We start from the raw sequence: 72,089 nt of genomic DNA, 5'->3' as shown, positions 1-72,089 counted from the left end.
CTCTCTTTATAATGAGGGGTGTAGAGGGGGAAAGCCATTGTCAAGGCAGCTGAAGATAATCAGTCCTGGGATCTATACCTGATGAATATCTGTGGCCGAGTCTATTAGCCTTCTATGAACTCAAATATCAGGATTTATTTTTTGTACTGGGTATGGCTCAAGTCCTTGAGCACAATTTTCCAATGGATTCCCACTGAGTTATTTTTAAGAAGAGTTTTTTGGTGCCCCACTTGCTTGAGGAGTTTCTCAGTTTACCAGTGGAATATAGCACAGTATTTAGTTTATTTTTGGTCCAAGACTGTAATGAGGTCTAGAAACATATTTTGCTGGCAGAATCCAATTATGCACATGTATAAATTAGCACTTGGCCCCTGTTTGAGATCATGGCTAATCTGTTGAAACCTAATTCCATATTCCCCCTGAACTCCCAATAATTTTTGCTTCTTGCTTAAGAATCTATTCATACATTCTGCTACCACCACTTTTGAGGAAGTGAGCTCCAAAGACTCATGTTATTCAAAAGATTTTTTTTAAACTTCACTTCAGTCTTAACAAGGTTATTCCATTTTTTAACCAGTGTTCCCTACTTCATGATTCATCTACAAGAGGAAATATATACCCTCTATATCCATTTGCCATTTGGGATGCTATCTGTTTTAGTCAAGATGCCTTTGGCTCAACTAAACTGCAGATACAAGGGTAATCCATCCAAACTTTCTGAAGACATATTGCCCATCAAAATATTAGTCTAGGAAATCCTCTCTGAAGTGTTTCCAATGTACTTTTATTTTTCCTTAAATAAGCAAGCCATTATTGTATGCAGTAATCCAGGTGTGGTCTCATCAATTCCCTATGTAAATGAAACAATTAATTTTCTTCCTAATAAACAATAATATTCTCTTAGCTTTCTTAATTACTCACTGTTCCTGCATACTACCCTTTCATAGATCATTTACTCTCAGATCTTTTTGCATGTCAACCTCTCATCATATAGATCATATGCTTCTTATATTTTTCTGAAAAATGGACAACTTCACATTTTCCCCTCAAAAACCGATCCATTGGTTGAAGAAGCTAATTGCATTAATCATGGCTGTATAATTTTTCAAATGAGCAACAGGAGTGTATCAGAATCTGCAGAGTGGAATGTCATTTTAGATACACACCCAGTTGCCCCAAGAGTAAGCACCCTTTCCTCATGGCAGATATTGCAGTAGGAACTGTGACTCACAGTTGTGGCATCAAACATGTTTTCCTTCAAAACTAGGCTGATCATTTTTCACTTACAGCTCAGGTATATGGAAAGGAATTACTTTTTCTGATTACTAAAGGCAATTTTGTAGATCAATACTTGACTTTAATCTAGGCAGTAAACTGGCAAAACAATAAACAACCAGGCAATCAGAGCCATGAAGATTTTGCTGTTGGGTTACTGAAATGAGATAGGCTGTTATTATTAAATGACCTTGAAACTAAACCAGAGTTCACATGTTTGATGTAAACAAGGATTGCATTCCATAAATTTAATCTTAATATCTGTCAGTTTATGTAGGAGCCAATAAAAACTGTCTAATCAGAAAAGTTCTGAATTCATTCATGACTTCTGTTCAAAGTTGCTGTGAAACAATAAAACCTCAACTGTACATGATTCTATGGTATTTAATTTGATATCTGCTTGTTCATTAAGATCAATGTAGTTTATATTTGTCAAATATTCTTTACGATTTCAATGATATATGCTCAATTTATAATTCATCTATGTTCTTGATAAAAATAAATCCTATCCAGTTTATGTTACACTAAAATACTAGTTATATTTGTGTTTGATGTTAGTACTGTGCAATTTGTCTCTTTCTGTTGATATATTTGTTTCTAACCAGCAACTTTAACATAATCTTGCACACTTATAGATTCTAGCATCAGATTCTGCTGTTCAATTTAAAAGTCATCTTGTTTTTTTTCTCTCTTATTTGTTCCTTTTATTTGTCATTTAATGTCTTTTGACTTTTGTCCTACTAAAGACCTTTCTATTGATTTTCAGTTCTGGCAATAAGTAATTGATCTATTTTCCACAGTTGCTGCCTAACTAGCTGAAAATTTCCAGAATTTTGCATTGAACTATAAAGAATATATAGTCCAGAATGAAGTCATTTCACCCAAATGTCCATGCTGGTGCTCCACTTTAGCTTCCTCCCACCTTCTTCTCAATCTCCATCAGCACAATGGCTTGTTTACTTCTCACATATAAATTTTTTTAAAAATTTAGACATACAGTATTATAACAGAGCATTTCGGCCCACAAGTTGGTGCTACCTAATTTATACCCAATTAACTTACACCCCTAGTACATTTCAAACAGTGGAAGGAAATCGGAGATCCCAGGGAAACCCACACAGACATGGGGAGACGTACACACTCCTTACAGACAGCACAGGTTTCGAACCACAGTACCAATCGCTGGCACTGTAAAGGCATGTGCTAATCACTATGCCAACCTTCCCTTAAATGTGTCCATTTTATTTGGCTCAACATTTCTTCTGGTCATAGATTGAACAATATCACCACTCTGTATTATAACAGTTCTACTGAAAAGAAAGACGGTGGTATGGCTTTACCTAATCTTAGATTTTATTATTGGTTAGTTAATATTTCATATATTATTTTCTGGGTATATTATTCTGACAAACCTGCTCACCCTCATTGAACAGATTTGGAATTGAAATCTATACAGAGGAATTCATTAACTTCTTTATTGGGAGCTGCTCTTCCTTTTACAATTTCTAAGATTAGTAGATATTCCTTTAAATCAATACTTAAACATACATTATGGATTTGGTTTCAATTTCACACATTTTTTGATTTAAAATTTTTTAGTATATCTAGTACTATTTATTGCAATTATTTTTCTCGTCATCTATAATGGATCAAGCCATTTCTTTTTGGAAAAGAAAAGGAATTGTCTATTTTTCAGATTTGTTTATAGATGTATGTTTAATGTCTTTTGCTATAATATCTGACAAATATAATACACTTTTTTTTAGATATTTCCAAGTTAGAAGTTTTTTTGAATAAAATGTTACCTAACATTCCTATATAATATCAACCTGATTTGGTTGATACTCTTTTTCATTTGAATCCTTCCCATAAGGGGTTAATAGGTAATATATACAATAATTGATTAAAATTGCAATCGATCTCTAATAATAACATTAGAGGAGCTTGGGAATGGGAACTTTTCCCAGAGCCACTTTTGGAAAAGATTTTTGGAATGGTTAATACCTCTTCATTATGTGCTCAACACGCATTGGTGTAGTTTAAAGTGGTACATTGGGTTCATATGCCGAAAGATAAATTGGCCCGTATCTTTCCTAATGTCAGTCCAGGTGTCATAGATGTAAATCATATGCTTTGGTCTTGCTCTGTATTGAACGGATATTTTCAAGACTTTGTCAATTATACTGGATATTAGATTGCAACTTAATCCATTAACTGGTTTTTTTTTGGAATTATAGTTCCAGAGTTGGGTCGAGTTCCCACTTCTGCACATCGGGTTGTAGCCTTTACTGCACTGTTGGCCAGAAAAGCCATTTTATTTAAATTGAAAGATCCTAATTCACCTACTTTGATGCAATGTCATGCTTAAGTTTAGAAAAAAATTAGAAGCTGCACTTTAAGACTTGGCATCCTTTTACAAACTATTTTTGAATGAATGAATTTGTATTTTGACTTTACCTTCCAGACTGTTCTGGATTTCTGTTGTTTTTAATTAGCAAGGACCAGATAAATAGTTTGTACTGATCTGTTGTAGTGAATACTCAGTCTATGTTGTTGAGCATTTTTTTTTTGTTTATTTTAGTAGGTTAGATGGGGTTTAAACAATAATTTTTTTCTTTTTTGAGTATTCCAAATTGAAGGACAATATTGTTCAATATGTTATAATGTTATACATTCTATTATGTATTGCAATATATTGATGTTTCTGTTTTTACTATTCAATTCTGTATTCTATTCTCCTCATGTATTGTTTACTTTAATATGTTTAATAAAAAGATTGAAAAAGAATGAATTGTCTTCCTGAGTTTTTAATCTCAATCATAGATTGATGCCCTTTTACTTTGATATTTCCCACAAACAAATTTATGGTAGTTCTTGAGAAGTAACACCATGATTTACAGGAACAACATCTCATATGCCTGGGTAGTCTAGATACCAAAGGTATGAACATTGAAAAATGATCCAACTTCACATAACTTACACATCCTGGATTCCCCCCTCTCTCTACTGTTTCCACTCCATGACCAAGTTTCATCTTCCTCCACAATCTGGTTCTGTCTGCCCATCATCCCTCCCTTATGTGAACACATCAGTCTTGGTGAAGGGTTCTAACCTGAAATGTTGACCATTCTGTTCCTGTCACTGATGCTCCTCAACCTGATGAGTTCCTCCAGATTTCAGATTTATGGACAGAGTACATGCTTGACATCATATACCACTGAGATTCTTTTTTCTGTGGGTGAGACAGAATTACCACTTATTGGTGGTGCAATAAAAACTGTACACAGTACATGCAAACAAGAACTGTAAATAGATAACAAGCGTAAACAAACTGACTGTGCTATACATAGAAAATTTAAAAATCAATAAAGTGCATGTAAGAGTCCTTAAATTAATCCCTAATTGAGTTTGTTGTTGAGGCATTTGATAGTGGAGGGGTAGCAGCTGTTCATGAACCTGGTGGTGCAAATCTTGTGGCACCTATGTTTTTCCTGATGGCAGCAGTGAGAACAGAGTGTGTACTGGGAGGTGTAGATCCTTGATGATTTACAAAGAACCTAGTGCCTCCTTCACATCCATATGGGTAAAGGGGACATTAAGGTCTACCTGTTCTTCCAAGTCTATGCTTCTCTTCAGAATCCCTTATTGAAATTCCTTTTCCAAATAAAGTATTTCTCTTTCTAGTTGCTCCACCTCTCTTGTATATTCCTTCTTGATCTGAGAAGTATAGCTTATAATTTTTCCTCTTACATATGCTTTCAGAGTGTTCAATATAATAAATTTATCAATAGTTGAATTGCAGTTGGTCTCACAAAATATTTGAATTTGTCTCCCAGTAAAATCACAAAAGTCTGATCTTCTCAACAGCAAAGAATTAAGACACCATCTATAGACTAATTTTTCTTTATCTGACATCATGATAGTCAATATAAGGAGAGTGATGTGATAAAACTCTTGCTCTATATTCAGAATCCATTATCCTACCTTGTAATTGGGCTGATATCAAAAATAAATCTATCATAGAATAGGAATCATGTCTTTTTGAATAAAAAGAATAATCTCTTTCTCTTGGATGAATCCTTCACCAGATGTCCATTAAGTTTAGTTCTCTCATTATTCTCAAAGTGGCTTTTGCTTCTTTTGCCCTTATCACTACCCTTGTGGATATTTCTAGAATTGGGTCAAGACAAAAACTGAAATCTCCTTACACTAAAATATTTTCATAGTGTGCCAGATTATATTATATTTTATATTGTATATAGATAGGTTTTAAAGGAGATAAAATTGTGGCAGGTTTTTTTTGCATAAAAACAGATCTCATTTAAAATGCCAGAGTTCTGCTCAAGCCAGACAGCCCAGGCTCTGAGTGCCTTTGAAAAAACTTTGAAGAATGGCCATAAGGATTTCACAAGTAAGTGTTAATTGGTAATGCTGTGGAGTAATAGATTATTGTTTTGGAAAGTAACAGATGAATGGACTCAAATATTAGGTCCGGTGCTGGGTGCAGTTGGCTCTTCTGAGAGGGTTAGGTTTTTTTTCCTGAGAGAGAGTGTGAGAGAGAGAGAGAGAGAGAGAGAGAGAGAGAGAGAGAGAGAGAGTTCAGCAGCAGCAGCTGGGACTAGAACATGACAAAGCTGGCAAGCTTGTGGAAAAACCCCATTTTGAAGATGGGTTATGAGCTCTAGTTCAGTCTGTTCAAAGCCTTTGTGGCCCATACAAGAGGAGATGGCTGGCTGTATAATATTTCACTCGAAATAAGGGAAACAGAAAAGGAACTCTGTAGTGACCTGAAAGAAAGAAGTTATCATCTGGAAAACCCTGATGGGGCAAGTTTTTTCGGCAAGACACTGACATGGCTGATTAGAAAGAATCAGTTTGTGTTCAATGAGCAACAAATCTCTCTCCGAAAACTGACAAGAATCTTTCTGAACAGTAACCATTTACCTTTCAAGCACCAAAGCCTGGTGAACTTCATAAATGTTAAATAAATTAAATGTTAAGTATAAGAATTGCCTGATGCCGGTGAACATGGAAGTGAGAAGTGAGATTGGACTGTGAATCAAAGAACTTTTCTGAACTTCTACACACATTACATACATGTGCGCTTAGAATTAGAAGGGGGTTAAGTTAGGTTAAGTTAATAGTAATAAGTTAGAGTTTGATCCTGTTTTCATGTTTAAAGATAATTAAAAGTAACTTTTGTTTAAGAAACCATTTGTCTTGGTGAATTTCTATTGCTGCTTGGGTTTTAGGATCTTCTGGGCTCATAGCATTAGGCATCTGCCAAATTAAGAAATGTTTCATGATAAATTTCTCATCAGCAACATTTGGCACATATAGATTCATAAGGGTTGAGAATTCAGAATATATTTGACAGTGCACTATTACATTCCTAACTGCTGGATCTATTACTACATCCTTTAATCTAACTGGAAAGTTTTTCTGCATCAAGATCGCCACTCCTCTTCCTTTTGAATTGAACGAAGAGGCAAATACATGCCAACCCAGTCCCTTTTTGGTTTTTGTAGGAATGAGACTCTTGTAGGAATGCTAGATCAACTCCAATTTTTTTTAAAGTGTTAACACTCTCTTTCTCTTCACTGTTCCATTCAAACCATTAACATTAAAACTTATAAATGACTGTATTATTCATCTCAACAAAAGCTCATTATACTCTCTTTGTGCTCCCCATCCCCTCTCCCCACATGCCTTCTCCAAAAAGTTGCTTATTCTTTTTCTTCTGTGGAGAGACACACACCCTTCAGCGAACCAAGTAAGAAAGGAAAAGAAAGAATATTGCTAAAATAAACTTAACATATACTGTGTCCATAATAATTAAACACCCCCTTGCCCTCTAGCATTGTTAATATAGAATGCAAAGCTACCCTCTGATTGTGGCAAATGCCATACATATACACATACGATAGGGATCAGGTTTCCAGCTTTGGGGAGTTTATGTATTTTATTTTTCTCTTTTTAAGGGTTTCTTTCTTTTCCATCAATGAGATGTACTTTACTTTGCAGATTAACCACAGGCAGGGGTCCCATCCCAGCAGGCAACAGAAGTTCAACATTTACTATATTTAGTATGTGATGTTTAATGTTAATGAGCTCAATAATCTGATCAAGAGGAAGAGAGTTTTGGCTTATATTAAAAAGTTCAAAGTAGATATTGCTTTCTTGCAAGAAACTCATTTGACTGAAAAGGAACATCAGAAATTGAAAAGAGATTGGGTTGGTCAATTTATAGCTTCTTCCTTCAATTCTAAAGCAAGAGGTGTCGCTATTTTGATTAATAAGAAACTGCCTTTTTAAAATTAGAATCAGCTGTTTGTGACTCAGTTGGTAGGTTTTTAGTTATTAATTGTCAAATTTATTCAGAATTTTGGACACTCATGAATATGCGCCAAATGTTGATGATGAGAAATTTATTCAAGATTCTTTTTTTTAAATTTGGCGCAGGCACATGAAAAGGAAATGATTGAAGGAGATTTTAATTGTTGTTTAACCCATTATTAGATAAATCTCCGAAAATAGTAAGTAGAATTAAAATGGCAAAACACATTTTGACATTAATGAAGGAAATTAATTTGGAGAAGGTTGAATCCTAAAAATGTGTTTTTGATTTATTTTTTTCGATGTGATTCTTACTCTAGAATTTTTTTACATTATCAGCCCATTTGCAAGGATGTGTAATATCTGCTGAATATAAAAGTAGAATATTGTCAGATCATTCTTTTTTATTATTAAATGTATAGGCTCATAAAAAAGACACTACATATAGATGGAGATTGAATTCTTTATTGTTAAGAAATGTAGAGTTTTGTAACTTTATAGAAATTTACAAATAAATAGATTCAATTAATAGTAAATTTATTTTGTGGGATGCTTTAAAAGCATTATTTAAGAGTACAAATTATTAGTTTTTCAACTAAAGTTAAGAACAGTATTCCAGTGAGGTTGATAAATTGGAAAAAAATAGAAAATTTAGAAAAAAATTTAATAGTAGAATTCAATGGAGACTAAGAAGATACAATTGATAAATAAAAATTTGCATTATAATTCATTGCAGATTTATAAAAAGGAGAAATTATTACAAAGAACTAGACAAAAATATTATGAATTAGGGGAGAGAACCCATAAAGTATTAGCATGGCAATTAAAGACAGAGCTGACTTCTAGAACAATTAATGCTATTAGAAAAAAAATGAAATATTACATATAAACCCCAAGATATAAATGATGCTTTAAGGAATTTTATATGAAATTATATACATCTGAATCCAAAAAGGATGAGGTTAAAATTGATAATATTTTAGCTGACCTTCAGTTTCCTTTTTTAAGTATTCAAGAACATAATGAATTAAGTGCTCCCTTTACTTAACGAAAAATTATAGAAGCACTTAAATCAATGCCTAATGGGAAACCTCCTGGTGAAGATGGATTTACACCTGAATTTTATAAAACATTTAAATATTTATTAATGCCTTTGCTAATGGATATATTGAAATAAGTAATGGTGGTTAATTCTTTACCAGATTCTTTATCTCAGGCAATTATAATTATTACCCTTAAGAAAGACAGAGATCCTTTAAATACTGGATCATATAGACCTATTTCTTTGTTAAATGTTGATTATAAAATTGTAACTAAGGTTCTAGCAAATAGATTATTGAATTAGTAACCAGGTTTAATTAATTTAGATCAAGCTGGATTTATTAAAAATAATTATTTTGCAGATAATATTGTAAAATTATTTTGGTTCATATTTCTTGGAAGGAATCCAACTTACCAATGGTCTAATCATTAGATGCTGAAAATGCATTCGATAGGATAGAATGGAGTTTTTTATTTCAAGTATTGAAAAAATTTAGGTTTGGACTAATGTTTATTAGTTGGATTGAATCTTTATATAGAAATCCTGCTGCCAGAGTGGTGACAAATGGCCAAATATCATCGTCTTTTTTTGTTAGAAAGATTTACTAGGCAAGGTTTCCAGCACTGTTTGCACTAGCTATTGAAGATTTGGCTCAATTGATAAGACAAGATAATAATATTAAAGTGAAATCTGAGGAGTATAAGATTAATTTATTTTCTGATGATGTTTTTATTTATTTAATAGAACTTCAAAATTCTTTAAAATCATTATAAAATATTGAAATAATATGGTGCAATATCTAGAAGAGTGAGATTTTATCACTGATTGATGCTGATTATACTGATTGTAAATGGGCAGACCAAATTAAATATTTAGGTATTAGGTTAGATAAGAATTTGGATAATTTATACAAATTAAATTATTTTCCTTTATTTCATAAAATTAAAAATGACTTAACTACATGGAAAGATTTACCTATAACATTAATAGGCAGAGGTAATTGTATCAAGATGAATATTTTTCCTCAACTACAATATCTTTTTCAGTCTATTCCTTGCAAAATTCCTCCAAAGTTTTTTTAAAGATCTGAATTCTATATTTAGGAATTTTTTGTGGAAAGATAAAATGGTCAGGGTATCTTTACAAAAATTAACTTGGAGGTATGAATTGGGAGGTTTGCAATTCCCGAATTTTCAAAACTATTATAAAGCAGCACAATTAGAATTTATTAAAAGAATGTTTGAATTGAAAAATCCATTGGTATGGGCTAATATTAGGTTAACTAAAATTGGTGAAAAGAAGATGGAGCAATTTATTTATTAATGGAATTCTAAGTTATTATTTATTAATAATTCACCTATTTTGAGACATTTAATTGAATTATGGAATATAATAAATAAGGAAATAGGTTCATAGGGGAAATTTTCAGATAAGACACCTTTTTCCTTTTACTCTTAATAACCAGCTTTTGAAAATATGGTATCTGAAAGGAATTAAGACTGTACAAGATTGTTATGAAGCTGGTTATTTTATTTCTTTTCAAAGAATGAAGGAAAAATATGAAATACCACAATGTACTCTTTTTTGTTATTATCAAGTTGGATCATATTGGATAATTTTGGACATACTTTGAGATTGCCAAGGCAGTCAAAATTTGAAATTTTACTAATGGAAGGTGGAAAGAAAAAAATTTGTATCTGAAATGTATTCGTTATTACAGAATAAAATGCCCAAGTTAGATTTGCATAAGTCCAAATTAAAGTGGGAAAAAGATTTGGGAATATCAATTGATCAGGAAGATTGGAGAAATTTATGTAAAGATAGTATGACTAAGATTATTCATGTAAGATATAGATTAGCTCATTATAATTTTATACATCAGTTATAAAATGTGGTATATAACTCCTGAAAATTTAGAGATATAATTTAATTCATTCAAATTTATGTTTTAGGAATCATAAATAAGTCTTTTTTTTACATTCTGTTTTGTTATGTGACACTGTTAAATTTTTTTGGACACGACTTGAGGAGTTTTTAGAGAAAGTTTTTAAGATTGAATTGTCAATGGAACTAACATTATTTTTATTAGGTAATGTTAAAATGTTAGATTTTAAATTGAGATTGACTAGGTATCAAATTGTGCTTTTAAGATTAGCTTTGGCTGTAGTGAGAAAATGTACGGCGATTACTTGAAAAAATGATATTGAGTTAAGTTTGCAATGATGGCATATGGAATTGAGATCATGTATTCCATTGGAAAAGATAACGTACAATTTACATGATAACTATCTTTTATACCGAAAAGTACGGAGCCCTATTTGGATTATATGGGTTTAAATTTTTGAATTTTCTATGGCCCATTGTGGTGGTGTTACCCTAATTCATGATATTTAGTTATGTTATTGATAGTTGAATCACCTTTTTACCTTTCTTCTATCCTTGGGGTTGGGGTTAGTAGAGAGTGGAGGGAGGGTTAGTGGGGAGGGGATGGGGTAGGGGGGGGATTTGGTATATACCACATGTTTTCTTATACATGAATTATCATACTTGAACATATTTGAATGTATTGTGGTTTAAATTTTTAATAAAGTCTTAAAAAAAATAAATTCTCAGTTCTCTCAATTCATTCATTACATCTTCAAGGGTATACAGTACTCTTTGAGCCTTCTGGCTGTTTACCTTTACCGAACAGTAGGGGTTTCTTCTATGTAGCTTGTTCTTCTTCATCTGCACTGTTATTGATGTCCAGTGAGTCTGTTATGACTTCATCCTCCTTTTCTATGTGTTGTTGCAGCAGTTGGAACCTGCTTGTACTATCAAAAGCACTAGCTGTGCCAGGAGGTGGTGGAGATATACCTCCAGTTGTCCCAATGGACAAGCTACTCACGCGAGGGTGGAGTGAACTCCTGCCCTAGGCTTCTTCTGGCTGGCAGGCCTCTGGTCCTGATCTCCTTTGGCTGCCTGTTGGACTCCAGAAGACTGTGCAACAGGTTGGTTCCTCTTTGGTGATATTCTTGAAATGTTTAGATAGACTTTTTTTCTTCAAGGTTGAATTTTAAAACTTGACTTTTTAACTCTTCTTAATCACTTTCTTGCGAGGGTCTGGTTCTTGCCTCCTAACTCTCATCATCCAAATCATTGATAGAGATGACAAAAACAATATCCATGAGGCACACCACTAGTCCCAGGCATCCAGTCTGAGAAGCAATTGTCTACTGGCAATTTCTGGCTTCTCCTATCTACCAATGTTGAATCCAGTTCACTACTTCATCAGGAATACTGAGCAACTGAACCTTCCTTACTAACCTCCTATGTGGTACCTTGTCATAGGCCTTACTAAAGACCATCTAGACAATATCCACAGCCTTTCTTTCATCAAATTTTCTGGTAACCTCCTTGAAAAATTCCATAAGAATGGTAAACACAACCTACAACACAAAGCTATGTTGACTATCCCTAACCAGTTCTGGACTCTCAAAATACTTGTGCATCTGATCTCTTCGAAAACCTTCCAATAACTGACATCAGGCTCACTGGGCTATAATTTCCTGGATTACTTTCAGAACCTTTTTTAAACAATGGATCAACACGAGCTATCTTCCAATCCTTCTGCACCTCACTTTTGGCCAAGGACGTTTTAAATATACCTGCCAAGCCCCCTGTAATTTTTATACCAGCTTCTCTAAGGTACAAGGAAATGCCCTCTTAGGCCCTATGGATTTAACCACAGTTATTTGCTTTAAGACAGCAAGCACCTCCTCATCTTTAATCTCTATAGGTGTCATGATCTCACTGCTTGTTTGCCTCACTTCCCTAGAATGTGCCAGTCTCCTGAGTACTGTAAATACTAATGTAAAAATCTATTTAAAATCTCCCCTATCTCTTCTGGCTCCATACATAGTTGACCACTCTTCATCATTATTGCCACTGAAAATGATTGCATTATTTTTACTGCTATCAGTATTAAGATGAAAGGTCCATAGACATGTTTCACATTTCTTCCCAACCTCATATGAGTTATCTAACAATTTTACTGTTTATATTCCAAATTTAAAGTGTTTGCCCTATGTTGCCTTTGTACTAATTCTTCTTGTCTGCTTATCTACATTCCAAACATTGTCTCATTCTAATATAATACTAAGAACATAACTCCATTCTGTGAAAGCTGTGGGAGAGTAGTTACAAGTTGGTGATGCAATTCTCTGAATTTCCTATGCCTGGTCTTTCAGTAATCCATTTAATGGTAATGGATCAATTGATTAAGGTAGCAGGCAAAACAGTTCAAGTGTATGTAATTTGTCAGTAGGTCCAAGGGAGTACTGAAGAATCTGGTATACAAGTCCAGGAATCTCAGAAGATGGCAGCACAAGTAGATAAAGTGGTGAGGAGGACATATGGAACATTCCAGATTACAGGATATAACAGCTGGGAGGTTAGGAAACATTGGTTAGACGAGAGCTAGAGTATACTTTCTGGTTATTATGTCTAGAATGAGGATGTGATCGCACTGGAGAGGGTGAAGAAGATTTTGCCTGGAGTGGAACATTTCAGTTATAAAGTGCAATTAGATAGGATGGATTTGTGTACCTTGGACTGCAGAAAAATGGAGAAAGATAGTGGTATAGAAAATTATGAGAGGCACAGAGAGATAGATTGTAGGAAAACAAAATTATGAGAGGCACAGAGAGATAGATTGTAGGAAAACTTCTTGTAGCAAAGGCATTTTAAACTAGAGGGCATAGTTTAGGTTTAGAGAGGATCTGAGGAACATCTAAGAATCTAGAAGAACATTTGAATTGTAAAAGGACCCAAATGTTGGAAAATGGAGTTAGGTTTGTGATGGTCAGCATGTCCATGGTGGGCCAAAGTGCATGACTCTCTTTCTTTCTTTGGCTTGGCTTCACGGACGAAGATTTATGGAGGGGTAATGTCCACGTCAGCTGCAGGCTCGTTTGTGTCTGACAAGTCCGATGCGGGACAGGCAGACACGGTTGCAGCGGTTGCAAGGGAAAATTGGTTGGTTGGGGTTGGGTGCTGGGTTTTTTCTCCTCTGTCTTTTGTCAGTGAGGTGGGCTCTACCACACTATAATTAACACAGGTATAGCATTTAAGCCTCAGGATAGCTTGCTGGCTTTTTGTTTCTTGGTTGCACTTAGAAAAGCAAAAGCCTGAAATTCAAATGAACAATACTCCTTGTCCCAGTTGCAATCTTTCAATGATTGGAAAAGATACTGGAGCTTTGGCATCACCTTCATTCTGACACAGTTGACTCTGCTCATCAATGTTATGGGCAAAGCCTTCCATCTAAGCACGTCCTCCTTAATTTTTGAAGCAAAGGGAGATAAGTAAGTCTGCATAAGTTATCTAAATCTTTATCTACTCTGACCCCAAAGTACTTTATATCCTCCCCCAGCCACTCAAACTCACTGCCACATTTATACTGATCATAATCCTTCTTGCGGCCATTTGAATTGACTTCCTTGTTGGTACTGCCTATAATCCCCCATTTGTCAAAGGCATTATCACACACTTTTATCCAAATTTACCTTATACCCTGAAACCTTCCCATAATCCTCCAGTGTGGTCCTTAGTCTATTCAACACCTCCCACCCAGAGTCCATCAAATATACTATCACATTGTCAGCAAAAAGTTTGATTTTGTGTTTCACCTGGCCCACCTTAAACCCCTTTATGGCTGGATCCTGCCAAATGGCTTCTGCCAGCAGTTCAATGGCTAATATGAACAGTGCTCGGGACAAATGGGCAACCTTGCCTATTTGACCTGTTCAGTAGAAATACTGGAGATATCTGCCCATATCTTATAATTTTCATGTTTTATTCTTCTTGATTTCAATTGTTTATCCTCTTAACATTTTTTATAGCTCTCTGAATAACTAATCCAAAATTATCCCCAATTTCCCTCGAAATCAGTTATTTTAAAGTAAATCTCACTGTTATCAACTTCACAACATCAATGAAATTAATTTCTACACTCGCCTAAATTTCTTTGTTCTTGTATAAACTGTCCAAGCATCTTCAATCTCTCTTCATAACTTTTTGTTCATATACTGTACTCAATGCTGAGAAAAAGACAAAAATTTAACTTCGAGTTCCCACTGTTCTTTCTGATAATCCTGTTGGATCAATTTGTTTTAGAAGTTAGTGTTTTGTGGTTAATATACGTTTGAGGTAAAATAATCTTATATAATCCTGATTACTGGTTGACTTGCCAAAAGAGGATTTCATTTTGAAATCAATAGAGAAATAAATAGAAAAAGACTGGACAGTTCTATCAGTCTATCTTGAAAGCTTTTTTCAAGGAAGGATGAAAGGTGACTGACTGCATGATGAGAGGCATAGGTAGGGTGAACAGCCAGCACATTTTTTCCCAGGGCAACAGTAGCAAATAACAGAGGACATCAGTTTAAGGGGAGGAAAGTTCAAGGGAGATGTCAGGGTTAAGTTTTTTTAAAAAAGTGTAATGGATGCCTGGAATGCATTGCCAGGGGTTGTAGTGAAGGCTGGTACAATAGGAACATTTAAAAGATTCATAGTCAGGCATAAAGGATTATGGGTGGAGGTAGGGAAGTTTTAGATCGATTGGCACAACATTACAGGCCAAAGGGCCTGAACTCTGCTACAATGCTCTATGTTCATATAAGCAAATAGTTCTAATCAATCTTTTTATTAACCCTGTTGCCATGTCACTTCATTTCCTTTCCTGTCATTTCACTATCAAATCTAATCTCAAATGTTTACTTCATTTCTGCCTCAATCACTAATTGTATATCCAAGCTTTGCAGCAGTTTCAATTTTTTTTATCTTGTATTCATCTAAATTTCTATCATTTAACACATACATGTGACCCAGCTTGGGGGGGATGGGGGGTGGGGACTCTAATCATAGTAGGTGTTGCTTTTGTTGTTCACAAAACTCCAATATGTGTTTCCCCATATTTATTTATTTATTCATCAGCCAGCTACCCAGTGATCTGTTGTTAATGTGAAAACCATCTGGTACACAGTATCTTACCAAAGTGCCCATTAGCATTTTGGCTTTTACATTCTTTATTAATTTACTTAATGGGATTATCAACTGAACATTTGCTTTGAACATGCCAACTCTTGATTATGATCAGTTGGTGGCACCCTTACCTCTTATTCTGAAGGTAGCAGGTTCAAATCCCATTCCAGAGTCATGAATGTGTTGTTCAATATTACACTCAAGACTCCATCCATCTCCAAAGTTAGATGTAAAAGCTGAATGAGGGAGAGTTCTAAATAACATTTTAACCCATAATATTGAACTATGATTTTGCTTCCTGAACACTTTTGGGTGTATTTTATGGATTTTAGGCTGCTAATTATGAAAATTACCGTAACATTTTCCTACCATGTACAATTTTTTAGATATAACCTCTCTTTGTGATTTCCTGTCATGGTTTTAACATGCTTCAAATGACACGAAGTGCAACATGTCATTGAAAATTCACTTTCTGCCTTTGCACTTGGACTTTTTCCCTGCTGATCTTGGTGTAGTCAGTGACAAGAATAGTGAAAGGTTTTACCAAGACATTACAGCCATGGAAAAGTGGTGACAGGGCAACTGGAATCCACCAATGCTGGCTGACTATTATTGGCCACTGACACGAGAGGCATCAGATGCTGAGTACAAATGAAAATCAGCAGTAAAACATTTTTAGATCAGTTGAACAAACACAATGTGTCTGATCATTATATGATTAAACATGCTAAATTCAATAAAAGTTAATTTATATTTCCCCATCTTAATATGTGATACAGCAAATCTGAAATTATCTTTGTGTTCATCTTTGAAGTTATCTATAATAATCCCTAATTTTTTTTTCAGGAAGCAATCCTTTTGAATAAAATGTGTTGACCAGTATAATCAACTAAACACAGCACTATAAATATCTCATAATTACTGTGACTAGATCTCTCAGTCAAGTTTTGCACTCCAGGAGTTTCTCAAGGACTAGCACATCATATCTGATGTTATTGCTTTACAAATCAGTTTGTTTTTTTTCCCTCAAGTAAAGATTCCTCTCACCCTTAACTAAGAGGGACCTTGGATGTTCTGGCACATCCAGAACGACGTCCCCATCATCTCAACCTTCTCCCCTTTCAGAATTCTGAAGAGACTGTGACTTCTAGGTACTCTAGTTCACTCTTTAGATACCACCAGCACCCTCTCATTAATTTATAGTTCCTTCACTCCTACAGGTATTATACCACCATCTTTTCATCATCCTTCTTAATTCCAAACAATCATTCCAGAGGAATCACCTGTGTACTTTTTTCAGTTATGAAGGTTCTCCCACATTACTGGTACCTCACTAAGTATTTGGGTCAGGAAGTGTGTAACCTGGCAGGAGCCTGCTGTTGATGGTATCCCACATACTGATCTTCTGGCTGGTAAAGATGGCAGGTTTGGGTTAGCAATGAGATTGCCATTGGCAGAGAGAGGTCCAATGATCTGCAATGGAAAGTAAAGCTGTACAGAGCTGGGAGTACTCAGCGGGTCAGGAGCAACTGTGAGAGGCAAAAGATGCAATTTGAAGTTGCAGTTTGCATCGGATTTCAACCTAAAAGGTTGACTGACGACATCTCCTTCCACAGATCCTGCTTGACATGCTTGGTTTTTCCCATGTTGCTTTTTATTGCAAATTTCACCATCTATAGTCACTTTTGTCTTCATGTACAGCAGTCTAATTGAGCATTCTAAAATCTTGACACCTTTTAAATAGTTTCAAACTTGAGAATGCTTACTAGATGAAGGATCAGAGTTATAGATGAAAGAGTAAAGATAGTAGATAGATAAATGAAGGGCATCTTTAAGAGAGAAGGTATTCGCTGAGGCAGATAAACCATACGATCTTTATAACCGCACTCATTAAGACTTATGCAGGGCCATTCCATGGTTGATGGTAACAGTCCATGTGGAAACTCAAACGATGCAGGCAAAATTGAGCTGATTACATCTTTTGTTTCTAGGAAACAAATCACTACTTCATCCTGTATTTTAGGAGACAGTTTATTTCTGCAGTGCTCCCGATGAAGCTCTAAAGGGAATCTAGAGCATAGTTGGAGTGTGAATCATTAATGTTGATACATTGTTGCAATTAAGCAGATTTATATCTGATGAAATGATAAAATGACTGTAAATAAATGACAATAAGTTCAATGACTTGCCAATCATCTCACACACACACATACACACAAAATACACTTTTAAAAGTAGCTATTATCTGTGGGCATTTGATTTGAAGATATCATGTGAGCTCCTTGTTTCTTTTTTAGATCACACAAGTACCTGTCAGAAGGATCAAGAGTCTTATAAATATGAAACCTAGATATAATAATTGAACCCCAGTACACTATTAGACCGTGCCGTTTGGATTTTCATCTGATATTTGAATTTGTATTGCCTCTCTGACGGATTCAACAATTTGCATTGCTTTAGTTGTGATGTACGTCACATATCTGCTTTGGTCTTGACAGAATTGAGAGTAGAAGCTGGATGAGTAGGGGCTGCTGGCTTTGTAAAGAGGTGAGCTCCATTGTACCCAGTCCACATTTATCGTGTAACCGTCGATACCGTGTAATAGCTGAACCCCTCTTTTTTGGCCCAAAAATTAGGTGTTTTTGTATGACCTGTGTAAAAATTGACCTCCCTAGTTTTGGCACTGACCTTGGATGTTCTGGCACATCTAGAACGAGATCCCAATCCTCCCCAGTCACTCACCCAGCTGAGCTCCCAAAGCCTCAACCACAGACCTACCACCCAATCCTGGCCAACCGAGCTCCCAACACCTCTACAATACAGGTACTTACCACAGTCAAAAGTCAAACCCCCTCCTTTTTTGGCCCGAAAAAGTGGACCAAACAAATTTGACGATTGCATGAGTATATATAGTAGTCTTTTTGTTTTATCCAACAATTGGGGTTTGCAAAGGCCACCAATGGTTTCAATATCCCTTCCCCCCTCAGGCATGCTCCAAGGCACTGTAGACAGAACTTTCTGCCATCTCAATCAGCACCACATAATCTATCATCGGCCACCAAGGCTGCAGCTTCTGCTCCACCATCATAGGATGTCAACTGTCATAATGATGGAGCTCAGAGTATTCCAGCAGTGGCCATCATACTCTTTGCACCCAATTTGGCTGATACTTTTCCTACATCTTAGTGATTACTCTGTTAGAACATTTAGTAGGTTACTAAGCAATTTGCAATGTTCTGAGGTTATGAAAGGCAGTATACAAATCAAAATCTTCCTTTTTCTTTCCATAAAGTACTAAAACCAGTCAGGAGATTTTGCCAAGAGGATAGAATGTCACAGCTTTAATTTGCAGTTGAATTTACTTCAACAATGCCATTAAGTTGGTACCAGGAACACAATGGAGCTATCATGGCACCCTTATCCCTCAACACCCACCATGTCCCCTATCTCACTCTTCCTATAGTTTTAGTGTTCAACTTCTCAGAATAAAAGCTACTCAAAGGAATCATTACTGACAGCTCTCCTCCACAATTCTGATGTGCTTGATCTGCTGAGGTAAAATCAAGCTCAAGTCCAACTTTACTGTCACATGCACCAAGATGCAGTGTTAGAGATTATTTTATGAGCAGATCGGTAGACAGCTTATACATAATAAAGGATAGTCACTGTCCAAAATTACAGTTACAGAGAGAATTCAGTTGGTACAGGTAGAACATTCAAGAGACCACAGTTAGTAATCTAAAATTGTGAGAGTGAATGAGATAGAAGGGTAAAGAGATCTGCTAGATGCAGTTCCAAAAGTGTCACCACACTTTTCAATCTGATTATAACACACAACTTGATAATCCTGATAGGATGAGAAAAGGCAAAGCAATATGGCCTGCATTATGTGGGCATTGTGCAAAGGCCAGGGATATGCATTATTTTCTGACACAATCAAACAATACTTCAAGCTCAGTCACATCTGTTTCTAAGATCATTCTTTGGGATCCAACTCTTTATGGGAAAATGAAGCTTTCTCCTTGTTCTAATCTCTCCTCTAGGATCTCCAAGGACCCTTCAGAACACTTTGGGGCAGGTAAATAACTTAATTTTGAATAATTAGCTGTTTGCATAATTTGTAAATAATGCCAGAAAACTTGCCTTGAAAAGAATTATTTATGCTATAAATGTATTGGAAGACCAATCAATTCTCACCTTGGACATGAATGAAAGGCTGTTCCTAATACAATGGATCAGCAATCCGCCATCAGATGCAAATAAGACCCTAGTATGAGAATCAAATCAGAAACCTTGAAGGTGACTTTCGATGGATTTTAAGGTTGAGCTCTCTCAGCTTAAAATACAGGTGTATGTTTTCCTTCATCAATCAGTGACCTCCATCAACTGGCTGACAACCAAGAGCAGACTGATTGAATGGGAATTAGCTGGATTAGTTAAGTCATGTTTTTTTGAGAACAGGTGGTACCTGGGCAATTTTCCATAATTCTCCATTAGATGCCAGTTCTCTGGGTGCAATGGGACAGAAAGTTGGCAAATTCTAGAGTGCAAGCCTTCAGTATCACAGCTGAGATGTTTTCTGAACCCTTAGCCTTTGCTGGGTTCAGCAGTCTAAGCTGTTTCTTGATATAACATGGAGTTTGGCGTATGTGTTGGTGGCTATCACAAGGAGGAATCCAAAATGGACGTCTAATAGGTGCATCTGCTTAAACATATATGCAATTGCATCAGCTTTATTTAAGCACTCACACGTTGTGCCCTACCCACCGAGGATGAGGATGTTCTTGGAACTTCATCGTTTCATTAGCTGTTTGTGTGCTACCATTCACAATTAGAGGTGGTAGACTCTGCAGTTTTGATCTAATTCTTTGGCAAAGTGCTCATTTAGCTCTCTCTCTATTGAAGTACCTCCTTAATGTTTTGGAGAAATACACATTTTTTTCCTTTATTTGCCTCTGTGCTCCACAAACAATTCACATGTGATTAAAGTACATATTCCAAATTTTATTCAAGGTTATTTTTGTACATTTTGGTTTGGTCTTTAGAAATTACAGCACTTTTTAATCATAGTCTCCTCATTTCAGGGCACCATAATATTTGGGACATAGCAATGGTACCTTTAGTATTTTGTTGCTAATCCCTTGCATGCAACAACTACTTGAAGTCTGTAATTCAAAGACATCACCAGGTGCTGAGTAACTTCTCTGCTGATGCTCTGCCAGGCCTCTACTGCAGCCATCTTCAGATCTTGCTTGTTTCAGGGGCTTGTCCCCTTAAATTTTCTCTTCAGCATATACCTTCAGTATGCTTAATTGGATTTTGATCAGGTGACTGACTTGGCCATTCAAGATTTTTCCAGTTTTTAGCTTTGAAAACTCCTTTGTTGCTTAAGCAGTATGTTTGGGATCATTGTCTTGCTGTAGGATGAAGTGCCATCCAATGACTTTGGAGGCATTTGCTTGAATTTGAGTTGATAAGATGTTTCTATGTACCTCAGAATTTATATCAATGAAGATAAGTGTGCCAGTACCTGTAGCAGCTATATATGACCAGGCCATAACACTCCCACCACCGCAGTTCCTTTATGCCTCCACACTTCACTCTTGCTATAACTTCGATACAGGTTAATCTTAGTATCATCTGTTCTCAAGACCTTTTTCTAGAATTCTGCAGGTTCTTTTAAATATTTCTTGGTAAATTGCAATCTGGCCATCCAGTTTCTGTGGCTAACTAGTGGTTTGCATGTTGCAGTGTAGCCTCTCTATTTCTGTTCATGACATCTTCTGCAGACAGAAGTCATTGATACATCCAAGCCTGCCCCCTGAAGAGCATTTCTGATATGTTGGACAGGCATTTGGGGATTTTAATTCATCATGATGAGAATTCTTCAGTCATCAGCAGTGGAGCTCTTCCTTGGCCTACCAGTCCCTTTGCGATTATTGAGCTCACCAGTACACTCTTTCTTCTTAATGATGTTCCAAAGAGTTTATTTTAGTAATCCTAAGGTTTGGGAGATGTCTCGTACAGTTGTATTGTTTTTCACCCTCATAATGGCTTCTTTGACTTTCATTGGCACAAGTCTGGTCCTCATGTTGAAAAATAACAACTGCTTAGAAGCAAGGCAATCTCTTTTATACATACATCAATGAAACAATTAAATATACGTGAGCAATCACAAATACTTGTGAAGCCAAATGTCCAAAAACATTATGGTGCCCTGAAATGAAGAGATTGTGTTTAAAGCATGCTGTAATTTCTACATGGTCAAACCAAAAGGTATACAAATAACCTTGAATAAAATCTGGAATGTGCACTTTAATCAGTGAAATATTTGATTACAAATTTAAAACTATGGAGCAAAGGGACAAATAAAGGAAAAAAAAGTGGCACCTTTCTCCCAAACATCATGGGGGGCACTGTACAAACAGTTTTTGTTATTTAGCATGCAGGTAGTCTTGAAGATCAGACAGCAACATAAATATTTAACTGGAGAATGATTCTGTTCATCCAGTACTGGATGTCTCACAAATTATCTGATTTGAGAGAGGACATAGGCCTAATATTTTCAGGTGATGGTACTGAGAAGTAGCAAGTAGAAGGAAAAGGCAAGGCCAAATACAAATCCTTGCGAGCATGAGAGATGGGGAGGAGAAGGCACTGCAGGTTATTCTTGACTCATAACTGAATAAATACAAATAGAACCAGATGGGTGCAGTCCTCCCCAGTTGATCAACAGTGGAGAGATTTTGGAGGGGAATGGTGTAGTCAACAGTATCAGAGGTTGTGGATTCCTTGAGAAGGATAAATAGGGATAGCTTACTTTTATAACAACCACATAGAAAGATTTGTGCTTGGAGTTCCAGGAAGATTGGTTTTGAGTTTGAAAGGCAGCAGAGGAGAGGAAAATATAATTGGAGTTATGGTAATGGTTTGAAAGGATGGATGGGATGCACGAGAGCTCTGTTGAGCTGGTAATTCAGTTGGTCAGCCGTTTAGTGGGAACATGGTCAAGAGAGGAGAAGATAGCTCTAAGAGGGGTCACTGGAAAAGGGAGAAGATAGTTAAAGGTCAAAATTCAAGGGAATAGAAGGGAAGGAAGGATAGTCTCAATTTTGGCGATAAAGAAATTCAAGAGTTCAACTTGTTGCTGGAGCCCAAAGAGAAGAGAGGTTTAAAGAAATAGTTTGGCAGAGGATGAATGATATCCAGATTGTGTTGACATATTAGAATTATGTTGGAATAAGCAGTTTTGACAGATGAGAGCAGGATCTGGTCAAGTTTCAGTAAATCTACCCAGACCCATGTAACCCAGTTATCCTGCATTTTGATATCCCTGGTCCAAAGGGTTAGGTCATGAATGTCATTCTGAAGATTGGCAGTTTAAAAAAGGTTTTAATCTCTCCATAATATCTGGTTATTCATCTCACAGCTACAGTATACAACAGTAAATAAAGAATCCATGAGCTGTGAAACACCAGGAATGCTCTTTCCCTTCTTGAATTACCATGAAGGATATAAAGTGCAAAAAGAGATTACATTGTCCTTGTGGAACAGGCAATGCTCACAGTGGATATGAATAAATTAATTCCAGATTGAACTTGCAGAACTTTTAGTCACTTTAGAAATTAGTAAATAAATAACTGACAAACTCAATTAGTTGATTTGAATCCAACCAAGGGAGTTAAACTCTCTCTTTTCCACCACTAAATTTATTATAACTAAAGATTTAAAATGTTTATTCAAGGAGCCTATTTGCATACAATATGTAAATATGAAACAGATGTAATATTCTTCTGTGCCGTACGTGTCTTTTAATTTCATTCAAAGAGGATTTAATGGGGGCATGTCAGGTATCTACCAGGTATCTTTATAAGTGACACAGTTCACATGGACACTCCGTAAAAAAATCTACCTGATTTTCTGATTCCAACTACACCTGGGCTTATGGTCAGGAAAATTCCTTCACTTTAGTGATATTATGAAAGTTATTATGTAAATATATGAGCAAGTTCATAGATCCAATGGCAGATGAAAGTGAACATTCCCTTAGAAACTGCAGCTTTTGTTTGGACTATTAATATTTAGATATATTTCAGCACAGTACTGTAAAACAGGGGCCATAGTGTCTTGTTAACCATTATGTTCTTATCAGTCAATGATTCTTCAGGTAGTTCTGGAATGCTAAAGTCTTGCATATTTTTATGGAGGTTAAAAGTGAAACTCCTCCCTTGATAATTAGCTGAGGAATGGGGGTAAGCAATCTAGCAAATCAAGGTTATATAATGTCACAGTCATGGCATTTTATCATCTGCAGTTTTTGTATATACTACTATACCTTATGTATTTTATTTGAAAAACTTTTGTTCTTTTCTAGACTTGATTGCTCTTTGTTTACAAGAATTAATGTTTTGTGGTAGACGAGTGTTAGATCCTCTGGGAAAAAATGTTGGCTATTGTAAAAGATAAAATGCACCTCTAAGCATTTATCAGATATCTTGACATCCTATTGTTGATAGTGTACATTACATTTAGTTAATATGAGGCAAATCTATTCAGTAACTTCATTAACTGAGAGGCCCTGAGATTCTGGAGGTCAGAAATTGAATTGAAATAGATTTTGTATGAACTACCAAAAAGAAAAGTTCACCATTTAGTTGCTTTCAACACTGAGATTTTGTTTTTAAAAACTCAAATGTTATATGATATTCTCTGAGGGCTGCCTTTTTTTAAAAAAATGGGCAAGTACAGCAAGTGCAAGGATGTACAAAAAGTAAATTTCCCAAATTGGCTGGAAAGTATCAAATGTTAACCAAATTAGACCATCTTATAATTCATGAACAGAAATTTCCTTCAATTAAATATTACAAAAAAATGTCTTTGTTTTCTCCATTCCCTAATGACCTTTTATACTCCTGGCTGCAATCCAAGCTGAACTGGACTGTTCAAGTTTATTTAGCACTTTCATATTGCGATACTTAACAGGAACATTATGAAAAGTTGACATTGAGCCATGTAATGTGATATTAGTACACAACCATGGTGACTTATTTAACCCTGAGCTCAGCTTTCAACTCCATATCCAATCCATCACCAAAACCATAACATTGCTTTAATTTGGCCTGCCTCAGCTAATCTGTTCATCCAAGCATTTTAAGATGTAAATGATTACAATATAGATTCAAAGTTGTTTTCAAATTAAGTACAATTTCTGATTAGCATTAGTTATTGCAAGAAATTGAAGTTGAATCAACATCAACTCTATTTCTATTTCCTTAACCCATTGGATATTTCTGGCCTTTGTTTTTGACAGCCTTTTAAACCTAAAAAAAAATCATATCTTGACATTTACATGAGTGTGAGAACCAACTTTAACATCCATGTTACAAGAGAAAAAAACATTTATTTAATTTTGGAAGCTCTCTTTTCTTAAAGATCTGCACCCAAGTTCAAGTTCTATGATATCCCTCCATTTTCCAGTGCCGGACTCAAGGGAAAACTACCTAAGGCTCCAGAACACACATACACACAACTTGAACAGATTTATTCAGTATTCAACACCACACTCTCAACACAATTTGCGGACAAATGGATAATGTTGGGCTATTCATTCTTTCCCCAGATTTATTACTCCATCCTCAGTATTTCTGTTCCAGAAACATTTTCAGAATGGCCTATAATATTTTGCATGGAATATTACTATCTCCTTGTGACCTGGAATAGTTATTTCAAGTTTATTATTATCATACTTCTGTAATGTACAACTGGACAAAATCGCTTTCTTTGGTCTTTGGTGTAAAAATCATGTAAACACAAAGACATAGCACACATATTTATGTGATTTATATATGGTACATATATAAAAATGAATAAATATTGTTAAATAATAGTAGATTCTCAACAGTTCATCAATTATTCTGCAGTCTCATTGCCCATCAGAAGAAATCATTTCTCAGCCTGATGGTGCTGGCTCTGATACTTCTGTATCTCTTTCCCAAGAGGAGTAGCTTGAAGATGCTATGTGCAGGGTGGTAGGGATCCTCAATGATTTTCCAAGCCATCTTCAGTCAACAATCCTAGTAGATCATATTGATTGCAGGGGTGGGGGGAGGGGGGTGTGGAAGGAGACTCTAGTGATCCTCTCTGCCACTCTGATGGTCCTATGGATTGACCTCCAATCCAATGCTCTATAGCAACTGTATCACACTGTGATGCAGCTGACCAGGACTCTCTTGATAGAGCTCCTGTAGGAAGTCAACAAGATGGAGCCTAGTTGCCTTGCCCACATCAGTCTTCTCAGGAAGTACAGTTGCTACTGCACCTTTCTGACAAGTAAGAAGAGGTTGTGTGTCCACAATAGGTCACTTGTTAAGTGAACTACTAAATATCCTTCCTTGATGCCCATCTAACAATGAAACAAAGGTACATGTGCTAATGGTGTTGTGGAGTTTATTGCAAAGCATTTTGGATGAGTAGTGATTTTTGCTCACACATCTGCTTTGGATCCTTCCTGATAAGAGATATGTGTCTAGGATAAGTCACTACTTAGATGGACTTCAAGGAATGGTACTCTCTCCACTAGAGTTATTGGTTTGTAGTGGAGGGTGGTCATCCCTAGTCCTGCTGAAATCCACAATCAACTTCTTTGTCTTATCCACATTGAGACTCAGGTTGTTATTCTCGCATCATAACACAAGATTTTTCACCTCTTCTCGATGAGGCCGACTACTGTTGTGTCATCTGCAAACCTGATGACTCTGTTGAAGCTGGATCTGGCATTGCAGTCATGGATCAGTAGCATGAACAGAAGTGGCCTGAGCACACAGTCCTGAGGTGTGCCAGTTCTCAGCACGACTGTGCTCAACATTCTGCTACTGACCTGGATAGACTGTGGTTTTTTTCTGTTAGCAACTCCAGAATCTGGTTACAGAGAGGGGTGTTGAGTCCCAGTGAGGACAGCTTCTCCATCAGCTTCTGGAAAATTATCATATTAAATGTTGAGCTAAAGTTGATGAACAGCTACCTGGAGTATGAGGCGTCATTTTCCAGGTGGGTCAGGATGGAGTGGAGGGACAAGAATATAGCTCATCAGTGGAATGCTTCTGTCTGTAGGCGAATTGAAATGGGTCCTCTATCTCTGGGAGATGTGCTTTGATGCGCTCCATCGCCAGATGCTTGAATCACTTCATAATGATCAGTGCCACATGGTGGTAGACATTGAGATCTGTTACTGTCATCCTGGTGGCTGTCTTGAAACCCATGGAGGTAAGGATGTGTTGAAGATGTCTGTAAGGACCTCCATCAGTTGGTTTGTGGAGTCCTTCAGTACCCAACTATGTACATTGTCTGGTCCCACTGCCTTGTGTGGGTTCACCTTGGATAAGGTTCTTCTCACCTCAGCTGTAGTTATCCCCCATTCATCAGGGGAGCTTTATTTGCCATCAGCCTGTTCTTCTTGTTGAACCATACATAGATGATGTCAGTCTGTCCAGAAGGGAGGTGGCATTGTCTTTGACTCTCAAGGTTGTATTGTGGTATGTAATAGTTTTGATCCCTTGCCACATGTGCCGTGCGTGGTCAGTGTCACACTACTGACTGAATTTTCTATAGTTTGCCTTCCAGATTGCATGGGAGAGTCTGCCCTGGCTGATCTTAGTGCTACCTTGTCTCCTGTCCTGAAGGCAGCATCTTGAGCTCTGAGAAGTCCACAGACCTCTGTATCCAACCATGGTTTTTGGTTAAACTTGGTTGTGAAACATTTGATCTCAGTGACATCTTCAATGCACTTTATGATGTAGCTAGACACTGAGCTAGTGTACTCCTTGAGGTTTACATGACCCATTGTAGGTGGCCGCCTCCCAAAACAGCTCCAGTTCGTGGTCTCAAAGAGGCCCTGTAGCACCTCTGTGTCCCCACCCCCACTCTCCCCAGACATCCTGATCTCCCTGTGAACTAGCTGTGTTCATTTTGCCAGCAGTCTGTATGCTGGAGTTATCAGATTATCCAAGATGGGGGAAAGGGACAGCCTTGTATGCACAAGGGATGTTGGTGTACACCCAATCCATGATCTTCTTTCCTCTGGCGATGACTTCACATGCTGTTGAAGCCATGGTAAAATTGCTTTCAGGTTAGCATGGTTGAAGCCAAATAATGGCACTGTCAGGGTGGGATGTCTGGGCTTCATAGATGACACCATAAAGCTCCTTCATCACAACACCCTCATTAGCTGAAGGCAGAATGTAAACTGCAGTTATCAGCATGGCCGTGAATTCCATGGGCAAGTAGAAGGGTCTACATTTCACCATCAGGTACTCTATCTCTGCTGAGCATTAAGTCTTTACAACAGAGACATTTGTGCACCAGTTCTCGCTGATATAAATGTACTGTCCTCCTCCTCAATTCTTGCCAGAAGCAGCAGCTTCTGAGGGAAATAAGGCCATCTAGCTTGATCATTGAGTCTGGGATTGTTTCCTGGAGCCACATTTCCATAATCACCAGAGGACACCACAGATCATTGGGAACAATCAGAACGCTAAAGCCATTAAGTCCATGTGAGGGCAGGAGGGAAAAGCAAACAGCTAAATCTCCGCAGGGAATGGGTCTCACACTCATTGAAGCTCACTGGGGTACAATTTCACAACACTGACTCTCACAGTAATCTGGATTTCACAGGTTTTGGTCTCACTGGGTTACATTTCCACACTCTGACTCTCACTGGGTGACAGGATTAAAGACATCAACTCATTGAAGTGCACAACCATCCTAAAATTCTATTTTTGCCTACATAAAAATATATTTGTTAATACCCTGCCAAATCATTTACTCCATTAATTTTTCTTTATACATCAAAGGTCTGATAAAGTTAAGGAACTCAACAACATAATATACCCAATGCATCAGGGATAACAGGCCTTGCTCTCAATATAATTCATTGCCTATCTTAAAGGGCATGGCCTATCTTAAAAATGTGTGTGCGTGTGTGTTCCAGTTGAGGGAATGGTATGTAATATTTCTAAGTTAGCAGATGACAGTGTGAGTTGTGAAGAAGATGCAGAGGCTGAAGGGTGACTTGGACAGATTAGGAGAGTGGGCAAATACATGGCAGATGAATATCCAACCTTGCTGCCACTAACAGGAAGGTAGGTTATTATGTGAATGGGGAGAAATTAGGAAAAGAGGGAGGTGCATTGAGACTTGGGGGTCATGGTGCATCAGTGATTGAAAGCTGGAAAGCAGGTACAGTAGGTGGTGTAGAAAGCAAATAGCATTTTGGCCTTTATAGAAAATGAAGAATTAGGGAGGTCAGACTGTAGTTGTATGGTGAGACCATACCTTTAGCATTATGTACAAATCTGTGTGTCCTAATCTGACAGAAGACATCCTCGCTATTAAGAGAGTGAAGCAAAGGTTCATCAGACTGATTCCTGGGATGGAAGGACTGATGTCTGAAGGGACATTAAACTGATTGGAATTCAGCAGAATGAGAGGGGATCTCATTGAGGCATGTAAAATATTGTCAGGACTAGAAAAATTAGAAGCAGAAAAAATGTTGAAGAAGTCCAGAACAAGGGGTCACAGTCTAAGGATAAAGGGCAAGCCATTTTGGACTGAGATGAGGAAAACGTTTTTCAGTCAGGGAACTCCCTACCACAGGAAGCTGTTGAGGCCAACTGAGGCCTTTTCGCCTAAAGGGATCAAAGGATACGGAGAGAAAGCAGAAATGATGGTACTAAAGTCATGTGATCAGGAGTATATTGAATGGTGGTGCAGTCTTGAAGGGCCTATTTTCTATGATTGTGTAAGAGTAGCACATGTGATGCTAAATCACCCTTTTTTAGTTGTGCAAGCCAATTAAGAAAAAAGTGTACTTCTAATTTACAGTCAAAATTAAAAGGTCACACTTTTTTGTGTGTGTTTTCACTAAGCAAGGACATCTAATGAAGGAAATGAGCTGCCAAGAGAAAGGATTGAAGGCACAATAGTTTCAAACAGGCATTAGACAGATGAGTTATTTACCATTTTCTTTGCAATTACCCTGTCCACTGGGAGTTAATTTTTCATCATTTGTAAGTTAATGCTTTGAAATGAGGCTTTGATATCAAGTTAGCTGTTTTACATTATAAAGTCAATTGAAATTGAGAGATTGGATTTCCTGTCCTGTAGTTAAAATGCCATTTTATTTACCTGCAACAATGAGCACAGTGCAAATGCTCATGAAGTGAACTGATTTTGATCGGGCTTTAGGAGACCTGTGAGAAATTCAAGAATGCGATGTCTATCAGTAAGTTATTTTTAATTCTGAATGTTTTTGTACACATGTTCTTCCCCCCCATCAGCTGCTGTAGCAATATGACTGAAAAGGACAAGGGGATGGTTTCATTAATTCGAGAAAGTTATCAAGGAAGTAGATTTCAACCTCATGCACTTTGATGTGGAATTTTATTGCAAATAAAATTGAATTATAAAAACATATGATCCTGATATGTGGAGTGAGGCTAAAAATTGCCAAAGGAACTGATCTGAAATTGTGATTATTGTTGGAATGACAAATGCCCAGGTGATATCACTGCTAGAAGGGTCACGAATGAAGTAAGAGTGTGGTTCTTTTGAATGGTCCTTGACAACTAGCCAAGAGTTTATTTGGAGCTTAGTTCGGGGAAAATGGCTGGTTGTACATTTGTAAGTTGATTTTTGAAACGTTCTTGTGCAGGTCAGTGGTAGGATTATTTGGAATGGGAAAATTCATGGGAGATTGGGATTGCTCTGCAACACAGCATAGACTTGATAGGTCAAGTGGCTTTGTTCACTGCTATAAGGAAATATGGAAACATTTTTGCAATTATGATTGCAATGAGGAGGTCACAATTTAGGTCTGAGGCATTTGAGATTAAACTGGATTAGTTGGAGAGAGAGAGAGAGAGAGAGAGAGAGAGAGAGAGAGAGAGAGAGAGAGAGAGAGAGAGAGTAGTCATTGGGAATACAAATGAAAGATCTGATGTGGTGGTTGTGTTGCTTGTTGTTTAAAAAGATCACTTACCGTAGCAACCTGGTTCTTTCTCTCTGTAATCCTGATCAGGGAAGGAGAGGCTGTGTTTGGCCAAAGAGAGGCAAAAGTTTTTCTGGACGAGGGCAAAGGTGAGGGGCAGGATGAGCACTCACATTCCCTCTGGATTACCAAGTGTCTGGAAATAGTGTGTGGGGGGGGGGGGGGGGGTGGCGAAAGAGGTGAAAACATATTCTTGAGCTGGAAGTTTCTTTCTTCACCGTATTAATTTCTAAGAATCCCAAGCAGCGCAAATAAAATTTAAATTGAATTCCTAATTTAAAATTGTTAATAAGAGCCCCATCTCTCAACGATGGAGCATTCTGGCATCACAAACCACAGGTGTAAAATGACAACCAACATGTGCCAGTATAAGAAAATGGTCCAACCTTTCTGATAATTAAATTAGCTTTTGAAACTTTTTTTGTTTGGACAATTCAATTTTCCTTGTAATCTCGTAATAAGAGGAGAGAATGGGAATAGAGAAACTGTCAGTTCCAATAAATCATTTCCATTTCTCAATAATATAGACCTTTTTATCTGGTGTTACATGTGCCTAGTAGCCTCTAATTTTGACTGTAAATTAGAAGTACACTTTTTTTCTTAATTGGCTTGCACAACTAAAAAAGGGTGATTTAGCATCACATGTTCTACTCTTACACAGTTAATTCGATCATGATCCCTGTCGTTTTCCTCTGTGTCATGGGAAATGGAAGGGATTTGTTACATTGCAGTGACAGAGACTTACAACAGCTCTCAATGTAGTCCCCTGTTTCTGTTTGGCTACATTTTGTTAATGCTAGATATAGGAAAGGTCCTTAATTCTGCTGGGCCTTACTGCATATTCTTCTCTTTTCACCTAAAAAATATGCAATCCAATTATTCCATCATTTGTGCATTGTTTTTAATTTGGCGATGTGTTGGCTTAGAAGCCTGAAGTCCAGCATCTCTAGATTCCAAAATAACTTTCCACTCCCCCCCCCCCCACCCAACACCCATCAGGCAAAAGACCCTTGCTGAACTATATGAACCACAAACTATTCCAAGATCATCAAAAGATCTAACTGAATTATCGAAACAATTTTCATTGCACTGTAACTGCAATTATTTATCTATCCTTTTATATTTATCATCTATTGTTTTGATTCTTGTCACATGATTATTGCAACTGTTCTTGGGGAATCTTACATCCCTTTGTGGCTATAGCACATACACATTTCAGTGCACGTATGAATATAACAATGAACTTTCAAAGTATGCTGGTTGTCCTTGAAGAGCTGGAGAATGTCCTTTTGCCTGAATTATGCTAATCCATGTAGTAATGCTACTCACACAATGCTTGCATGTTCTTCTCATGTCTGTGTGGGTTTTCCCCAGATGCTCCGGATTCCTCCTACCATCTGTGATAGGACAGATCTATCACCAATGTATATAGTGTATATAGTTACAGCAATTGGCTGAGAGCTAAGCCACGCCTACTGTCTGGGCCTTAAAGGGTTGTGTCCCTAGCCAGGTCGGATCATTCCGGACTGGTCAGCCACCTGTGAAGAGCTCCTGTCTTTTGCTAATAAAAGCCTTGGTTTGGATCAACAAGTCTTTAGTTCTTTCGACGAGCTCTACACCATCCAAAACGTACAGGATTGCAGGTTAATTTGTGTGTAATTGGGCAGCACAGGTTTAAATGACCAGAATTGGCTTTTCCTATGCTGTAAAAAAAATTAAATTAAAGACCCAGAAATGGTCATATCAAATCTTTTCCTCAACAAGCAGGAGGGAACAGGAGGTGATGCTGCACCTGTTGCCCTTGTCCCTCAGGATGCTGGAGGTTCAGAAAATGCAGTGAGAGAAGCTAATTGTTCCCTGGGCTTTTTTTCTCAATAAAGATTTCTTTGTGAGGAGTGGAGAATAAGATATATTTAATGTGACACCACTGTTTCTCCTCAGTGTAATGTGATTTTGCTCCTTCAAAATTTAGATATTGGACCTGTGCTTGCTGAACATTTTGTTCCTAGCCAGACTACACTACCTCTTCCGGCAATTTAACCTGGGCCATATCTTCCTTCCCTGCCACCACTTTCATCCTGACACACCAGAGCACCAATAAGATGGCCATCAAAAGCACATTTGAGCAGCCAAAGCACCATCAGAAATGATAGATCTGTTCTATGCTCATCAGAAGTTATCATAGTTCTTTTCAGCTCTTCTTCCAGACACTTCTGAACAAATCTGCAAAGTCATTTTCAGGATAATCCAAATATCTCAGGTTGATGAATTTTCCTGCTGTTCCTGTCAGATTTCCTTTTGGTACTCAAGTGTTAGCTGGATCAACATTGCCCAATTCAGCAATTTTATTTAATCATACAGCACAGTAACAAACCATATCGGCCCACGAGTCTGTGCTGCCCAATTTACATCCTATTAACCTACACCCCCAGGATGTTTTGAATGGCAGGAGGAAGCTGGAGCCTTTGGAGAAAACCTACGCAGGGGGAGAATGTACAAACTCCTTATAGATTGAGCGGGATTCAAACCCTGGTCTAATCTCGATCACTGGCACTGTAAAGGCATTGTGTTAACTGTACACCAACCCTGCCTCACTGGCATCAAATTAACCTGACTAGCATCAAATTAACCAAACAAGAGTAACGAGCAATTCCAAACTATCCAATGCATTGAGTAGTTACAAGTCAACCAAAAGTAGGGTATTTCAAATTGACAGTCAAAACTAGGTTGGCAGGTACATGTAATGCCAGATAAAACAATAGCCAGCGAAAGATTTACTAAACTGAGAAGTGGAAATGGTTTATTGTAACTGGCAGATTCTCTGTAACTATTTCCTCATTTTATTCATTATGACATCACAAGGAAAATTGAATTGCACAAAAGAAAATAGTTTTAAAAGCCAAAAAGTATCCTCAAGACTTTAACCATTGTCTAACTCATTCACAATCACAATCTCTCCTTGCTATTTCAACATCTCTTATTGTTGCACACAGTACAAAGCAGAGCCATATTTGAGAAGGTCTTGATTTTCACCAAGACTCATCTTATCACAGGGCTGGGCAAATTTATACAGTCCAGTAATGGCTTTTCCTGTTACTGAAATCATAACTAAGTCAGTTTCAAATGCACACGAGACAATTGCCTGAATTAACATGATTAAACAAAAAAAAGGTACAATCATGCTTAAAGGATTCTGTCGCTCCTCTCAAGTGGTCCATGGTTTCTGCAATACATAACCAAGAATGTAAAATATCATAATGGATGGTGTACTTAAGAGTTGGGAAATATAGAAGAGACAAGACCCAAATTAAAATTGTCAATATATCAAATTAAATTTGTTAAAATTGTATTGGCAGTAGCAAGGAAATGTATGGTAATGACTTGGAAATCAGATTTATATTTAGATATGGGAGGATGGAGTGCAGAAATTCAGAGTTGTGTTCCTTTTGAGAAATAAGTATATTATACTTTTGCAAATTTGGAGCTTGTATACATAATTTTTAGGTATAAATATGTAGAAATGTTCTTCAAGCCTCTTAAGACTTGTGTTAACCTTCTTCCTTAAATGGCTTCTTCCAGTGCATGCCTCTGTGGACAAAGATGTAGTTGCAGTCTCGAAGGTCCTTGAGGACAAAGGAAGGTGTCTGGCCATGGCATAAGGTTGGGACAGGAGCTGGTGTTCCTACCTTCTCTCAGAGTCTTGTGAGCACTGGCACGGTATCTCCTCTGTGCCACAGGCTGCTGGCACAAACTCACCTGAAACCATCAGTTGGGTGCTGTATACCAACTCTGCCAAAGACGTGGCTAAGTCTTCTTTAGAAGCTGTGCAGATACCAAAAAGTACCCAGGGGAGCTCATCCACCCATCCAGGCCTCGGAGGCATGCTATCAGGTGACGTTGGAAATGCTCTACCAGGCCATTGGACTGTACATGGTAGGCCATGGTGTAGTGTAGTTGGATGTGAACTGCGAGCACCACCCCCCCACCCATCTGAGGTGATGTTGGCAAGCAGGCCAAAACGTGCAAACCAGCTTGCAATGAGGGGTCTGGCACAGGACTCTGTGGACGTGTCAGTGAGTGGTATGGCTTCTGGCCACCAGGTGAACCTGTCAACCATGGTGAACAGGTATCTTGCTCCCCAGGAGACCACCAGCGTGAATGATGTTCATATAGACATGCTCCAACCTCCTGTGTGCTAGCTGGAAGGGTTGAAGTGGGGCCTTCACGTGCCTTTGGACTTTGAAGGTCTGGCAGTGTATGCATACCCTGGCCCAGTGCCTAACCTGCTTGCATAGGGTGCGCCAAGCAAATCTATCTGCCACTATTTGGATGGTTGCCGAAATGGATGGGTGGGCCAAACCATGTAGTGCATTGAAAACATGACACCTCCAAGCAGCTGGAACAATGATCCGGGGTTGGCTGGTGGACACGTCACAGAGGAGCTTGCTGCCTGTTGGGCCAATGGGGATGTCCTCAGGATGTAGGCCCGAGACTGCAGTGCGGTAGGCTGGCATTTCTTCGTCCAACTGCTGTTCCTCGGCAAGCATCGTGTAGTCCAACCCTGGGAACAAGGAATGCACTGAGCAGATGGAGGTGCAAGGTAGTGCTTCGGCCATGACGATGTTTTTCCCAGAGATGTGTTTGATGATGGTGGTATACTCCAAAATGTATGACAGGTGGCATTGCTGGTGTGCCGACTACAGATCCAACACCTTGGCGAATGCCCTCCAAGAAATACCGAAAGTACCAGTTGGCAGGATAGAGGGCTAGCAGCTCCCTGCCGAAGGTGCTGTATTTCAGCTCCAGGGGTCGCAGGTGGTGGCTGAAGAATGTGAGTGGTTTCCACTGACTGTTAATCAGTTGCTCCAGCACCCCGCCAACTGCTGAGTTGGAAATATCAACCATGAGGGCTGTGGGCACATCCGCCTGAGGGTGTACGAGGAAGGTGGCATTTGCAAGGGCGTCCTTGGCCTGTTCAAAAACTCCTGCTAACTCCGTGTCCCAGGTGGTTTCCTTGGCCTTGTTGGACATCAGGCTAAATGGTGGGGGATGGGGGTCGCATGATTCGGGACACTGATGGTAGGAATCAGTGGTAAAAGTTGATCATGCCCTGTATGATCCTGTAGGCCCTTGACTGTACTGGGCCTAGCAAACTGGTGTATGGCCTCTACTTTCACCAGCAAGGAAACGGCTCCATGCCAGTCAATGTGGTTCCCAAGGAAATCAATAGCCAACAGCCAAACTGGCACCAGGGGGGGGGTGGTGGGTTGATGGGCAGGCCGTATTCACTCAGGCAGCAGCAGAGTTGGCGCAGGTGCATCAAATATACTTGGTGCGAGCAGCTGATGATCAGGATATCATCTAAGTAGATGAAGACAAAATCAAAGCTACCTCCACTGAGTCCATGAGCCGCTGGAATGTTTGTGCCATGTTCTTGAGTCTGAATGGCATCCGCAGGGACTCGAATAGGCTGAACTGGATGATGAGGGCTGTCATAGAGACATCGCTGGGGTCGACAAGAATCTGGTGATACCTGCGGACCAGGTCTACCTTGGAGAAGTTGCGTGCCCCATGCAAATTGGCCGTAAATTCTTGAATGCGGGGCACTGGCCATGGTGATGTTGTTGAGCTTTCTGTAGTTGCCACATGGCCTCCATCCTCCAGCCAACTTGGGCACCATGTGAAGCGGAGACCCACGGGCTGTCTGAGTGCCGGACGATCCCCATCTCCTCCATTTTTCTGAACTCCTCCTTGGTAAGGTGGAATTTGTCAGGCAGGTGCCTGTGTGCCTGGGTTGTAGTGGTGATCCTTGCGTGAGAATATGGTGCTGTACACCATGCTTAGGGGCGCCTGTGGAGAACTGTTGCATAATAAGTCAGGAATTCTGCTAGTACCCTGGCAAATTCACAGCCTGACAAAGTAACAGACTCCAGGTGTGGGGTCGGTTACTTAACTTTGCCAAGCAAGAAGATCTTGAAGGTCTTGGCATTCACTAGGTGCTGTCCCTTTTGGTCCACTAGGAGGCAGTGCGCCCAGAGGAAATCTGCACCCAGTAAAGGCTGTGATACTACTGCTAGCATAAACAATCAGGTGAAATGGAGGGAAATCGAACTGTAGTGGGATGGTTCGCATGCCATATGTGTGAATACTGTTGTTGGCAGTGGTGAGCACCCGTCCTGACCTCCTGGCACGTGTAGTGGCTCGAGGGGGCAAGACATTAACCTCTGCCCATGTCTACAAGGAACTTTCACCCAGAATATTGGGCCAATAAGTGAAGGAGGCTATCACGATGGCCAGCTGCCATAGCCATTAATGTTAGCTGGCCCCAGCATTTCATAGAAAAGAACAAGATGGGCTGCAATGGTGGGCTCCTGAACCCCACCTTTGGTGGTAAAAACACCAATGGTCCAAACTGGGGTCACTCCCTGCTGCAGACATCACCAGCTTCATTGGTGGCATGGGGAAGGCCTTAGGGATGACACAGCAACTCAGTGAATGGAGGCCCTGCCATGCTGCTTGGTGTGCCACAGGATATCTGTATAGCCCACTACTTTGCGTGGATCACTGAAATTATCGTCATTGATGAGGCGGATGATATCTTCTGGCATCTACTCGAGAAAGACTTATTCAAACAGTAAACACATCTTATGGCTGTCTGCTAGTGCCAGCACGTGGTCGCCTAGGCTGCCCTTGTGAAGCAAGCACACTGTGCGCTCATGGTGGGAGAAGCCAAAAGTATAGATCAAGGGCATCTAGATTGTTTCATACCAGTCCACAACCAGTGGCTGGTGTAGAAAGTTAATGATGCAGCCTGCTATTTCCTGGTTGAGTAACCCAACCATATAGCAGTACTTTGTGGTATCCGAGAATTGGGCTGCAAAGTCCAGAATGTTGGCAGTTTCAATGAAACAGCATTCTGCGTGCTTGGGTCAGTCATTGTTGGGTCCAAATGTCATTTGGACCATTGAAGTCACCAATGTAGTCACATTAAGCACACAGTGAGCGAAAGAACTACAGAGAGTCGAAAGTGAGTTGAACCAACTGACTTTAATAGAACTCTCGCACACGTTTAAATCTATTGGAACCCAATAATTTGACACCCCTAGGACATTTATGACATCAGCCACTAGGTTGTGGGCTTGCCCTGCACCTGGAGCTCTAACAGTCAGATCTGCCATGGACTTGGCCGCGACTCCATAAGCTGGTTTGGCTGTTGCATAGGCAAGCCACCATGATATTCAAAAAAAATTGAGAAATAAAACAAAAATGATGGGAAAAGAGAGGAGGGTGCTTTACAACTTTGCTCATGTCATTTAACTTCATTTTATGTGAGCATCATCTGCAAAGAGTAGTTCACGGACAAGTTTCTCTTGTGTCTTGGTGTGAGCTTGCAGGCACCTCAGATTGAAGAGACTGCCATCCGTGCGGTACTGGATGTAAACAGCGTCTTCATTGTTGGGGTCTTTCATGGCTTGGTTCAGCATCATGCTGAAGAAGATTGAAAAGAGGGTTGATGCGAGAACACAGCCTTGCTTCACGCCATTGTTAATGGAGAAGGGTTCAGAGAGCTCATTGCTGTATCTGACCCGACCTTGTTGGTTTTCGTGCAGTTGGATAATCATGTTGAGGAACTTTGGGGGACATCCGATGCGCTCTAGTATTTGCCAAAGCCCTTTCCTGCTCACGGTGTCGAAGGCTTTGGTGAGGTCAACAAAGGTGATGTAGAGTCCTTTGTTTTGTTCTCTACACTTTTCTTGGAGCTGTCTGAGGGCAAAGACCATGTCAGTAGTTCCTCTGTTTGCGCGAAAGCCGCACTGTGATTCTGGGAGAATATTCTCGGCGACACTAGGTATTATTCTATTAACTTATCCGTGAACTACTCTTTGCAGACGATGCCGCTTTAGTTGCCCATTCAGAGCCAGCTCTTCAGCGCTTGACGTCCTGCTTTGCGGAAACTGCCAAAATGTTTGGCCTGGAAGTCAGCCTGAAGAAAACTGAGGTCCTCCATCAGCCAGCTCCCCACCATGAATACCAGCCCCCCCACATCTCCATCGGGCACACAAAACTCAAAACGGTCAACCAGTTAACCTATCTCGGCTGCACCATTTCATCAGATGCAAGGATCGACAATGAGATAGACAACAGACTCGCCAAGGCAAATAGCGCCTTTGGAAGACTACACAAAAGAGTCTGGAAAAACAACCAACTGAAAAACTTCACAAAGAAAAGCGTATACAGAGCCGTTGTCATACCCACACTCCTGTTCGGCTCCGAATCATGGGTCCTCTACCGGCATCACCTACAGCTCCTAGAACGCTTCCACCAGCGTTGTCTCCGCTCCATCCTCAACATTCAATGGAATGACTTCATCACCAACATTGAAGTACTCGTGCTGGCAGAGGTCGACAGCATCGAGTCCACGCTGCTGAAGATCCAGCTGCGCTGGATGGGTCACGTCTCCAGAATGGAGGACCATCGCCTTCCCAAGATCGTGTTATATGGCGAGCTCTCCACTGGCCACCGTGACAGAGGTGCACCAAAGAAAAGGTACAAGGACTGCCTAAAGAAATCTCTTGGTGCCTGCCACATTGACCACCGCCAGTGGGCTGATAACGCCTCAAACCGTGCATCTTGGCGCCTCACAGTTTGGCGGGCAGCAACCTCCTTTGAAGAAGACCGCAGAGCCCACCTCACTGACAAAAGGCAAAGGAGGAAAAACCCAACCCCAACCAACCAATTTTCCCCTGCAGCCGCTGCAACCGTGTCTGCCTGTCCCACATCGGACTTGTCAGCCACAAACGAGCCTGCAGCTGACGTGGACTTTTACCCCCTCCATAAATTTTCGTCCGCGAAGCCAAGCCAAAGAAAGAAGATGTGAGCATAATCTGTTTCATGACATGAGTCACCTTTAGTGATTATTTTATAAGACTGATGAATGAGCAATTGAATAACAAAACCAAGTAACCCATGGGAGAAATGGGAAAAGTTACTGAATAGGAAAATATTAGGTTCTTTTTAGGAGTTACATTTATGTTGAAATGTTTTAGATAATGAAAACAGCCTTGGAACTTGCGTCATATTATTGGAGCTGATTTATGCGAAACCACCATCAGTTTTGTGCCTTAAAATGGAGCAATCAACAGAGCAAATTAATAACACAACAAATTGGCTTCACATTGGATTTACGCTATGCTAATTTTTCTGTCAATTTCAGTCCAGTTAGTTACAGCTTATATTAGAAATAGGCATACACTTTACTTAATAAAGAAGTATTGAAGAGTCAATTACAATCCTATTCATCATTTTCATCCTTGCCAGTAATATTACACTTCCTGCTCACAAAATGGGAATGACATAAGTTGCAATGTAAATAATTTCAGTTCCAATGAACTCGAGAACAAGCAGAGTGTCTATTTAAGCTGTTCTTGTGTAGTTCTTCATACCTTGTATCTAATTGAAAATGTAGACAATTTTTCCTGTACATCCTGAACACACACACACATTATCTACTTCCTACACAAGCAGTTTATTCTCATTCATCAGCATAGTGTTGGAAGATGTCGTCAATAGTACTATCAAGCAGAGCTTATTCTCTAATGGACTGTTTGCTGATGCTTTTTGGATTTTACTGGGACCACTTGAGTCCATATCTCATCATTGCCTTGGTCCAAATATAGATCAGGAGCCAAATGCCAGTGATGTGGTGAGAGAATTTGCCTTGACATCAGACCAGCATTTGAGGCCTAATGAAACAGGTCATAGACCATCCAAGGTACTTCCCTGTTGGAGACACAAGTTGACCAAAGAAAGTTTGTTTATAACAGATCTGTCTTCTCATCCCCAGGAGACGGTGCAGGTGTTTGTCAGGGCAGTGTCCTTGGCTCAACCATCTTCAGCTGTTCTGTCAATGATCCATTATTAGGTCAGAAGTGGAAATGTTTGCTAGTGTTTCAGGTTGTTAAATGCCATTCATAACTGGTTGGTACCTGCACAGACTAAGACCAGAAGAACATTCATTCATGGGCTGATAAATGGCAAGAAACATGTATGTCACACAATTCCAGGGGTTTGAATGCACGTCGAAAGAACCAAAGACTTGTTGATCCAAACCAAGGCTTTTATTAACTAAAAGACCGGAGCAGATCACAAGTAGGTTGACCAGTCCAGAATGACCTGGTCTGGCGAGGAGCAATCCTTTAAGACCTGCCAGTAGGTGTGGCTATGCTCTCAACCAATCACAGTCATCCTACACTACCATCTGTACATATACACATTGGTGCTAGAATCTGTACTATCACAGGGTTCACCACCACCTTTTCAAGGGCAACTAAGAATGGGCAATGAATGCTGTTTTTCCCAGCAAGGCCCAAATCCCAAAAACTCCATTCTTTTCCCAGCAAAATTGTAGAATGCTTTGAAACAAATTACTTGCATTAAATTTTTTTAAAACTTAATCTGAGAATATTAATTATTTTCCTTACAAGACTCATGCTCTACGTATTTTAGTAACTTGCTGACGTACTCCTCAGTGAGTGGAAGATGGAGAAGTGGGCATTGGAGCAAAAGACAAAGACCCAGGAATTAGTCCGGGATGGCAAGCTCTTGGATGTTGAGGCAGAGAGTGTTTGGTGACAGAAAGTAACAACTTGGCATACAGGATGCCTGCTCAGCCAGTTTTCTGGTAAGGCAGGTAATCATACTCATACTCAATTCTGAATGCACAACTCCCTGGCTGTATCTGAGAGAAAGAACCATTAAAGCCCAATGGTCTCCCAGCATATCCAAGGAATATGGTTGATTTCAGAATCTCAATGTCCATTTGAATTACTGATTGGTTTTGAAGAGAATCCACTTTGCACCGTGTGTGCTCTTTTCTAAAAGATGTTGAATTGCAGTTCTCTCATTAAAATATATCTCCTGTATTCTATGAGATTCTATGAGGAGACTGTTGTGATTTGGAGACTTCAGGAGACACTTATGAACTTTTCAAAAATAATGTCTTACAGCAATTCTTGTAATTCTGATTCTCTCTTATGAAATGGGCAACAGTTCCTCAAGCAGGTAAAATAATCACATGGGAATGTTTCAGATATACTCCAAGTATAACAGAAATTGTGAACCACCTTTAATTACCTAACTTGTTTAAAGGTCATACAATTCATATTATTCTAAAGAATTAACTTGTATTTTATAGCATCTTTAATAACCTCAAGGTACTCATTAGAGTTTTACAGGCAATAAATTAGTTGATGCAAGCTGACATGTTTTAATCTAGGAGATATGATTGCCAGTGTGCAAACTGCAAGATCCCATAGTGGATAATAGTTCAAGAATTCCTATTTTCACATTATTCTGCAGTGCCGTTTATGTTGTCCAAAAGAGAATGCAGAGTTCTGGGTTGAAGCTTCATCTCAAAATGGCATGCCTGAAAAAGCAGTACTCTCAAAGTAACAAAAAAGGTACACCCTCCATTAAACAGTAAAGTTGAAACTATGACCTTCACCCTCATGGCCAATGTCACTTAGTCAAGATCAGTAATAGAGGCAAGTGCAGCATAGTGAGTTCCCACTTTATCTGTGAAAATCAGTTAATATTAAAAGTTGGATGCCTGATTAACATCATGCCCAAAAGTGGAAGAGATCACAAGGTTGTCCACCTCCAGTAGCAAACAAGATTGAGTCAGTATTGCTGCTGTGGAGGGATGACGACTTGAGACTGAAGTCACACCTACCACCAGAGACCAAAGAGGAAAGGACCCTGACACCAGAATTACTATTTTAAAGATTGGAGCGTCCAAAATAGAGCCTTAAATTCAATGATTTTGTGGATACTTTGTCAAGGACACCTGAAGATCCTCACACTAAAGTGAATGCCATCTGGTCATCTCTCTCTCTGTAGCCTGTTTCACACTTGCCAGTGATCCCTGGAGTCGAATGCCAATTGACCTTTAAAGTGGTAAGAGTGAAAGCAAAATCTGCTCAATCCCAGCATCAGATGATGTCACCGCATGCTGAGGATTGATGGCTTCGACCCCAGTACAATCCCCAGCATCTGCAGATGTTGCAATCAGGCAAGTGTGAAACAGGCAGCAACGTTGCAGGCACTTCAGATTAAAAGTAGAACATTAGCCCCTTTCACACTTGCATCCCAGAATATCGGTCAATCAGTGTCCTGGGATAGGAAATGGGGTTTGGCTTTTCACACTAGTCCACTCCTAACCAGGGCAGTGAACGCTTTCACACTTACAAGGATTTATCCCCAGCATTTGGTCTGTTCTACCTTGTCAAAGCGCGCAATCTGCCCTGCTCTATGGAAGATGTCAGGAAAATGAGCAGGCCTTGCCAGGTCTGCACGGAGCACAAGCTGCAGTTCTATCACCCCGCAAAGGCCCACCTGATCAAGTCATCCAGGCCCTTTGAACAGCTCAGCGTCAATTTTAAGTGACCACTCCCTTCCACGAACGGGAACACCTTCTCCCTCTCTGTCATTGATGAGTACTCCTGCTTCTCATTTACCATTCCATGCCCAGACATGTCCACCTCGTCAGTTATGAAGGCCCTAGACTCCATTTTCACTCTGTTTAGGTTTCCCAGCTATATTCATAGAGACCGGGGCTCAGCCTTTAAGATTGATGAGCTTCCTCAGAAGCTGCTGGTGAGGGGCATCGCATCCAGCAGGACTACTAGCTACAACTCCCAGGGGAATGGGCAGGTTGAAAATGAGAACACCATGGTCTAGAAGGCTGTCAAACTGGCCCTAAAGTCAAAAGGCCTTTCAGACACTGCAGGATGTCCTCCCCATGGCACTCGACTCCATCTGGTCACTATTGGTCATAACCAATGCTACTCCTCATGAGCTCCTATTCACTTTCAAAAGAAGGTCAGCATCAGAAACTACACTCCCAGTCTGGCTCACTAATCCCGGTCCAGTCCTTCTTAGGTAGCACGAGAGGAGAAGCAAGACCATCCCCCTATGGAAAGGGTGAAACTGCTCCATGCCAATCCCATGTACACCTACATGGATTACCTGGAAGGCAGGGAGGACACCATCTCCATCAGGGTCCTGGCACCCGCCAGAACAGAAGGTCTGTTGCCTCAGGTGCCCTGCGAGCCAAAGAGCTCATTCTCACTGCCCCTAGTCAGGGCCTTCAAGTCCAGAGAGCTATCAGTTTTGCACTGGCAGGAGGCCCTCCCCAAAATATTCCACATGATCAGGTCATTTTTATATACCACCACAAATGCCAGCCCTCAAACAAATTTTCTCATTCCCCAAGAAGTCCGCGTCAGGGACCACCCTGCCATCCTGGTTGATATCCCCAGGGCCAGTCCTGCTATAGAAGCACATGAGGTGCCATAAAATTGACCCACTGGTTGAAAGGGTCCAGCTCCTCCAAGCAAACCCCAAATATGCATACATGGCCTACCCAGATGGGTGCAAGGAAACTATCTCCATCTGGGACCTCGTGGGGGCACCAGAGAAGCTTAGTCACAAAACAGCACCCTCCCCTCCCATGGACACACACCAAAACCATGGCACCCAAGCCCTGCCCCCACCCCAGTCATGCCAGTTAAGCTGCTATGCCCTATGGCCTATGCTGACACCACTGGAGGTCTAGAATTCAACAACAGCCCCAGCTGTAGCCAAGTAACCAACTCTCCAACAGTTGCAACAAAAGACCAGACTTAATCTATAAGAACCTGGACCCACTTCACCCCATTGGACAAAAAAAGGGGTGAATGTGGTGAACTGCTGTGCGCTCATTTATCTGGTTCTGCCCCTTGCTGTGAGTGTACCTGTAGCTCCTCCTTCTTGACCCTGCATAAAGGCTCCAACACCATAACCTCTCCCCTGAAAGTCTGGGCCACAGCATGGTATGCCCTTCAAATTTATTGTAAATAAAACCTGTCATTCTGTAACTCCAGATGCTTGAGTTATTGATAGTGCATCAGATTGGAGTGGATATATGAGCTGGGTCCTTTTCGGTGAGTTCAGCTTGTAAGAGGACATATCAGGAGGGTGTATCATAGGGGTAAGAACCTAAACAGTCATTCAGTTATTAAACCACCCCAACTTCTCTTGTCGATGATCAAAAGGTCCTGAAGAGAGACACATGACTCCTCTGACCCAGACAATTCTTTATCATGACAGAGAATGTGAACTGTTGCTTATAACCCTGAGACAAGTTCAATTTCCCACATGGTGTCCCTTTCCCACACAGTGACCACTAACAGGTATTTCTGAGAGGCTTAAAGTTATATGGAGACCAAGTTAGCAAAAATGGGGATGCAATGTATCCTGCAGCAGGAGAGGAGTTAGGAAGCACAATGAATGACAAGGCCATGGTCTTCAAACACTGGCCTAGATCATCAAGGGGACAAAATCCAAGAGGATATGGTTAAATACTTGGAGCAATGTGTTATTGCCATCACTACTACATTCCTACAAATAGCTGCTTAAGGACGGCAGATAGTTTAGATATACATTTATGTAGGGCCAAGATAGCCTCCTGATTGGGAAGGGGACCCTTATTTTAAAGGTATTTTTCTGCTCCAATTCAAATCTCCTTGAAGTTTGGCCTGCCTGGGACAGATTTCTGTTTAGGAGCCAAGGTGTGGGGGTTTGGGGGGTGAGGGTGGAGTTCAGGAATTGCAAGTTATTAATAAGTTCATTAATTCAAAGAATAACCCATCATTGTAAAAACCAATCTTACAAAGCATGGACTGCATAATTTTTATTTCCATAACCAGCAATATTACAGAGCCAGTAATCAGAGTTAGTATGCAGTGTTGTCTGCAAGGAGTTTGTACGTTATCCCAATGACCTGTGTGGGTTTCCCCGACAATAGGGATGAATGGATTATATTGGAATTCCACATTTGCATCAGATATGCTTTTATGTAGTCAAATGTTATTATTAAGAGAATATTACAGACTGCATAACAATGGAAAACATGCTTCATGCTGCAGAGTGTAATGGAAAATGTGATGGTCAGGAGCTTATACCAGCCAAAAAGTGACAGCAGTTGCAAATTCATGCCCATTAATCAAAGATGTTCTCAGATTCACATAAAAATCCCTGCACCCAAGTCTAATTTAGAAGCAAAGATGCAATAAAGAGTTTATTTTTCTTTTAATCACAAAAAAAGGTTGGATTGTCTCCAAATATTTGAAAACCTTAGATTGTCCAATAAATGAGTAGATTAATGGATTACCCTGCATGACAGTGATACAGCTCATGAAAGTCCAATAAACTCTATCTTGGAGTTGCTGGTTTTCAGCTAGAGCTATAATACATTTGGTACAAATCAAGTCAATTCCCCTTGATTAGGAAGTGAAAACCCCTATGAAAGCATTAATTTCTGAAAGATTACACACTTTGTCTGCTGATGTAGATGAATAAAAACCACGGAGCTCCCCACAAGGCAGCAATTTCTGTGGAATAATGCCACTACCTAAATCAGAGAATGAGCGAGGAATGTAGAATATTACAGATTGTGAACTGTCAACATCGTGCACAGCCCAAGGGTAGGCCGAGATATTTCAATCTTCTACGCAGTAGGTTCCTAATTGGAGCTGGAATAATTGTTGGGGGCACCAAACAAACACTAATGATTTTACTGAGTAAAGGCAAAAGAATTATTCCTGGGGTACAATCATTCCCTTTCTATGTGACATATGTAGGGCATTATTTACAGAGGCTGCCTACCAATTTCTTGTCTGAAACTATGAGCTAAATATAGATTTTTAAATGGAAAGTTAATTACCTTTAGAACTTAATGCAAGATTTAATATTAAGTTATAAATAAACTAATTATGAGTTGTTATGGTCATAAAGGTGTTCCCTACACATCACCCCCAGACATCATCTCCCCAACAACTGCGTGGTTCTGTGCTTGAGTGATTTATCAAGCTTCAATACCCAGGCAGTTTTATGGGATAGAATTTAAATTTAAAACAAAATAATTTTGGATAATAAGCTGATTTCTTCAGTGTTTCTGAACTATAGAATAGATTTTAAATCCCAATCTTGTTTGAGATCAGTATTTTTTATTCTAGATGAAGAATAGTTTCCAAACTCTCAATGAGAAAGGAAAATCAGCTCTCATATAATTCATGAGAAGTCATTTAATGATACATAGCTGATGATAAAGCCAGTGATATCTGTACTACCGTGGGTTTATCTAGCTCTCTTACCTGCCTCCTTACAGTGCTGGAAACCAAAACTGAGCACATTCAAAGTAATAAACAAAGCTACCCATTGTGGAAATCTCATGCCTTCCACTTTCCATTCCCCTCCCTGTGTCAGGGATCCTGTTTATAACTTAAAACAAACTTTTTCTTTTTGCCCTAGATCTATTTCCAAGATTCCACTATCCACTCTTGACACTGATGTGTCCTGACCAACTAGGCAGAGTTTTTTTTCCATGTTTGTTTGGAAAGGCATCCCCAATACAGGGAATGTTCATCTTAACTGTCAGCATAATTGATCGAGCTTTAACACGTTCTAGGATTAAGCAGCAATTCCTAAATGATATTGGAACATAGTGAATTAATATACTTACTTTCTCCGAGATAACCTCAGCATTACATCGGCAAGAGCAAATTATAATAGAGCATCATGTCCATTCAACCCTATTGTGCTTGTCATTTAAGGAACCCTTTTGTCCCATTTGAATAGTTTGCTTATAGATCAATATCTATTTATTTGTTTAAATCAAAATCTTAAAGGTGATGTGAAACTGGTCAGATTTGGAAAAGACTTGACAACTTAGACAAGACTTTCAAAGGACAGGAATGGTCAATTTAAATTGTTGAGCCTATTTTCCATTTAATGTGTTCATTGGTGATCTAAGATTTAAATCTAGGCCCCTGCATTTTCCCCATCTTCCTTAATACTTGCAGATAACACATCTACCAATCCCAGGTAAAGATCTCATCTGACCCAGCACCAGTTTCTGCTCATGGAACCTCTGCCAATATGTGAATGTCTTGTTTGTTTGATGGAATTAAATATGGATTTATGGGAAGTACATTTTAGAGAGTTTTACATGAATTATGAATAATTAAATGATACATCATAGTTTTTTTTTAAACAAGTTCCAAATATGCCAAAGCATTTCACAGTCACGCAGACACAATGTGGTCCTAAAAAATAATCTCAAATTAGTATCAATAAAAAGTGCTTGATATCATTTATATCAGGCTGGGAAAGCAATGTTCCTCACTGGAATTCAGAATTTACTGCTTTCTAAGTGGCGCCTAATTGAAAAGAAGGAAATACAGAATTGTTTTAAAAATAATTTCTCCCTTTGATGGGCTTTCTTACAATTTCTGTTATCTAGTTTTATTTGAGTACTCACAAGGTCCTATTTTCACAACAATCTTAACTTTATGTAAGAAATTCAGAGAAACACAAGATTTTAAAAGCTATGGAAATAAGCAATGTGGAGGAAACCGAAGTCTCAAGAAGGGGAATGGAAGAAAAAGATGATCTTTTATATCACATTTAACAGCAGAGTAATTAAAAATGATTCACAATTACTTTGGGAAAGGGCAAGTGGTGTTTTGTAGATAAACAGAAAGCAGCAGTGTCACTTATGCCCTAGACACCAGTTGGGGTATAGTCATATCTTTGGCTTGGCTAGAAAAAGAGAAAACCACAGCACAATACAGCCCTTTTGGCCCACAAAGTTGTGCTGAACATGCAGTAGCTGATTTACCTGGCTGAGTAGGCTGAAGCCTAGGGGCCTGGAAGGTAAGGGTCCCTGTCAAACAACAATAGAACTCAGAGATACAACAATAGAAATATTACATCAACAATGCCAAAGGGAACTTAGCCAGAATATTAAAAGTATTTTAAAATTACAACAACTTGTAGCTTTCAACACTGCTGTCAATTGGCTTTTACCTGTTCACATTGAAATCATAAAACAACTGGCCCACTCATGGCAGCGGCAGCTCAATGCAGGCCATGTTCATCACCTATAATCCCCCACGCAGCTGGAACGCTCTGCCTGTGCCTAGGAAACATGCATGCCTGTCATCACCTGCCTTCTATCCGTAACTACATACCCAACTGTTGTTATAGTGTTAATTCCAACAATAGTAATAATGCAGGTAAGTATAAATAACTCATACACCTCAAGAAATTTTATTTTCTATTCAAATACAGTTGCTCGGAGGTGGGATGTGGGAGAACTGGAAAACTAATGTTAATAAAATTGTTTGATCTGATTTGGCCTTCATGTATTGTGCTTCTTTGAAATAAATACAAGATAAATTCCACTCTTAGTACATGGGCCAAGGACTCAAACATGTCCTTGCTCCTCTGTGCACATGCAAACAGAAGCGCCATGTGAATGTATTCTCTGAAATGGGCAGTGGATTATCAATGTTGGCCTTCTCAGAAATTAAGGGCCCTGTGTTACAGGCTGAAAAACAAAGCAATCTTTGACAGTCACAAAGCCACCATTGATCGAATTCAATGTCGAGACTAAAAAATCTAAATGAGTAATATTCATACAAATTAGCATGAAGTCTATCCAATGATCTTTTAATCAAACGTAATTTTCATCTGATCATTTATGAACTTCAAATTAAAAAGCAGAAATAAAATAATAATGGGGCAGAGAGTGCCAATTTTTTGCTAGATATTTTCATAATTGTTGAGTGAACATTTAATTTAAATATCGATGATAACCTCCATGGAGATATACATTGTGTTGAAATAAAAACACCTATTGTTCAAGTTGTAATTCACAACTCTGGGAAAAAAAAATTTCCTGTTGTTATATGAAAGTAGCAAAATAAACTGCTAAAATTAACGTTGAGCTGCATTATCAGAATGAGCAGAGGTCGCTCGTTATACGAGGTCAAAGATAAATGTCTCGATTCTCATCAGCGTGTGAACAGAAGAACCTGTGTTTTTGATCAGATGTGGTGTCACTACTTACCAGCCTGATCAGTTACTTTGTGATCCTGTGTTACAGGTTATAATATTGTGCAACTACAAAGTAAAAAAAAATGTCACAAAGCAAACACATGATGTTTCTAAATTTTAATCTGGTATTGCAAAATGCTTTATGGTTGAATAATGAAGAATTAATTTGAACTTCAAACATAATTTGCAATGATGGAAACATTAAATTTGAGACTGGAATTGAAAACAATAAAATGTGTACTTGCTTCAGTGACACTAGTGCTGCAGGTGGGTGGGTAGGGCCCCCTCCACATTGACGCCGATCCTGGGGGGCCTTACTAAAGTTCAGCCTTGGTGCCTAGATGGTAATTAATTGGCCACTGCAAACATGTTCCTACCTTAGAAATTACTAGGTTTACCCACAGCCCTCTATTTTTCTAAGCTCCATGTATCTATCCAAAGGTCTCTTAAATTACCCCATCGTATCCACCTTCACCAGTGTTGCTAGCAGCCCATTCCATGCACCCACCACTGTTCGCAAGACATCTCCTCTGTACCTACTGCCTAGCACCTTAAACCTGTGTCCCCTTGTGGCAACCATTTCATCCCTGGGAAAAAGCCTCTGATTATCCACATGATCAATGGCTCTCTTCATCTTATACACCTCTGTCAGGTTACTTCTCATCTTCCATCACTTCAAGGAGAAAAGGCCAAGTTCTCTCAACCTGTTTTCATAAGGCATACTCCCTAATCCAGAAAACATCCTTGTAAATCTCCTCTACACCCTTTCAATGGCTTCCACATCTTTCTGGTAGTGAGGCAAGCAGACGGAGCACAGTACTCCAAGTAGGGTCTGACCAAGGTCCTAAATAGCTGCAACTTTATCTCTCGGCTCCTAAAGTCAATTCCATGATTTATGAAGGCCAATACACTGTAATGCCTTCTTAACCACAGAATCAACCTGCATAGCTGCTTTGAATGTCCTATGGACTCAGACCCAAAGATTCTTCTGATCCTCCACACTGCCAAGAGTCTTACTGTTAATACTATATTCTGCTATCACATTTGACCCACTAAAATAAACCATTTCACATTTATCTGGTTTAAACTCCATTTGCCACTTCTCAGCCTAGTTTTTCATCCAATCAATGTCCCACTGTAACCTCTGACAGCCCTCCACACTATCCACAACACCCCCAACCTTTGGGTCATCAGTAAACTTACTTAAGCAGTGGTTCTCAACCTTTTTCTTTCCACTCACATACCCTATGTCATAAATGCTCTGTGATTATTAAGGAATTGCTTAAGGTGGTATGTGATTGGGAAGGGAAGGTTGAGAATCACTGCTCTAGACCCAATTGCTACTGAAATATTTTGCTTGAGAAAAATTGTCACTGGCCCATTTCCATTGGTGTTATGAAGCCGGGCACATAATGAGCCAATAAGGTACAATTAAAACAGTGGTTTTCAAACTTTTTCTTACCACCCACATATCACCTTAAGCAATCCCTTACTAATCATAGAGCACCTATGGCTTAGAGAATACTTAAAGTGGTATGTGAGTGGAAAGAAAAAGGTCAAGAACTACACACACACACACATGCATATATGCATACACATATACAATTTTTTTTTTTTATTTTTTTAATAAATCACAAACAGCAAGGGTCCCAGAACAGATTCCTGAGGTACACCATTGGTCACTGGCCTCCATGCAGAATCTACAACCACTCTTTGCCTTCTATGGGCAGCCAGTTCCAAATCCACAAAGCAATGTCCCCTTGGATCCCATGCCCCCTTACTTTCTCAATGTCTTGCATGAGGTACCTTATCAAACACTTTGCTGAAATTTATATACACTATATCTACTGCTTTTCCTTCATCAACACTTTAGTCACATCCTCAAAAAATTCAATCAGGCATGACCTGCCCTTGACAAAGCCTTGCTGACAATTCCTAATCATATTATACCTCTCTAAATGTTCATAAATCCTGCCTCTCAGGATCTTTTCCATCAACTTACCAACTGCTGAGGTAAGACTCACAGGTCTATAATTTCCTGGGCTATATCTACTCTCTTTCTTAAATAAAGGAACAACATTCCTCCATTCCTATGGAAGCTCTCACATCCCCATTGATGATTCAAAGATCATCACCAAAGGCTCAGCAATCTCCTCCCTCACCTCCCACAGTAATCTGGAGAACATCTCATCCAGTCCTGGCGACTTATCCAACTTGATGCTTTCCAAAAGGCTCCAGCACATCCTCTCTCAATACCTATATGCTCAAGCGTTTCAGTCTGTTGAAAGCCATCACTACAATCAAGATCCTTTTCCATAGTGAATACTGGTATTCATTAAGTAACTCTGCTATTTCCTCCAGTTCCATACACATGTTCCCACTGTCACACTTGATAGGTCCTAATCTTTTACATCTTATCCTCTTGCTCTTCACATACTTGTGGAATACATTGGGGTTTTTCTCAATCCTGCCTGTCAAGGCCTTCTCATGGCCCCTTCTGCTTTCTTAATTTCCTCCCTGTTAGCCTTGTAATCTTCTTGATCACTAACATTACCCAGTTCTCTGAACCTTTTGTAAGATTTTATTTTCTTCTTAACTAGATTTATTACAGCCTTTGTATACCACAGTTCCTGTTACCTACCATAACTTCACTCATTGGGACATACCAATGTAGAACTCCACATAAATATCCCCTGAACATTTGGCACATTTCTTCTGTACTTTTCCCTGAGAAAATCTGTTCTCAACTTCCAATTTCCTGCCTGATAGCCTCAGTCCCCTTACTCCAATTAAATGCATTTCTAACCGGTCTGTTTCTATCTCTCTCCAATATGCTGATATAATCTCTATATTTTTCAAAACTTTATTCAGTTCATGTATTTGATGGAAGCAATAAAGACAGATGTTCCATCTGGTGGGAGAAAAATGGAAAATGCCCTTGCAGCTGTGATCAACTATGCAAACTCACCATATAGTGTGTAAATAATGGCTACTTTCCTTATTGCCACATCAATTTTACATGGTCTTAAACAGAGCAAATACAGCCTTCAAAAAAATACACTTCATAAAGAATTGGTGATAAGAATCAGAGGGTAGCAGTGAAAAGATGCTTTTCTGATTGGAAGTTTGTGATCAGTGGCGTTTTGCAGAGATTGGCGTTTTTGATATGTATTAATGACTTGGATGTGAATGTAGGAGCAATGATTGGCAAGTTAGCAGATGACATGAAAGTTGATAACATGGATAGTGAAGTTTGTTTCAGGTTACTGCAGGATGTAGTTCAGATGAAAAATTGGGAAGAGTGTTGGAAGATGGAATCTAATCTTGATAAGATGGAAAGACATCATGGGGTAGGATATAAACAGTAAATGAAAATGGACTAAGGAATGTTGATGCACAAATGGCAACATAAGTTGGAAGGGTGGTGAAGGCAGCACACGGCACATTCATAGATCAGGTATAGAATATAAAAGTTTGGATGTTGCGACTTTACAAAACATTGGTTGGATCACATTTAGAGTAATGTGTGCAATTCTAGTACTACACAATTGGAGGATGTGCTTGTGCTGGAGGGAGTGCAGAAGAAATCCAGAGTGTTTCCTGGATTGGAGGACTTTAGTGATGGGGAAAGATTGGATAGGCCAGGTTTCTTTGCTCTGGAGTGAAGGAAGCCGAGGGGGCAGATGATGGAGGTACACATAATTAAAAGCAGCAGAGAAATGCTAGACAGATTGTGGTAATCCACTGTTATGTTATGATTGGCTGCTGCCGGCTGGACCTGCCTCCCGAGACCAATACTACCCATAACCTTTTGCATGCTACCCATTCATTCTGCCTTGACAGTCGATGAGGTTGTTGGCTGTTAATAAAAGCCAGTCAGTTTCACAACTTCAGTCTTTTGTGAATAAAATTGCATTAATTTTATTAACTAAAAATTTTCAAAGAAAAGATGGAGCAATGCTTGAAACCAGAGGGGCTCAACATAGACCCTTGATCATCTGCGCTCCGAACACATTCAAACTCTGGCTACGCCGATTTGAGGACTTCCTGACGGCAGCCGCTAATGTTATCACAGAAGAAAACGGAATGAGGCTCCTCTTCTCTCAAGTTGGGACCCTGGTATTCCAGATGACCAACAACACCAGCTCATACACAGAGGCCATGGGGATACTGAAGGTCCAGTATCACAATGTATACGTCAAACACCTCCTGGCCACCAGAAAGTAGTGACCCACTGAGTCCAGCGTTGAATATCTGTGGGCCCTCCTGGACCTATGCAGAGCCTGCAATTGCAAAGCCATGTTGGCTGCCCAGAGCACTGAGGACCTCATCCAGGATGCTTATGTGGCAGGCATCTGCTCAGGGTACATAAGGCAGAAACTCCTAGAACAAAAGGTACTTGATCTACAAAGAGTGGTTGAGGTGACAGATGCTGGAGGTGGCCTTCCAAAACTCTGATGACTACACAACCACTTCTTGGCCACCACAGGTGCCACTGTCTTGGGATGGGGGGGGGGGAAATTGCCCCATGCTGTAAGCAACTAGTTGCTGGCACCATCCCACTCCTCTAGCAACCTCAGCTGCCGTCGTACGTGATCAGCCAAAATGCTACTTCTGCGGGCAGGGTAAGCATCCGAGGAAATGCTGCCCTGCCAAGGAGGTGGTATGTGCTAGGTACAGAAAAAGGGGATATTATGCCAAAGTCTGCCAGTCCCAAACCATCTGCGAACCCTGTGTGCGGACAGTCACCACTCCAGACAGCGTGACTGGCACCATCTCCTCTGTGGACCAACTATGCCACGTGCAAGTTGTAGGGGCTGCCATTTTGGACCATGCAGTTGGCACCATCTTCTCAGACCTACAACACTTCAGGGGGAAAAGTGAGGATCATCTTGGGATCATGAGCACCCATCGGACTCAGATAGTGAGCCTACACTGGTCTCTATCACCCTGAAACAAGAAGGACCACACAAAATTGCCAGGTCCATGATGGATGTCCATGTAAATGGGCACATAATGAAACTGTTTACAGAAAGTTTTATTTACCCCGATACTGTTAAGTGACTATCCCTCAAGAGGCAGCCTGCCAAACACATGACATTACTCATGTCCAAATCCCATATGGGAGACATCCATGGGTCCTGTGCAGTGACTCTAACCATCGGAGGTATAGTTTACAAACACTTCAGGCTCCTTGACATGCCACAACTCTGTGCCCCCTTGCTGCTGGGGCTGTACATTCAGTGCCAACCTCAGAAAATTACATTGAAATTCGATCTGCTCCCATCCCACCCTCACCATTTGCAACAAACAATTCTCTGCACTCAACCTGTGGCCTATTGACTCTCAAGGTAGACACCCTTCCCCCCCCCCCCCCCATGCTCTTCACTAACCTCATCCCTGATGTAAGCCAGTGGCCACCAGAAGCAGGTGAAACTGCGCCGCAGACGAGGCGTTAATCAAGATGGAGGCTCAGCATTTACTGAGCAAGGACATCATCGAGGCCAGCAATAGCCCCTGGATGGCCTGGGTGGTTGTAGTAAAGAATGGGGAAAAGAATAGGATGGTCATAGACGATAACCAGACAACCAACCAGTACAATCAGCTCGATGCATACCCCATTCCCCACATATCTGATATGGTCAATCAGATTGCACAACATTGGGTATTCTCCACGATCAACCTGGCCGGTATATCACTAGATCCCTATCCACCAGAGGACCTACAGGGCACCACATTCAAGGCGGATGGCCACCAAAAGGGTCTCCATTTTCTAGTGAGAGATGAACCGTTTGGGGCACTACTGTAAACTGCAGGCCACCTTCCCATACTTTGATAATGTGACCATCTTCCGCCACCTCCTGCAAGACCATGATGCAAACCTCATGAATTCCTCTGCATAACTCCTGGACCTTAATTATAACAAGGTTAAATGTGTGTTCTGGATGTCTCAACTAGCCATCCTCGGCTGCATGGTCGGGAACAGCATCATTGGCCCTGACTCCAACTGGATGTATCCACTACTGGAGCTATCACTCCCAAATACCCTCAAAGCACTGAAGAAATGCCTAGGTTTCTTATCATATTGCACTTAATGGCTCCCCAACTATGCAGATAAGGTTTGCCTATTGGTCAAGGCCACCACTTTTCCCCTGGAATCTGAGGCCCAAGCACCATTTTACCATCTTGAAGGTGACATTGCCAAGGCAACCATGCATGTTATAGACAAGTCCACACCATTCCAAATGAAGAGCGATGTGTTTGACTTTGCCCTGGTTGCCACACTCAACCAAGCAGGCAAACCCATCACCTTCTTTTCACAAACCCTCCAAGATCCTGAAATTTTCCACTCCTAAGTCGAAAAGGAAGTCCATCTATTGTGGAGGCAGTATGCCATTGGAGGCACTGCCTCATGGGAAAATGATTCACCCTCCTCACGGATCAGCAAGCAGTCACATTCATGTTTAATAATAAGCAGAGGGGCATGATCAAGAACGTTAAGATCCTCAGGTGGATAATCGAACTGTCCACTTATAACTACGACATCCTATACTGGCCTGGCAAACTTAACGAGCCCCCAGACACCATCCCATGGGACGTGCCAGTGTCCAAATGGACAGACTGCAGACCCTCCATAATAACCTTCACCACCCTGGAGTGATGAGGTTTTTCCATTTTATTAAAGCCCAGAACCTACCATACCTCATTAGGGAAGTCAGGACAATTACTAAAAACTGCCAGGTTTGTGCCAAATGCAAACTGCAATTCTACCGCCCAGACAGGGTGCACCTGATCAAAGCTACCAGCCTTTCTGAGCACCTAATCATCAATTTCAAGGGGGCCCACCCCTCCTCCAACCAGAATGTCCACTTCCTTACAATCATTGACAAATACTCATGCTTCCCTTTCGCCATCCCCTAGCCGGACATGACGATGGCTACAATTAACATGCCCCTCCATAATGCCTTCACACTCTTTGGGTAGCCCAGCTTCATCCACAGTGAACAGGGGACCTCATTCAAGAGTGATGAGCTGTGGCAGTCCCTGCTGACCAGAGGCATCGCTGTGAGCAGGTCCACCAGTTATAATCCTAGAGTAAATGGGCAGGTGGAAAGGGAGAATGTCTGAAAAACCAACCTTCTAGCACTGATGTCATGGGGCCACCCCATGGCAAGAGGTCCTCCCAGATGTGCTTCATTCCATTCAGTCACTTTGTGTACAGTCACTAACAACACACCTTACAAACGCATGTTTGCTTTCCCTTGGAAAGTCTGCATCAGGGACTACGCTGTCTGCCCTCCCCAGGACCGGTCCTGCTTTGGAAGCACACCAGGCAATCTAAGTGATCCATTGGTTGAGAGGGCCCTCCTTCTCTACACAAACCTTCAGTATGCCTACGTTGCCTTCTCTGATGGACGCAAGGACACACTCTCCATTGAGTGCCCTTCAGATGACTATTAACCACCAACAGACTCTCCCCCCACCCCCTCACCCTCCCCCCCCCCGCTACCTTAAAGGTCCACGAACCTGTTGCTAACCACAATCCACCCCTGGCAACTGCTGTGGCTCATGATGCACCAGCTGCAAACATAGTCAATCAAATTGCCCAATATCGTGTGTCCTCCATGATTGACCTGAAATCCACCTACCACCAATATACTGCCTTTGAGGCAGATGGCCGTTTCTACCATTTCTTCAGTCCCCTTCGGTGTTTCCAATGGGGTCTCCATCTGGAGATGGACAGGACGGTGGACTAAAATGACCTGCCTGCCACCTTCTTCTACCTGGATAACATCACGAACTGCAAGGTCATGACTCCAAACTCCAGAAATTCCTCACAACAGTCAAATGCTTAAACCTCACCTACAACAGGGATAAATGTCTTTTCCGCACTATCCGCCTGGCAATCCTTGGCTGTGTTGTAGAGAATGGAGTTATTAGCACCAACTGCGACTGCATGTGCCCATTTCTAGAGCTACCCTTTCTCCACAGTCTTAAGGCCTACTATACCCAGTGGGTGCCTAATTATGTGGACAAAGCCTGCTCACTTATTAAGTCCACATCCTTCCCTCTGACAAGAGAGGCTCAGGCAGCCTTCAATCGCATAAAAGACAGCTAAAGCCACAACATATGTGGTGGATGAATCTGCCCAATTTCAAGTTGGGAGCAATGCATCCAATTTCACCTTGACTGCCACCCTTAGCCAGGCAGGTCAGACCATGGCATTTTTCTCCCATACACTCTAGGGGCCTGAAATCTGACACTCCTTCATTGAGGATGCAGCTCAGGCAATACATAGCTGAGGCATTGTGGCACTGGAGGCATTATCTGGCTGGCAGACGTTTTCCCCTGCTCATGGACCAATGGGTCGTGGCATTCATGTTTAACAACAACAAACAAAAAGATAAAGAATGATAAAATTTTGAGGTGGAGGATTGAACTCTCCACCTATAATTATAATCAGCCGGGGAAGCTCACGAACCCCCAGATCCCCTGTCCCGAGGGGCATGAGCCAATACACAGATAGACCGCCTCAAAACCAACCACAGTAACCTCTGTCACCCCAGTCTCATGAGGTTTTTTTCTACTTCATCAAATCTCGTAACCTGTCATACTCCATTGGGAAGGTCAAAGACATAACCAGGGACTGCCGGGTCTGCATGGAGTGCTAACTGCAGTTCTACCAACCAAGTAGGGCGCACCTGCTGAAAGCCACATGGTCTTGTGAACACCCGAGAATGGATTTCAAGGCCCCTCCCTCACGGTCATCGATGAGTATCCGCAGTTCCCCTTTGCCCTCCCCTGCCCAGACATGACCAACACAGCTATCAGGACACTGCTCAACTTGTATTCGGGTACTCGTCATTGTCCACAGCAACTGGGGGTCCTCATTCATGAGCAATGAGCTACACCGATACCTGCTGGCCAGAGGTATCACCACCAGCAGGACCACTAGTTATGAACCCTGAGGGAACGGCCAGGTGGAGAGAAAGAATGCTACTTTGTGGAAGGACATCCTCCTTGCAGGGGGCTGCCAGTCTCTCTGAGGCACTCCACGCTATCTCATCACTGTTAAGTACTGCCACCAAAATGCTACCCCTCACAAACAAATTTTCTCCATCCTGAGGAAGTCCACGTCAAGGGCCACCCTGCCATTCTGGCCGATGCCCCCAGGGCCAGTCCTGCTACAGAAGCACGTGAGGGGCCATAAAACCGACCCACTGGTCAAAATGGTCCAGCTCCTCCATGCAAACCCCCAATATGTATGTGGCCTACCTAGATGGGTGCGAGGAAACTGTCTCCATCCGGGACCGCACCCTAACCCGAGGAGCATACCCACCAAAGAGTACCCTCCCCTCCCATGGACACACACTACATACCATGGCACTCTAGCCCTGCCCCCACTTCAGTCACTGTGGTCGAGCCATCACACCCCAGTAGGTCGACACAGGGCTGGAGGACCAGAATGAAACAACAGTCCCAGCTACAGCAGAGCAACCAACTTTTCATTGGTCACAACAAAAGACCAGGCACCAGAGAGACTGAACCTCTAAGACTTTTGTAAGACTTTGTGCCCCACATCATCCCACTGGACAAAATTTAAAAAAAAAATAAGGGATGAATGTGGTGAACTCATTAATCTGGTTCCGCCCTGTTCTGTGGTTGTACCCATGGCTCCTCCCATTTGACCCTGTATAAAAGCTCCAACACCATAACCCCTCCCCAGAAAGTCTGGGTCACAGCACAGGATGACTTTCAAGTTTATTGTAAATAAAGCAGAAAGTTCTGTTACTCTAGTCTTTTGAGTTATTGATAGTACATTATTCAGCAATGGTGATAAATTCCAATTTAGTATGGCGTTTGACAGAAGTGTACCTGCAGGTAGTGATGCTCTTATTCAGCTGCTGACCTTGTCCCTCTCAGCGATAGAGGACATGCATTTGGGAACTGTCTATGATGCACAAGATGAGTCACTGCTGGCTGTAGGTTTCAGTTGACTGTAAATAAACCTTGCATTTCTTTTTTCAGAGAAGCTTATTGTTAATTTGTTATCTATTTGAACTACTATCATTGTTTTCTTTACCATAGCTTCACAGCTTTGAGCTACAAGGTGAGAATGGGATAATTTTTTTTAAATTAACTTATTTTTAAATGAAGATTCTCTCTTCAAGAATTTCCCTCTTTGCCAACTTCCCATCTTTATATTCAGTGGACAATTCATCTGTGGAAACAGTACAATTTACACCAGCTGAACCACAAGGACTGATGTTCTAGTATTAAGGAGTATTCATAGGAAGACAGCATGGATTTTGCTGGAACCTCTCAGAGAATCTTGTTGATCATGAAAAATTATGACTTCATTTTTGTGCTTTTAATTATGATAAGTTGGATAATGCCAGGGATTTGTACATTTCTATCTCATGAAGGACCTTGAGGGATTTTGTTAGGATGTAGGATGGAGTGGAAAGTTATTTTATTTGCTAAACTTTATTTATTGAACTTTCCAGTTAGCAGAATGACCTGAAATGTTAACTCTATTTCTCCTCACACAGATGTGTCATGACTTGCAGAGTATATCTTGGTTTTATGTTTTTTTAAAAAAAAAAATCAGTAACACTCTTTTTAACAGTTGGCTGTGACTCCACTATGCTTTTGTTCATTATCCTCTTCCTGTGGCAGACCAAAATCTTTTGACTTTGGTGACGTATGGAACTAAGTTGGATAATGCATTCTCCAACTTGGTTCCCACCATTTGTTTACCTTTCTGCTCATCATAACATCAAAATAACAGACTCCCAGTGAGAAATACACATTAGTGTGAGAAACAGTTCCCAAAGCAAAGCTTAGTAGCCACAAAAATCCTGGCTCAGACCCTGAGGTACTAAAAATATCTCCAAGCAAGGGAAGAAATGCTAAGTTTGAGAGTCAGCACACAAAACAGTCTGATCACTAGGAGATCCACCTCAAACTATAGGGGCTCCCAAGAATATGATGTGGAAATCCGGTTTATGCAGATTTCTCCATTAACTTTTAAATAAACTTAACAAATGTTAAAATATTTTGTGACATTACAAACTGGATACAGTTTATACATTCCATTAGTTTAATTATGGGCAATGTGAAGGATATGATAGCAACTATATGCAGGTGATACAAGTTTTTGTTTCGGACATTCAGAGGGAAAAAAATTAGTATGCAGACAGTTCCCAGGAACAGAACCCAGAGATTGCAAACAAAAAAAAATACTAGTACAGGCAATGTCAATGAGGGCAAATGTAATGAATGAAGAGACCATTCTCTTGATAATTAAATGAGACAGAATGGGCTTGTAATGAACTTTAATGAACCTGGAAGGCATTTAGAAAGAAAAATGGTAGTGCAGTTTCTTACGAGTTGGAAAAGTGACTTTTACAGAAACATATTACACTTAACTGTTTCACAGTCTTCAATTAATTTCACAGCTTAATTTGTCCTATGTTGAACATTAGATAAATTTTCATCTGTTTATACTTGTAGCAAAGAAAAACACTAATTGCTAGCAACATTTCATTGGTGACCAAGTTGTCAAGGGCATGCGATGTTCCATCTGTCTTCTCTTGTCTCTCCAAGACTATTCCTTTGATCTAACCTTCCCATATTGTTTCATATGAACATTTCCCAGATGATCAAGATTTAGATTATTTTACATCTTTAGTCTTATTGTTGTTGTTGTTGATGACAATGTGGCATCAACTCTCCAACTTATCTCACAAACTCTTTCCTTGAGAATTATTTCACAGATACTTAAAAACAAACAAGCAACCTCTTATTATCTTGCTTGATTATTATTGTACTTTGTTGGCAGTTGACATAACCTAATTATTGCCATATGTTTTGCTGACAGCAGATTGACAAACAGCAGAACCAAAATGAGAAAATCTGATACCTATGATAGAACATCTGTTTTCAATCAGGCAACATAAAGGGAGAGGGTAGGGGCAGTATTAAAGATCCAGAATGTCACCAGTATGAGGGCATGGGTTGTGTTGTTTTTAAACAATTAAAAATCATCAGCCAATTGTGAAACACTTTTGCAGCACAATTTATGTGAAACTCCCCTTAAAGAGGTTGTTTTCTACATTTCACTACAAAGTGAGAAATCAATGAAATGGGCTTGACCCTGGAGAGTTGGGTTACCCCTCAGAGACTCCACGAAAGGAGCAGGGAATAAATGGGGAAATTTTGGTCTGACAGGAGATGCCAAAATATCCTGCCAGTATTCTGAGCAACAGATGCATTTAGGGTCCTGAGCAGATAGTTTCAAAGTAGAAAGAAGTTCAATGACCACACAAGTACAACAACAGTTAGGATAGCTCTCAATCTCTCCAATTCTTCAGACAAGAACCCACAATAAACATTAACCCTCTTTTCCACTCTCCCACACTATACACAAATGGATTGCTGTTATTCCATACTTTGTAACCTCTCCTTACCTTGATTTACATTTTTATTAGATGTGTTCCATAACATTTGTATTACAGGCAGAAGAAATTACTATGCTATTTTCAAGTAGGTAAGTCTTCTTAGAATCAGGTCTCAGCCCAGCCAAAAATTCACCAGAGATTCTTAGTGCCATTCTTAGATGAATAGGGCCTCAAAGCTCTATGACAATGTAGCCTGGAACCTATTATTTCCTTTCACCTGGCCCAGAACTACCATTATTTAATCACCTGTTGGCATTTGTTATCAATACTCATTAATAAAGGCTGTGAAGAACCAATTCAACCACTTGTAGGTTTAATTAAGGTCATCTGATGAGGAATCAAGGTCATGGGTAATTCTGCTTTATTTTATATTTAGATTTAGCTGTCAATCTTTTGAGATTGTGCCTCTATTTCATCATCTTAAACTTGCTGGAAGATGCTCTGAATTTACAGTGACAAATGTTTTTCTGAATGACAGTACTGCAAAATGATTCAAAGTGATATAATGCAGAGAGCAGACAGGTGTATTTTTACACTGATATTCTTATTTGTTTACTAATTATTATTATTTCCAAAAATTTGAGCTTGGACACTAAGAACACTAGTACTATTTGATGTGCAAAGGAAGGGGAGGTTGTGGATGAATGGGTGGGATGCAACACAGACAGAGATATTAGACAACTTTATTATAGGGTGGGTAATGGGGTGCAATTTCTGTGGAGATGTTCCTGATCCCTGTCTGTAATCTTGGCAGAAGCTTGTTGGGTATTGAGGATAAATGATCAAAGTAGCTCAACCTGCTACTCTGCTTTACAGTGATTTTCTGCTAGTCAAAATAGAAACAAAATATCAAAGTTCGTTATGCACTGCTGTTTCTTTTACAAAGGAACTGTCTATGCATCCACATTTAAAATGTGTGCAAGAAATTTAATTTGCCACTCTATGAAAACAGAAGTGAAGGATAGAAAATAACATGAATTATATCGAGACTCCAGAGCAACTAAAATGCTGATGGTGCTGTAGGAATTGCCCAGTGTCAATATATAAAACCTGCATAACTTTGGATCATTGACCCCTGCCTACTTGGACCCTGCAGCTCCATGTCTGTTTATGATTTTTTTTTTTAACTGAAAATTGATATTGAATGTGTGAGAGATGGGAAAACTGATCTAAAATTATGAACATGAAGGAAACTAAAATTCATACATCAGTTAATGGCTGTAACCAGTACAAACAGGATGAGCTTGGGGATTAGGATACAGGAAAGCAGAGTCAGCACGATTAACATAAGAATCTTCTAGTCTTTGTGACAAGAGCCAACACCATAAGATAAGGAGTGGTAAGGAACAATAGAATGTAGGAAGTTGAGGTAGTCTGGATCAGATAAGGGTCTCCTAGCCCTGGACAGAAGTACCAAGTCCTACATATCTAATTAGCTAACCTTACACAGATTTATACATATTAAATTAGCCAACCCTAGACAGGATGAGCCAACTCTACATACCAAGAGACTGTAGCCCATAGAATCAGGAAGGTGTGAATAAGGACAATAACATGAAGGGACATCGACAGGATACCCCTTGGTCCTCCAAGTATACTGAAACTGCACGTAGGCAGGAAGGATTGCCTCTGCCAAACCCATCCAGGGGGCAGAAGAATGTAAGGGGGAGGGTATCTGATGCTGAAATTTACTGTATAAAAGTTGGGTGAGCCCCAGTGTATGTGTGTATTCCCAGGGTAAGGGGAAGCACCCAACTTTGCATTGTTGTTATAATAAATGTTCTTTGTTCTCAATTTTTGTCTCGAGCAATTCCTTTAAAGGTACTTCTATTTCTAACAAATGGGGACTCGTCCGGGATCACACTCCCTCCACTGACAGAGTACCCCGACGACGAGAGTAGGTGCACCCCGGCTGATTCAGCTGGACTCACGGACAACGGGTGGCTGGTCAGTGGAAGAAGCGAGTGATATCCGAGAAGAGGCATTGAGAACAAACGACGGAAGAAACGTTAAGGAAGCGCGCTAGAACCTTGCTACTGGAACCCGGTAAGAGGAATTTTACTTGCCTTTCAGTATGGGAAATATAGGTAGCAAGGAAGAGAGTCCTGGTGCAGGATGTGAGGATCAGATAACTACATACAGCCCGCCCGGGTTGATGTTATCTGAGTGGGGCACGGGAAGGACCCGTGGAAAGGACAAACTGACCATGGTCAGGTATTGTTGTAGGGACTGGGTTAAATACCCGATAAAAGGGAGCTCCATGTACTGGCCAAAACTCGGATCCGAGATGACTGGATGTGTAAAGTTTTGAACATCTGGCTCTATCAAAACCAGAGATAACCTAGAGAGCAGGGAATATGCAGCCTGCTGGCTTAGGGGATCATGTGATCAATTGGTTTTGAAAGAAAAAGAGTACAAGGACAAGAGAGAGGAGGAACCTTTTGTCCCTGAACCACAAGTGTGGGATGAGTTACATTCCCTCCCTCCACCTTATGTTCCTCCTATGCCGGCTCCTATCTTTTCTCCCCCTCCTATAACCTACCCTTCTGCACCTTCCCCACCTCCCCCACCACTAGAGAAGAGAGAAGAGAGCAGGAGTGGTATGATGACTCGCTCACAAAGCACTCGATTACCACCCCTGTTGACAGGAGAGAGAGGTAACTTTAATTCAGAACAGCGTGAGACTCTTCAGGAAGAAAGGGCAGAACCCTTTGATTCATTTCCCAGGGAGCAGGAACCCAGACCTAATAAGCCAGAAACCAATTGGATGAGACCACTACGGGAAGTTCCCATGGGAGAGGGTCTCGGTTTCGTAAATGTGCCCCTGACCAGTACTGAAGTGCGTAACTTTAAGAAAGAACTGACCTCCCTGATAGAAGATCCCCAGGGATGTGCCGAACAGTTAGACCAATTTTTGGGACCAAATATATATACAATATGGGGGTCTCGACATAGAATCCCCAGTAGGGGAACAATTGGTACTAACTGGTTTTGTTACCAACTCAGCCCCAGACATTAGAAGAAAATTACAAAAGACAGAAAATTGGCATGAGCAGGGAATAACCCAGCTTCTACAGATCGCACAAAAAGCATTTGTCCAGACATCTGAGGATAAGCAGAAAGCAAAGGCTAAAATTTTAATGCAAGCAGTTAAAGGAATAGTAGATGAGTAACATGAAAAAGGCAGGGACTGTGTGCCAGCTCCTGAATGTTGGGAGAAGTGCCGGGAGTGGGAGAGTAGAGACCAGAGATAATTTCATAAATCACGATTTCCCACTTCAGTCACTGACAAATATTGATTAAAATTCATGCTAAAATTTAAATGTCATAAATGATCGTTTATCAATACTGTAGAATGAGCAAATTTAACTACCAGTTAATTCCAATTTATGAAATAAATTGTATTCAAATGTGATTTTGCACAGGGAGTACCTGAGAGTTGAGTGATGTTATAACATTTGCAGGGAGAAATGTTTGCGCAAATAGGGTGAGTTCTACACGTCTTATTTTAAGTGTATGTAAGATAAAGAAAGGATCTGATGTGTAAAGTGGCTGGATCAGCCAGTTGAAGGGGGAGTGTGCATGTCCCTTTAAGTGCACTGTGGCACTTGAAATTGAGGCTCCAGGCTCTTGTCTTGCAGTTAGAGGTATGGAGCCCTATCAACAGATTTAGTACATTTCTTCTACACATTCAGCAATCAAGGTCCATGAGTTTAAAGATCGCCCACCTCTGGAGAATAAAGATACCTCTGGTGATTCCCAGAAGTGTAATCATTCATTTCTCTGGTGCATTTACCTCCGGAGTGAAATTAATGCCTCAGAACAATTTCTCTGTATTGCCGCTGTAATTTAATTCATGATAACTTTCACCCCCCCATTCATCAGGTTTATATTTAAATCCGGTAGTGCTGAAGTTACATTGTAAATAATAACGGAGGTAAACCCTGCGCGACGGGATTTAGCTTAATGGAGAAATAAACCTGCGAACTGGTCTATGGTACTGTGTGAGTACTGCAATAGGTGGAATATGATTTAAATTGGTGGCATAGTTCAGAACAATTGGGTGCATAAGAATAATAATATCATTAATAACTCACAGATCTTGTACCAGATGCTATTCAGTACATCTTGACTTAAGGACTGGAGAAATTGGCATGTTAGAATGAGATTGGCACGGCACCAATATTTCTTGATTCAATAATGACTCCACAAGCTCCAGGATTCATGCAGCAGAACTTTTAAGTGGAATATAATAGAAACTAGCCTGTACTTAAATGATTGTGTGTGCAATCTTCATAAGAACAACTTTTAACTTTTTTTGGTGCCTGTTTTACAGACTGTTTTAAATAAGGCCAGCTCCTGTGAGCTGTGGCACAAGGCATTTTACTTAAGGCAGAACTAAAAGTTGAATATGTTTCAAGTTCTCTTGCAGGGGCTCTTGTGCTGCAATGTCTGTTATGTACTCACTCTAACAAATTGGAGGGTTGTGCCCCATACAGACAAGCAGCTCCAACTGCATTTTAATAAGGTCTAACATATTCAAAACCCATGGAAATGTGGTTTGTGTTTCATTTTACAATTTTTACATTAACACAAAGGAAAGTCAGATTGTTATTCATTTTATTAAAATCTAGTGATTGGTTATATGTAAAAGCATGGCAAGAGGATCAACTAAAACCTGCCTGGGATGGTCCCTACTGTGTACTTTTAATTACAGACACTGCAGTACGAACAAGAGAAAAAGGCTGGACCCACATTCAAAGAATCAAACCAGCTTCCGAACCACATCATGACACACAGACTCAACCCTCAACCTGGCGTGCAGACACTCTTCCTTCTGACCTGAAAGTGACACTACACCGTGAAAAAGTGCCGTAATGTTGTTTTTACCATTTATTGTATTGTTTAATTGTTGCTTCTCCATTTCTGGGACATCACTTAATTACTCACAATGTTTTAAGTCCTCCTGGGATAGGGGCAGCAGAGGTCACAATTATTTTCCTTTAGAATGTTGACAGGGCATAGATTTAATGTATAGTCATAGTGGGGTATGGGTTAACAAGGGATTCCAATACGGACCAGGGGAACTGAACAGCTTTAGTGGAGTACATCTAATTTGTATTTCAGCCTACACAGGTATTAAAGACAGGAGTTTTAAAGCGATAGCACAAAGGACTTGGTGGGACAAAGACAGACAGAATGCTAGTCAGGATTGTACATGTCGCAGAGAGAGAGAGTTAATACATATGCTAATGTACACAGACAGGCTGCAACTCACAAGTTCAATGATACCCATGCTAATGTTAGCAGACAAGCTGCAACACATAGTTAAATCACAAGAAACAATCCCCCCAGCTCGGTCTCTTTTCATCACAAACACCACCCCGTGAAGGGGAGCACCAGTTACAAACGTGAGCTGCTACAGTACTCTAAAGCTGCTTGGCATTTCAATATCAGACTCCAGACAGCCTTCGGAGATCGGTGGCCCTGGGGTTCGGGGCTGAAGAGGAACGGCAGATACGAGCCACAATTCAACGGAACCGCCTGAATCTCGACTATTCGTTCGCTGCTGAAGGCAGCATTTCTCAGAGACTTCTTCAGGGCACGTTCGCTGCTGAAGGCAGCGTTTCTCACAGACTTCTACAGGACAATGCTTACAACAGTCGGGTGGTTAAAGACACTGCTTCAGGACTTCAACGAGAATCTGCCCATGCCCATGTTCAGACTTGGCAACCTTGGACTGAGAACTGGAGCCTGATACTCGCAACCCTAATATCAGCTGGACTCGCTACTCTGACCTTTATGGTGCTCCCCTGCCTAAAGACTTGGCTGGAGTTTTTAATTCATCGAACCCCTCGTCAGAACACTATAACCCAAAGGATGTATGTTTCCCTAATTCTGTCTGATGACACAGAGACTGCAATTCGGTTATTGACCAGCTGGGAAAAACAACACCTTGCACTTTGCAACATCAGTAATACTGATCTAAAAGAAAAGTGAGGAAGGGGAGGATCAGTCACACTGAGACCAGTAACCAAAGATCAGTAACACTGATCATGGTGAAAGACCATGGTATTACTGATCTAAAAGAAAAGTTGAGGATTGTGAGAGATGGGAAAACTGATCTAAAATTATGAACATGAAGGAAACTAAAATTCATACATCAGTTAATGGCTGTAACCAGTACAAACAGGATGAGCTTGGCAGAGTCAGCACGATTAACATAAGGATCTTCTAGTCTTTGTGACAAGAGCCAACACCATAAGATAAGGAGTGGTAAGGAACAATAGAATGTAGGAAGTTGAGGTAGTCTGGATCAGATAAGGGTCTCCTAGCCCTGGACAGAAGTACCAAGTCCTACATATCTAATTAGCTAACCTTACACAGATTTATACATATTAAATTAGCCAACCCTAGACAGGATGAGCCAACTCTACATACCAAGAGACTGTAGCCCCGAGAATCAGGAAGGTGTGAATAAGGACAATAACATGAAGGGACATCGACAGGATACCCCCTGGTCCTCCAAGTATACTGAAACTACACGTAGGCAGGAAGGATTGCCTCTGCCAAACCCATCCAGGGGGCAGAAGAATGTAAGGGGGAGGGTATTCTGATGCTGAAATTTACTGTATAAAAGTTGGGTGAGCCCCAGTGTATGTGTGTATTCCCAGGGTAAGGGGAAGCATCCAACTTTGCATTGTTGTTATAATAAATGTTCTTTGTTCTCAATTTTTGTCTCGAGCAATTTCTTTAAAGGTACTTCTATTTCTAACAAATGGAAAGGTTAACAATCTGTTTCATAGAAGCTTTTGTTTTCAAGCGTATTTAGCACATTTCAAATGATTTCAGAATAAATATAAGAAATGTAAACTGCAAATGTTTTTAAGGCTATTTTTCCATTTTTATCTATAAAGATAGAAACTAGGTTCAAAAAACAAAAAAGTCTTCATTTATCTTTGTTTTATTTCATTTTAAAGAAATGGAAGAGAACATTTGGAAGGCTTTATTATAAATAGTTTGCTGCTTACTGGACCCTAATTTCTGATCCTAATCAATCCCCATCTGCAATCCAGGCTGAGAAACTTCACACTCTAATTTCTATGAGTTTACTTGTGTACTTGTGAAGGCTGTCATTCTGTTGTAATGCCTCAAAACTGAAATCTTCAGTTAACAATAATCCATGCAGAATTAAATGCTTTTTATGCACCCTGTCCCTACTCCTTTCTTCCCCCACCTCACCCCATACACCCATCCTTCTGGCAATATAGGCTTCCTTCTTTGAGGAAAAAGGCCACAGGTAAAGGGACATAATGAACCTCTCGTTTCTCTTGTGAGTCTCTAAGAATCTCTGTTCCTTGTTACTGTGCCAGATTATGTTATATTTTATATTGTATGTAGATATGTTTTCAGATTGAAGAGACTGCCATCCGTGCGGTACAGGATGTAAACAGCGTATTCATTGTTGTGGTCTTTCATGGCTTGGTTCAGCATCATGCTGAAGAAGATTGAAAAGAGGGTTGGTGCGAGAACACAGCCTTGCTTCACGCCATTGTTAATGGAGAAGGGTTCAGAGTGCTCATTGCTGTATCTGACCCGACCTTGTTGGTTTTCGTGCAGTTGGATAATCATGTTGAGGAACTTTGGGGAACATCCGATGCGCTCTAGTATTTGCCAAAGCCCTTTCCTGCTCACGGTGTCGAAGGCTTTGGTGAGGTCAACAAAGGTGATGTAGAGACCTTTGTTTTGTTCTCTGCACTTTTCTTGGAGCTGTCTGAGGGCAAAGACCATGTCAGTAGTTCCTCTGTTTGCGTGAAAGCCGCACTGTGATTCTGGGAGAATATTCTCGGCGACACTAGGTATTATTCTATTTAGGAGAATCCTAGCGAAGATTTTGCCTGCAATGGAGAGCAGCGTGATTCCCCTGTAGTTTGAGCAGTCTGATTTCTCGCCTTTGTTTTTGTACAGGGTGATGATGGTGGCATCACGAAGGTCCTGAGGCAGTTTTCCTTGGTCCAAACAAAGCTTGAAAAACTCATGCAGTTTGGCATGCAGAGTTTTGCCGCCAGCCTTCCAGACCTCTGAGGGGATTCCATCCATACCTGCTGCTTTGCCACTTTTCAGTTGTTCGATTGCCTTATATGTCTCATCCTGGGTGAGGACCTCATCCAGCTCTAGCCTTAGGGGCTGTTGAGGGAGCTGGAGCAGGGCGGAATCTTGGACTGAGCGGTTGGCACTGAAAAGAGATTGGAAGTGTTCTGACCATCGGTTGAGGATGGAGATCTTGTCGCTGAGGAGGACTTTGCCGTCTGAGCTGCGCAGCAGGCTTTGGACTTGGGGTGAGGGGCCGTACACAGCCTTTAGAGCCTCGTATAAACCCCTGAAGTCGCCAATGTCCACGCTGAGCTGGGTTCGTTTGGCGAGGCTAGTCCACCATTCATTTTGGATCTCCCGGAGTTTGCGCTGAAGATGGCTGCATACGCGACGGAAGGCTTGTTTCTTCTCTGGACAGGACGGCTTTGTAAGGTGAGCCTGGTGGGCAGCTCGCTTCTTTGCCAGCAGCTCCTGGATTTCCTGGCTGTTTTCGTCGAACCAGTCCTTGTTTTTCCTGGAGGAGAAGCCCAGTACCTCTTCAGTGGATTGCAGTATGGTAGTCTTCAACTGATCCCAGAGGGTTTCAGGGGACGGGTCTGTGAGGCGGATTGCATCGTCGAGCTTTGCTTTGAGGTTTGCCTGGAAGCTCACACCAAGACACAAGAGAAACTTGTCCGTGAACTACTCTTTACAGACGATGCCGCTTTAGTTGCCCATTCAGAGCCAGCTCTTCAGCGCTTGACGTCCTGCTTTGCGGAAACTGTCAAAATGTTTGGCCTGGAAGTCAGCCTGAAGAAAACTGAGGTCCTCCATCAGCCAGCTCCCCACCATGACTACCAGCCCCCCCACATCTCCATCGGGCACACAAAACTCAAAACGGTCAACCAGTTTACCTATCTCGGCTGCACCATTTCATCAGATGCAAGGATCGACAATGAGATAGACAACAGACTCGCCAAGGCAAATAGCGCCTTTGGAAGACTACACAAAAGAGTCTGGAAAAACAACCAACTGAATAACCTCACAAAGATTAGTGTATACAGAGCCGTTGTCATACCCACACTCCTGTTCGGCTCCGAATCATGGGTCCTCTACTGGCATCACCTACGGCTCCTAGAACGCTTCCACCAGCGTTGTCTCCGCTCCATCCTCAACATTCATTGGAGCGCTTTCATCCCTAACGTCGAAGTACTCGAGATGGCAGAGGTCGACAGCATCGAGTCCACGCTGCTGAAGATCCAGCTGCGCTGGGTGGGTCACATCTCCAGAATGGAGGACCATCGCCTTCCCAAGATCGTGTTATATGGCGAGCTCTCCACTGGCCACCGTGACAGAGGTGCACCAAAGAAAAGGTACAAGGACTGCCTAAAGAAATCTCTTGGTGCCTGCCACATTGACCACCGCCAGTGGGCTGATATCGCCTCAAACCGTGCATCTTGGCGCCTCACAGTTTGGCGGGCAGCAACCTCCTTTGAAGAAGACCGCAGAGCCCACCTCACTGACAAAAGGCAAAGGAGGAAAAACCCAACACTCAACCCCAACCAACCAATTTTCCCCTGCAACCGCTGCAACCGTGTCTGCCTGTCCCGCATCGGACTTGTCAGCCACAAACGAGCCTGCAGCTGACGTGGACATTTACCCCCTCCATAAATCTTCGTCCGCGAAGCCAAGCCAAAGGTATGTTTTATAGGAGATAAGTTGTGGCAGGTTTTTTAGTGTAGGTCACATACAAGCATTCCAAAACAGATCTCATTTAAAATGCTGGAGCTCTGTTCAAGCCAGACAGTTCAGGCTCCGAGTGCCTTTGCACAAACTTTGATCAATGCCTATAAGGACTTCACAAGTAGGTGTTAATTGGACATGCTGTGGAGTA

The 72,089-nt window shown here is 40.5% G+C and overlaps 1 long non-coding RNA gene across 2 annotated transcripts; it reads left to right on the top strand.

The window, feature by feature from the left end:
* The first annotated feature begins 11,452 nt into the window (after positions 1-11,452).
* On the top strand, positions 11,453-68,854 carry LOC138738651 (uncharacterized). 2 transcript variants are annotated; one of them, XR_011341651.1, is made up of 4 exons: positions 11,453-11,643; positions 18,175-18,223; positions 19,720-19,754; positions 66,840-68,854. It is a non-coding gene; the product is annotated as an uncharacterized lncRNA (long non-coding RNA). The 2 variants fall into 2 exon arrangements; XR_011341652.1 differs by lacking the exon at positions 18,175-18,223.
* The last annotated feature ends 3,235 nt before the right edge of the window (positions 68,855-72,089 follow it).

Source organism: Narcine bancroftii, chromosome 7 (assembly GCF_036971445.1).
Source record: "Narcine bancroftii isolate sNarBan1 chromosome 7, sNarBan1.hap1, whole genome shotgun sequence".
Classification (NCBI taxonomy): Eukaryota; Metazoa; Chordata; class Chondrichthyes; order Torpediniformes; family Narcinidae; genus Narcine; species Narcine bancroftii.
Note: the sequence above shows the minus strand (reverse complement) of the source record. Positions and strands in the feature narration are given on the sequence as shown.